Source organism: Temnothorax nylanderi, unplaced genomic scaffold (genome assembly GCF_030848795.1).
Source record: "Temnothorax nylanderi isolate EJ_2023f unplaced genomic scaffold, tnyl_v1.0 TNYL_tig0263_pilon, whole genome shotgun sequence".
Classification (NCBI taxonomy): Eukaryota; Metazoa; Arthropoda; class Insecta; order Hymenoptera; family Formicidae; genus Temnothorax; species Temnothorax nylanderi.
Window position 1 is genome coordinate 72,409 of NW_027249325.1, and position 65,990 is coordinate 138,398.

A 65,990-nucleotide genomic window follows, 5' to 3' on the forward strand; every position below is an offset into this window, starting at 1 on the left:
GAGCGGTCGCTGCAATATTGATATCAACCGCCTCTTCCTCCTCGTCTTCGCGTTTCTCCCCGTTCCTTTCCTCTTTCTTCCTTTTTTCCTTTCCATACCCATGCCCAGTTTCGTCTTCGCTTTCATAGCCGCCCATACGGCCGCCGCGGCGAGTCTCTCACTGACCGTCGAATCCTTCGCGGTGACGCGCTCGCGCGCCCTCTCGGCGAGTAGTCGAACGGCGACGTGTCGTTCGGTGAGCTCGCCGCTTCGCGAATACGCTATGTCGTGCTCGCGACACACCGCGTCCAACGGATTGATGCCTTTGTCGCCGCGCGCTAGTCTCTTCGCTAGACGCGTACCGGGTTCGCAAAACTGATAGCCGGGTATATGCAGCTCGAAGGGAAGAGCGTTTATCGCGCGATCAAGTAGACCGGCGCCGCGCATTCGGTCGCGGTTGTGGGAGGGTTTTTTCTTCTTCTCAATTTGAACGGAAACGTTTCGACGACTCCCCGTTTAGAGCGAGCGCGCGGTTGCACTCGTAGCAGTCCTTGACGAGCGGCGGCGGACCGTCTATGTGCGTTCGCTGCCACGGACGATTGTAATGTTCCATACACGAGCGATATCTCTGCACCTCGGGATCCGCTTTTATATGTTCGGGCAAACGGTCCCACAGCAGTTGCACGTATTTCTCAAATTTACGCAACAGAACGATCTTCGGAACGAATTCCAGCTCCTCGGCCGTTAGATTGAGAATATCGCGCCTGTCCGTCAGTAGGATGGGAAACATCTCGATCACCGACGCGCGCGCGAACGATTCGTTGCTTTTGAGATCGAATTTCTACGGATACGACGACGCGCTCGCGCTACTTATACTTGCGCGCAAAGCGTTTGCGTACGCGCGACGAAACGAAACGACGTCCGTGCTGCCCTCCCCGCCCCGGCACTCGGGCGCGTTCATCGCGCGAACGAGCGCATGCTTGCGGAAAAGACCGAGAGAGAGAGCGAAAGAGAGAGGGCGCAATGCGAATCGTGCGACAGTCGGTGACGATAGGAGTCTCGAATGTGGATCGCAAAACGCAGGCAAGGTCGGGCGCGACCGAGGGAGGAAACGGAGAATTGCGCAGACACGGTCCTCTCTTGCCGAACGTCGTACGTTGCATCATCTGCGGTCCCTCTAACTGCGGTAAGACAAACGTTCTGGTGAGTCTGCTGGAACAAGCGCACGGTCTTCGTTTCGAGAACGTATACGTGTACTCGAAATCTCTGCAACAACCGAAGTATCGATATCTCGAACGATTGTTCGAGCCTATGGAGGAGATCAGCTATCGCGCGTTCTCCGACAATCGCGACGTCGTTCCGCCCGACGAGGCGCTTCCCGACTCGGTCTTCGTCTTCGACGACGTGGCCTGCGACAAGCAGGACAGAATGAGGGAGTACTTTTCTATGGGTCGACATTCGAATATCGATTGCTTCTATCTCTGTCAGACGTACGCCAAAATACCGAAACATCTCGTGCGCGATAACGCAAATCTGTTGATCCTGTTCAGGCAGGACGGCACCAATCTGCGGCACGTGTACGACGATCACGTAAACATCGACATGTCGTACGACGAGTTTCGCGCCTTCTGTCGCGAGTGTTGGCGACGCACCTACGGTTTCGCTGTGATAGACAAGGACAGCGCGTTGCGAGGCGGACGGTACAGACGGGGGTTCCACGACTTCGCCGTGCTGTAGAGCCGATCAGTGCGCTTCGCCGAACGACGCGAGTATGAGCGCGATCGCGGAAGAGAGGACCGCGCGAGAGATAGCCAAAACGCGCGCCTCGATTCGCAGGAAGTACGCAGCTCTCAGGGTCGGAAAAATGGAGAGCGAGATCGCTCTGGAAAAGAGGTACGAGCCCATCGTCAAACCTCTGAAACGGCTCGCCGATGACGTGGACCGCAGGGGTAAAGGACCGGGCAAGATTGACGACGACGACGACGGCAGCTTTACGCTCGCGAGAAAGATGAAAACGACGAAGAGAGCGAAGAAGGATAGTGACTACGGTGATGACGACGACGATGCAGGCGCCGACCCGGAGCGCGATTACGGGGAGGACGACGACGTCGACGACGTATTCACGCCAATAAGGACAACGACGACCGCGGGAAAAAAAGGAGAGTCGCGTCCAGCACGGTTGAGTTCGGCTCCCGCGACGACGACTATCGCGAGCTCCACGCCGATCCACGCCGATTCGGTCCGGTTTTTACCCAGAGAACACGAGATCGTCTCGGAGACTACGACTCCACCCCCCGCGCTAGAGACGTCCGTCAGGGAGTCTTTGAGCACGGCGGAAGGTCGCGACGCTCTGAATAGTCAACTAGGACCGTTAGGGCGGGAGTACGTGGGCGCTCTTCTGAGCGGCGACAGTAAAAAGGAGATCGACCACGTCTACGGAGTGTATCTCGGCGAGCACGGCACGATGCTGGGTAACAAGCGATTTGACGTGGCCCCGGATGACTCCGTGATTATCGACGGTGTACGGTACAAGGGCACGCGCGGTCTGTACGAGTTGATCTTCATGCGAATTCTCAACGCTCGCGTCTACACGGAGAAGGACAAACGAACGTACAGGAGTATACTTTTCGCCACCAGCGCTCACAAACGCGGTCGCAGCGCCGTCATGCCTGTCAAGGATAACAGGGGACACAAGTACACAAAAATAATAGCGCCGCTCGTACACCCGTCTCACACAGTTGGGACTACGAAGGGCGCCGGACTACCGTCGGCCATGCGACTGACCGACAACGCGATCGATTACGTTCACTGGGACGATCCCAACGAGCTGGTCGATCGACTTCGACTGCTAGACGCTTCTCGTCGGGCCGGCAACAACGCTCACGACAACGAAATTCTGTCGATAATCGAGGAACTTCGCGAGGCCGGTTTCGTCGTAAATTGATCGGTCGCGTCGATCGCGACGGCAGTACGTATCAGGCGCTCTCCAGCGCCTCCCCCGCGCGCGCGATGTCCGTGAACAAATTCGGCATGTCTCTGACAAATCGGAGCAACGGTGACGGAATCGACGGTGCGTCCACGGTGCGATTACGCTCCTCGATCAAATCCCTGCGTAACTACATGCGCAACAACGCGCTCTTTATGAGCAAGGGTTCCTACGACGCGAGGGAGCGCAAGATACGGCGGGTAGCCGCGCCGGAGATTGACACCGACGTGACGAACAAGAGCTACGTCGAGGACGCGATTGGACGATCGAAGAGAAGCGCGACCAAAGACTTGACAGGCGAAATAGCGGCGGTGAGGAACGACGCGCTTCTCTCGAATCGAAACTCTTACGACGCGCGGGATCGCAAGATACGGCGGGTAGCCGCGCCGGAGGTCGGCACCGACGCGACGAACAAGAGCTACGTAGAGGGCGCGATCGGGCGGCTCAAGAGCGTCGTGATCGAAGAGATCAAGAAGAACGACGCGACGCTGAGGAACGACGCGCTCCGCTTGAGTCAGGGCTCTTACCACGCGAGAGAGCGCAAGATACGAGGGGTAGCCGCGCCGGAGGTCGACACCGACGCGACAAACAAGAGCTACGTAGAGGGCGCGATCGGGCGACTCAAGAGCGTCGTGATCGAAGAGATCAAGAAGAACGATGCGACGGAAGAATTGAGAGGCGGAATCGCGACGCTGAAGAACGACGCGCTCCGTTTGAACGAGGATTCCTACGACGCGTCGGAGCGCAAGATACGACGCGTGGCCGCGCGACGCGACGAACAGGAGTTACGTGGAGGACGCGATCGAACAGTTCAAGAGCGCCGTGATCGAAGAGATCGAGAAGAAGAACACCGTCGATCGAGAGTTCACGGGCGTCATCGTGACAAACGCGAACCAGGGTTTGAGAGACGAAATCGCGACGTTTCGAAACGACGCGCTTCTCTTGCGCGAAGATTCGTACGACGCGTCGGAGCACAAGATACGACGCGTGGCCGCGCCGGAGGTCGGCACCGACGCGACGAACATGGGCTACGTCGAGGGAGCGATCGCGGAGCTCAGAAAGAACTTCAAAGATCTGATAAGAGAATTTAGAAGCCAGTTCGTAACTGTAAAGAATACCGTGGATAAGCACGAAATCCAGATCGCCAGAATTCTGAGTATATTGAACCTTCTTGAGCAATGAGCGTGGAAAAACGGAGACTCGTGGAGGAATTGCACGCGCCGGCGCGAAAAAACTTTCCTCGCTGCCGCGTCGTGGTGCGCGGTTACGACGACCTGTGGCAGGCCGACGTGGTCGAGATGCGTCCCTATTTGCGCGAAAACGCGGGTCACAATTACATTCTGACGGTCATCGATGTGCTGAGCAAGTACGCCTGGGCGATCCCGCTCAAGACTAAGAGCGGAAAGGAGGTCGCAACGGCTCTCGGAAAGATCTTTTGCGAGGACGCGCGACACCCTAGGAATCTGCAAACGGACAAAGGAAAGGAATTCTACAACGCCGACGCGCGCAAGGTGAATCACTACTCCACGTATTCGGTGATGAAAGCGTCGGTGGTGGAGAGATTCAATCGCACGTTGAAAAACGACATGTGGAAGCTCTTCACGCTCCACGGATCGTACAGATGGATAGACTCGCTGCCGCGCCTCTTGTCGAATTACAATCGTCGCAGACACAGAACGATCGGAATGCGTCCGGCGGACGTGACGCCCACCGTCGCCGAAAAACTGCTGCGCACGGTGTACAGCAGAGCTGCCAATTCTAGACCCCAGCCTGACTCGTAAATCGAGTGGTGGGGATACTACGCGCGCTCGGCGGTCCGTCCTCGAGCTTCGGCTAGCTTCGGAATATTAGACGAGGACAGTCACACTTATGTTTTGTCTCCTTCTCGCGCGCTGAATTCTTCCGTACAACAGCGAGAAGTCTTTCGTGAACGCGAGGGAAGGATTTTTTCGGCGGTGCGGCGCGACGCGACAAAATGCTCTCGTCTACTATCCGCGAGGCTATGTACATATAAAATTATAATTAATATAATTGTATAATAGTTTTCCACGTCACCTAAGAGGTACTATTATAGGCCTATTCCACTAAAAAATGACACTATGAAATGATCGTAGCTTGTCAGGAGGACAAATAAAATTATCTAATTTATATAAAAAATTGCACTTATTGTTCGTCAAAAAAATAAATAAAATTAATAATTTAATAAATATGGTAAAAATAAGCTATATATATAAAAATAAAATAAATAATAAATATAAATAAATATAATATATAGATAATAATTAATGAATTTTTACATTTTTACTCTGACCTATTGCAATAATTTTGACAATTTTTTCCAATAAGTATTCTAAAAAAGACAAGACACGTATTTTTTTGTTTGGATCTACGATTAATATTTTCGAGAGTGTAATTTTAAAAATTAAATTTTTCGGTAAGTACTTTTTAAAATGTTAATATCTTGGAAATGTTTAATCTTATCGAAAAACTAATATATACATCAAATATATACATCATGTTATTCATTTTAAACTGAACAAATTTCATCCCAAGATATTAACGTTTTAAAAAGTAGAGCTATCGAAAAATTCAATTTTTACAAAAATTACACGTTGGTGCGATCAAATATTGATCGTAAGTCCAAACAAAAAAAAATACTTGTCTTCTCTTTTTCAGAATACTTCTCGGGAAAAAAGTTGTCAAAATTATTGCAATTGGTCAGGGTAAAAATATGAAAATTTCAGCGACAATGTCCCATATACATATAGCGAGTGTGACGATCATGACACGCGCGTTAACGTTGAATTATGAAAGCGTTTTCAGTCGAATTGCACGTGATAAACACCTGATATGATAAACATCTGAGACGACAATAGCTGATCGGCTGTCAAGACGACCTCAAAATCAGCTGAGTCCTCTTAGACAAAAGGACCGAAACAGTTGACTGTGTGCTCCCCAGTGACAGTATATCTAATCTTAACTGTTAAATTACTTTGAATTGTGCTATTGGCGAACTGACGAATCTTCGTCTCGTAAAGATCAAGTGACGAATTATATTCAGGTATTTCTGTTTTTAATCTGTTTAATTAATCCTAGTCCGCCACATTTCAGTCCAGTAGACCGCTGAATATTAATTAGAATAAAAATTACAATGCGACAAAGTGAAGCAGTCTCACGGACCGGAGTGTGGCGACGGACTCGAAAATAAGTGTGACTAGCTAGCGTTAATTTTATTTATCACACTTGTTTTATATTCTGTTTTTAGATATTTTAATTTTAACATGGAAACAATTAATAAATTAAAGAAAAATCTGAAGCCAAGATTTTCGGAAGCTTGGCTTAGTGATGAACGTTTCAAATCTTGGATTCGCAAAGTGCCATTTAATGAGCATTTCTTTCATTGTACCGTGTGCAATAAAAATTTTTCATGCAGCTGGTTATCACGTGTAACGAGACATGCAGAATCTGCGCGGCATAAAAGAAATATTAAAGAAAATACATCATCATTTAATAATAATGATAATGTAATTTCTAAAAAAAAACCATTGCCTAAACAAAATTTTAGACCGCAATGGTTAGAACTCGAACAATATATAAACCATGGCTATGCGAAGCGCAACATGACGCAAATTCATTTTTTTGTAAGGTTTGTGATAGAAGTTTTATTGGTGGTTTGTCACATATCGAGCGTCACGCGAATTCCAAAATGCACAGTGATCAATTTGTAAAATGTGATACACAAATGAATGAATCAAATGTAGAACAAGCAGACATGGAATTTAACGAATCACTGTCATTTGAGGAGCAAAAGAAATTAGCGGAGATTCGATTCGCTGCAATAATTGCTGATAGAAATATTTCACTAGGAACGGCAAAAATAATACTCGATTTTTTTAAAGAGGCCGGGAAAAATTACAATGTTGTAAAGAATATGAGCGTGGGTCGAACCAAATGTACAAACATTATTTCGAATGTTTTGTGCCCAATAGAAACGAATCGTGTCGTAAATTATATTCGTAACACAAAATTCTCCATTTTTGTAGATGAAACGTCAGATATTACTAATCGAAAGAAGATGACGTTTCTCGTACGTTTTGTTAATCCCGAAACATCAAAAATACAGACCCAGTTGGTAAAATTAATTGAAGTTAATGCGGCAGATTGCAGTGCTGACAAATTATTTACTGCATTTAGAAATGAAATGTGGAAGCTCAATATACCTTTTAATAACATTATTGCGTTAGCATGTGACAACGCGTCTGTGATGACGGGAAAAAATGTATCATTTAAAAAAAAACTTGAAGAGATGTGCAAAAATGTTTTGACGTTACCATGTCCATGTCATTCTGCCGCATTAGCTGCGCACACTGCATGCAATACAATTCCTCCTTCTTGCGAATATTTTGTAAAAAAAATTGCTTCCTACATCAACAGTAGTCCCAAGAGAACAGCAATTTTCCAGGAATTTTCAGAATGTTTTCAAGAAAAAAACCTAAAAATTTTAAAGTTAGCTGACACGCGATGGCTGTCTCGTCACGCATGCATTGAAAGACTTCTGATTTCTTGGGATACTGTAAAACTTTTTTTAAATGAAATGGTCGTAAGCGACAAATGTAAATCAGGAGAAAATCTATTGCACATTATGCTAAATGTTGAAACAAAAGCTTATATGCTGTTTCTAAAATATGTTTTAAATTATTTTAATGCATTTAATGCATTTTTTCAGGCAGTAGACACACGAATTCATTTATTGCAATTGAAATCAATAGACTTTCTAACTGAAATTTGTACAAACTTTTTAAAACAAGAAGTTTTAAAAGATTTGCCAAATATTACATTTGGCAAAATTGAAAATCATAGATCTGTAACTGATATAAATTTAGGACCCGACTGCGAAGAATACCTCCGTCAATTAATGAAGGATGGAAATGCAAAGGAGGTTGCAATTGTTCGACAGAACTGTCTACAATTTTATATTACCGCGGCCGAGGAAATTTGTAAAAAATTGCCGATAAATGATACATTTTTAACAAAGTTAAAAATATTTCTTCCACAGATAGCTTTATCAAATGACAACAGAGAAAGATTGTTTGAAGATCTTTCTTTCATTGTTAAAACAATCGGCGGTTTTGACGAAAGTGGTCTAAAGACAGAATGGTTTACATTGAATTTAGATTTCACAGATACAGAGAAAGATGATTTGTCAAAATTAAATTTTGATGACATGTGGGCACAAATTTTGCAAAAGAATGATTTAGAAGGTAACGAAAGATACCCACATTTAAAATCTGTTGTGAATTCTATTAGATCACTGCCAAACTCAAACGCCGACGCGGAGAGAATATTTTCTTTTCTAACAGATATCAAAACAAAAAAACGAAACACATTATCCTCGGCCACTGTAAATGCTATTTGTGTATTAAAATCAGCATTAAAAACAAGAGGGGAAACTGCTCTGAACATGAAGATTGATGTAGAGCATTTATCTCTCATGAAGACAGACAAATTATATCCTACTATTTCTAAAAGACAAAAAAGTAGTCTTCGGCTATATGCTGCAGATGATGATATTGCTGGTCCCTCTTCGTTTGACATGCAGAAATAACAAAAAGTTAATAATTTTTAACCTCTTTTTTTTAATAGCAAAGCATTATATCAGTTACAGCTATGTAAAAGAAATAATATTTAATATTATGTAATATGTATTATATAATTTTATTATATATATATATATATATATATATATATATAATAATTTATTATACATATATTATATTTATTTATATTTATTATTTATTTTATTTTTATATTTACAGCTTATTTACTATATTTATTAAATTATTAATTTTATTTTTTCTGAGACGAGCTGTATATGCGATATTTATATTATATTATACAATTTTATTTATCTTTTTGACGAGCAATAAGTGCAATTTCTTACATATATTACATAATTTTATTTGTCCCCCTGACAAGCTACGATCATTTCATAGTGTTATTTTTTAGTGGAATAGGCCTACGGGGGACACCACTTAAAAAAAAACGCGTCTATAATAGTACCTCTTAGGTGACGTGGAAAACTATTATACAATTATATTAATTATATTTTTTAATATTTTATTTTATATTTTATATTAATTATATTTTATATTTTTTAAATATTTTATATTAATTTTAATTTTATATGTACATAGCCTCGCGGATAGTAGACGAGAGCATTTCGTCGCGTCGCGCCGCACCGCCGAAAAAATCCTTCCCTTGCGTTCACGAGAGACTTCTCGCTGTTTACCAGGCTGACTGGTAGTACGGAAGGATTCAGCGCGCGAGAAGGAGACAGAACATAATGTGACTGTCCTCGTCTAGTATTCCGAAGCTAGCCGAAACTCGAAGACGGACCGCCGAGCGCGCGTAGTATCCCCACCACTCGATTTACGAGTCAGGCTGGGGTCTAGAATTGGCAGCTCTGCGTGGGCGTCGTGCAGTTCCGGCGGATACTCGAGATCCACCTCCAGAATGTAACCGACCTCGCTGTCCGTCGGCACGGTCGTCACGTCGAAATTCTCGGGGTCGTCGAGCCACTGGAAATTCGCGTACGGCAGCGATTCGCCCATAGCCCAACCGTACAAATTGTTCACGTCGTAATACATGAGATACGTAGTGGGCTGGGACGAGTCGTACGTCGGTACGTGTCTGTTGTTGGCTCGCGCGTACCTGAGCGAACATTGACTGAGCCCGCCGCGTATTCCGCGTTCCACGAACATCGCCATGTCGATGTCGGTGAGCAGCTCGAAACGCACGCCGGTGTACCTCAACATGGCGTCCCACGTGTACCCCGGCAATGTATAATAATACGCGGGATCCAGCCCATAACTCGCTAAACACGTGTCCCGAAAATTTTCAAAGATATCCGCCAGAAGAAGCACGTCGGTCTTGAGATACAGATCGCTGTACTCGCCGAGATCCCGCACGCGAAACCTTCGCCAGACCCTCGTCGCGTGCTCGTAATCGCTCTCGCTCGCGGTCTCGTCGGTCAGGGAGCTGTAAAAGACCTCGCGCGGCGGAAGCTCGGTCTCCCGCAGTTTGTCCTCGCTGTCGACGTACTCGTACGGAAATACTCCCTTGCGAGTGAGCAGATCGAGATCCTCCGTGCTCAATTCCGCGTTCTCCGAGCGCGTTATTCTCAGCTTGTCCTTGTCCAGATAGGACGCCAGGGTTTCGAGACTCGCGGCTAAAAATTTGTACGAGTCTACGAATCGAAGCTTCACGAGTCGATTCCACATCCCGTCCGTTTGCGTCTCCTTAACGGTCTTCGAGAAAGATATGTAATTTTCCTTCGTAAGCGGCAGGAGTTCGACCCCACCCTCGAAATCGTTCGCGATTTTCTCGATGATAAAGTGCGCGTCGTAACCCGACAGATTGTGGAAGAACACGGGAATCACGTACACGTTTCTGTAATTCAGATTGCAACGAGAATGCGCCGGACCTCTGTACCGTCCGTTTAGATGACAGTGATCTCGCACGCGCTTGTCCTTCGGTTGGAACGCTTTCCGACACACGTGACAATGCGTCGCGCGCCAAAATTCGAGTTTCTCGTCCTCCGTAAGTTCTACCATCGATATATTGGTGGAGAATTTAATCTTTGCGTGACATGCGAAAACGCGAAGCTCGTTCACGAACCACGAAACGCAATCGTCGCCGCGACGATATCTGTACGTGGACACGGTATCGTCGTAGGTGCAGCACAGATAGTAGCCCAGGCTGAACGGTACGTGACGCTGATAAGCGTATCTTTTCGTTCTCGCGCCTCCTTCGGCATTCTCCCTCTCCCGCTGTTCGAGAAGACACTCCAGATCCGCGTACACCACGAAGGGGAGTCGCTCCTTTCTGTCGTGATTGTCGAACGACAGCCACTTATCGTCCTCGTTCGGAAGAACGATGGCGCAGTCGTTCATTCGGTCGCAGTCGACGCTGTGAGCGGCCAACTTTTCGCGCGTATAGAAATAGTGTAGACATCTGCGAAGTAACGTGCGTGCGATTACTATGCGTATATAAATTAACACCGCGTCGTTTCCTTATTCCTCAGGTTTTTTTTACTTACCGATCGCAAACGTGCTTCGCGCACCGTTTCGCGGTCAATTGCGAATTCACCAATCGCGACAGATTCTTTATCCAGGCGAAATGGCCCCTGTTGACGCCGCGTAGCGTATCGCGCAGATACAGGAGATTTACGTGTCTATCCCTCTTATCGTCGGTTAACCGCAGAGGCACGATCGCGTTGCGGTCGGCGCCACGTCCGAACTTATTTTTTTTTTCGATTCCTTCCCGAGTTGTAAATACGTTGATCAATACGTCGTTTTGACGTTCAAACTTTCCGATCTGTTTCAGATCTATGGGAAACTTGATCCCGTCGAGATTCAGCACCGTCGCGTAATCGGGATACGAGCCGCATCGTTCCGCGTGCCACTTGGCGGGATACAGAGCCGCGACCACCGCACGCGCGAAACACGTGTCGTTCTCCGACAGCACGTTGACCACCGCCTGTTTAAGTCTTATACCTAGCGGTATCTTCATCCAACATCCCACGCGCATGGGATTACACTTGTTCACGTTCACCGTTAGGTTGAGTATTCGCGACAACGCCCATCCGCTGTCGCGTTCCTGAAATTCGTCCAACGCCGCTAGAATCGCGTCGCGCACGTGCTTTTCGTACCACTCGCCCAGATCGGACCCCTGGAGGAGCTGTTCGTTCCGCGTAGCGATACTCTTCACATCGGTCTTAACGTCCGCTACGAATTCCCCATTGAATATGACATTGACCTTCAGACACACGTGTCTGTTCAAATTATCCTGCACTTTTTTGAGCACGGTGCCTTTCGCATCCTCGAGAAATCGCGCTGGTTCGATGTACGTAGAGTTCGTCACAGCGCCGGTGAGTACGCGACTTTGGAACGCCGTATCGATCTCGACCCACAAAAATCCTCCGCTAACGCCGCTGCTGCTACCGCCGTCCCCACCGTCCAAACCGGCACCTACGACGCGTTCGAATCGTCGGCGCAGATCCTCCCTCGAACCTTCCAATCGCGCTATTCGAGCCACCAGAGCGTTCACGGCTCCCGTGTTTCCTCGCCCCCCAGATTGTCTGACTCGACAACTCTCCCGCAAGAGCCGGAGACACTCGTCGCATCGTCGTCCCCACGCGCGGTACCCGTCCGCGTCGCGGACGTTCGCGGCGAGCAACTCGTCGCACTATTCCTGCATCCTATCCAGAAGGGTCTTCCACCCTTGGGAACACTGAATTTCACTCGATCGAACAGACGACGAGACTTGTAGGTGTGAATCCTACGTATCTTCTCTCCTCCGTCCACCGTCTGATAGTAAAGATAATACTCGAGCGGTACGTAACGCATATAATCGTTCGCCCTAACGGAGTATGCCATTGTCGTCTCTATCCACGCTCGCTCGCGCGCAGTTCGCGCTCCGATCTCCCTTCGCAGATGATGAGTCGCTAGATTCCATCGCGAGTCCTCCTTCGCCACCGACGCGCATACGTTTGACGATAACGACGTTTCGAGTCTCGCCGATTCGTCGTCCGAATCGGACGAGAACATGGGCATGGGCTCGTAGCAGTGAGGTTCGCCGTCCGATTCCTCGGACGAGGGATAACGGCGATCGTTCATTCGCGAGTGCACATATATGTTCTTTTTACCCCACTCCTCCAATAATGTTGCAGGAGAAAATAAATACCGCTAGCGCAAAACGCCAAATCTCGCATACCCTCCGTCTCGTAACAGACACTCATAGGTCCACTCTCCGGTGGAACTCTTATACGCGCTCCCTCAAATCGATCTACGGTATTCGCGCCCAATATTACGTTGTAACACCGTCCTCGCAGGTGATACGCCACGTTCGCCTCGAGAAACGTCCGGTGCGATCGGCGATCGGCGATTCCGATTTCGCGACCGATCACATATCCGGTTACGTCGACGCTACACGGATCCAAGTCTTTCGTCAATATCCTCCCGAGCGGTTCGCTGATTCCCGCGCACACACTTTTTTCAAGTTTTTTTACTTCCTCGCGGCGCATACCGCGTCAGAAAATAACGGTGACTTCACCCCATGTAGCATTTACGGTTTTCGCGGACGCCGATTTGTTTCACGATCTATATATGAAGTGGGCGGCGAGGGGGTTGGGATCGGAGATCGGTTTCGCGAACGCCGATTTGTTTCACGAAATATATAGCGATCGAGAAACTTCCGATGCGATCGGAGATCGGTGATTCCGATTTCGCGACGGATCAAATATCTCGCTACATCGACGCGCCGCGGATCCCACTCCCTCGCGAACGGATCTCCATTCCTCGCGAGCGGTTCGCTGATTTTCACGAGCGGTTTCGGAAATGTAGCATTTCTGATTTTCACCCACGCCGGTTTGCAAAGTTCTACTTACTCGCCGCTCATACCACGTTAGAAGAAAAAACTCCACATTAACTTATCCCGTTCCGATGCGCTTTACGCCGTCGCGGCAATTCATTTTATACTCGTTCGGTATCTCAACGGTGGATGTACCTACAGGATACACCCTTCCGGGAAGGGGACATCCGCTGTTATCTCAACGGAGGATGTACCTACAGGATACACCCTTCCGGGAAGGGGACATCCGCTCGCCGCATCCTGCGAAAAAAACAAAAGGAGGAACTGACAAGAGCGACCTCGAACAAGTTCGAACGCGCGCGATGATAACATTATTCGCGATGACGCGCGAATCGGGGCGGATTTCCGCTCGCGGCCGATAACGCGGTCGATAACGCCGATCCGAGCGCCCTCTCGGAGCGTCCGGGAACGACGATCCCCCCAACCCCCGGTGGCAACCCTGCGGCGCGAAATTCCCCATCACCCGCCAGGGGAATTTACGTCTTTCAGGTTACCGCAAGGTGGCAACGCTGCGGTACGAAATTCCCCATCACCCGCCTAGGGACAGGTGTTCCCACAAAATACTCGCATCTGATTGGACAGCCTCGAGTCTTCGTACCGCGATCTGATTGGACAGCGATACATCTTTGTCCAGTTCCAGGGGAATGTTCGTCCGGTTACAGGGGAAATTTCCCCTCACACCTGTCCTCCTCACCCCCCCTGTTTCCCCTTGCACCTGTCCGCCCTTCACCCCCCCCCCCTCGCCCATCCCCACCCCATGCCCCCCTCGTCCCCCTCGCCCATCTCTTATGGCGTTCCCCCCGCGTGCGCGCGTCCCCCCCCGCTACCCCTCGGTTGTACCCGGCAGCCGAGGGTACTGTTATTGGTCTACTCAGAATCGACCTCAAGGTCATAGACACTCGACTCGGACACTCTCTACAGTCCCGATGGTCCCGATCACGCTGCCGTGTCGTGATTCTGTGCCGCGACGCATTTGTTTTTTTGGCGGGTACGTTCTACTATGCGCTCGCATTTTGCAATGCTCGTGAGCATAATTTATCTGTGTTTTACATTTGGTGAACATTTTACAATAAGATATTTTATTGGTTTTACAATAAGGATGAAATGAATCTTAACGTTAATGCATATCCGTAACTTTTGTTTTGCGGCGCTTGGTTTGTGCCGGCAACTTCATCTGTGATTGGCCGCATGGCGGAGGAATACATGTATCGTGGTTGATCGTGGTACGTGATTGGTTAGTTGGGCTGTGAAACGCTATACGTGGCGAGAGTGCGTTGTAGCGCCAAGGGCGTTCATTGTTTCACGAACTTCACGAAGAGGCGAAGAGGCAATCCGGTCGTTTTGCCGTGCCGTTCCAACTCCAAGTGTTTCTAAAAGTGTTTTGAGTGCCAAGAGGAATATCTTTCGAGAAGCGAAAAGGAATAAGGAAGTGAAAACGGGTTTATTTGCGAGAATAAACAGGATCTATTGGTGGTAAGTAAATTAACCTTTTTCTGTAATCTTCCAGATATAGCAAGACGTGTTTTTTCATGCTGAGTCTGAGTCCCGACAATGGCCGGGGATTCAAGCATTACGTCGGCGTAGATTCTATATTGTAAAATAACATTCCTACTTTTGTATTTTTTTTCGATATTTTCCTTGTTTCATCTTTTGCAATCATTCGTCTGTTAACACGAATTAATTTTTATATCACACGTGCATGAAAAGTGACACGCGCGTAATAGGCCACTTTCCACGCACTTGTGATATAAAATAGTGTGTGTAACACGTGCGGGTTGAAAATTGAACACGCGTGCGGGTGATCGCACTCGCCTTGGGCTCGTGCGTCCACCCGCACCCGTGAATTTTCAACTTACCGCACTTGTTACACAAATAACTATTCTACTACATGTATATAATACATAACTTCCATTACGTCGCATTTTTAACATGGACTATAATTAAATTGAAATTCTCTTTCTAATGTGTTATACATTTCCAGAAAACTCGATATATAAACAAGGCATTTGGACCGGCATAACGCGTACAGAGCTGTTTGCGAAATTTTATTTAAATAGATTATTTAATTGACCCATTATGTGATTTGTGTTGCAGGTAGCGTGGCTACGAGTCGATACGCAGACGATTCTGACGATAGCAGGTCACGTTATTACGAAGAATCATCGGATCTCTGTGACACATATTGGCCATCGTTTGTGGTCTTTGCACATAAAAGACACGCGCAAGACCGACAGTAGTTGGTACATGTGCCAGGTTAATACTGACCCGACGTCCAGCATCACTGGATTTATCGAAGTCGTTGGTAAAGATCAAAATCTGATTCTCCTAATTCTAATTCTCCTTAAAAGAATTGCCTCTATTTATACCCTATTATGTTTACATTTGAAAAATAAGCGTTACATCTATTAATTTAAGCAGAGGAATAATTAATATTATGAGCAAAAAATAATAAACACAATGTATAAAATTTGCATAACGCAATACAAAGAGAAGCAATAGATTTTTAAATGTCTTAAATATATTATTAGTATAATGTTATGTATTATAAATAGGTACTGTGTAAATGTTGCTATAAAATATCCAAACAATTTATTTTTAATCAATTTATCGATAAATACAAATGCATATCTTCTTTTAACCCTTAAATGCCACCCGGGGTCCAGCGGACCCCAGACCCTTTAGAATGATATATTTTCAAATGTTCCCGCCAAAAATGGAGCTCATATTTATTTATTTATTATTTTTTATTTTCTTGATTTTGGAGCCAATATTTTAACTGTTGGCGATCTTAATTTTTTATACTATGTTAAAATTGAAATTTTAACAATATAAGCATTTTATTTTCTTTTCTAAGCCTTGAACAACATTGAAAATAATTTTCATAACTAAATATCAAAAAATCAATAAGTAAGGAGACATTTTTTATGCTGGGGTCTTTTAGACCCCATGTGTCATTTACGAGATTCTTGAGAGGTGTGGCATTTAAGGGTTAAGTCAGATAAAATAATATTACTGATTAAAAAATTATTAACTATTTAAATAATATTATACACGAGATATTACTGAATCAGCTATTAACCTTTAGAGGCCGGGGGTGGTCGAAATATCGACCACCCAAGGCACACAAACTATTTGATGTTTTCAGGCAAAATTTGGTGTGTTGAATAAAGGAAAAATAGTAAAAAAATCCTGGAGACTGTTTGACTTTGAAAATCGTCATTTCCAGGTCAAATTCTTTTTTTCGCTATTTTAGCCTCAAAGTTGGTATATCCACATTAGTTATGCGCTGAGTGCGAAAAAATAGTACTGCGTATCGCAAAACTCATCTCATTTTCAATGTGGATTCATGGTGTAAAATTAAAATCATCGAAAGTATTTACCAGCGAGTTAGCACTCGGTACTTTCTTTCTTCTAGAGGCCTAACATTTTTCACTATTGGATTGCATAATGTGAATTTGCTGCAGATCGCTACTATTGATTCATAATCTATTACGATTAGAATTCTTGCAGTACATATTTATTTGTTACTATTATCTTTTTTTTCTGACACTATTATCCAATAGTATATTGTGCATCAAGGGGTGAAAGTAGCGTTTTTCAGACGAGTGTGAAGTTTGCCGCCCGAGCCGAAGGCGAGGTTACTTTCCGCTATGCCGCCCTGGCGTGAAATTGGTCACTCTCGCCTCTCTCTAGGCACGGAAGTCGAACTTTCCGTGGAGGTGTTGTGAAAACATTTTATCAGATTCTTATCTTTGATAAAATGACTGAAAATGAAGCTTGGAGTAGTGGCGAGTCCGAACCAGAGGTACAAGACTCAGACAATGAAGAAATTGATGACATTGATTTGGGAGATAAATATGACGGAAGTCAAATTTTTGAGGACACGTATTTTTACCCATCAATCAAAGACTCCGAAGGTAGTTCCGAAATAAATTCTAATATCTCTATATCAGGGAATAATCCAATCGATTATTTCAATTATTTTTGTGATTTTTCTCTACTTCAAAATATTATAGACGAGACGAATCGTTATGAAACTCAAAATGATGAAATAAAATCTTCACATATGCAATCTTGGAGACCTCTTACAAAACATGAGCTTGAAAATTTTCTTGGTCTTTCGATTCTAATGGGTCATGTTCGGAAAAGCAAAGTGAAAAGTTATTGGTCTACAGATCTCTTACTACACACTCCAATTTTTTCTCAAACAATGTGTCGCGATAGATATCTTCTCATTCTGCGTAATTTACATTTTCACGATAACAAAGAAATTATAAATCACCCTTTAGTGAAAATAAAGCCAATAATAGACCACCTACAAAACAAATTTTCGGCAGCTCTTATTCCAGGCAAAAATCTGTGCATAGATGAAAGTTTGTTATTATGGAAAGGTAGGCTTCGATTCAAGCAATATATTCCCTTGAAGAGAAATCGTTTTGGCATCAAGGTTTTTCTGATAATAGACTGCGAAACTGGATTTATATTGGGCTTTATTGTTTACACTGGTGGGGACACCGATTATCAAAAGTTTGGTATGGGTATTACTGGCGATATTGTCGCTCACTTCTTACAACCTTATTTTTATAAGGGTCATGTTATGTATGTAGACAATTGGTATACATCTCCTACTTTAGCAGAATTTTTACACGATCGTGATACAGGAATATGTGGCACGGTGAAAGCAAATAGAAAGGGAATGCCAAATCTAGACAAGAAATTAGCTCGAGGTGAAGTACAAGTCGCTCATAATGATACATGGATGGCAATGAAGTGGGAAGATAAACGTAGTGTTCGCATGCTTACAAGTGTGCACGAACTTGAATTCTGCGCAACTGGAAAAAAAAATTACAAAACAGGAGAAGACATTATAAAGCCAACATGTGTTCATGAATACAATCAAAATATGGGCGGTGTAGATAATATCGATAGACAATTATCTATAACAGAATCAGTGCGAAAAACAATGAAGTGGTATCGCAAGCTCTTTTTTCACCTTCTTGATCTATGTTTATGTAATGCTCATGCTTTATATAAAATGAGAAATGAAGAGCATATATCATTTCCTTCATTTCGATTAGAGATTGTTAAATCATTATTGAAACTTGATCCTACTGAAAACTACGCTTGCAACAATGTTTCTCCCACTCGATTAGTTGGCCGACATTTTCCGAAACGTGCTACAAGTCGAAGGTGCCACTTGTGCTCTTTGCGTAAGAATAAAAATCGAACGATGTACATGTGTCCCACTTGTGATGTTCCTCTATGCGCAGCACCATGCTTCGAAGAGTACCACACACAAGTGCAATTACCATAAAGTCAAGCACCCCGACGTGAGAGGCAAGGGGACTCACGAAAATCAAGCACCCCGACGTGAGAGGCAAGGGGACTCACGAAAATCAAGCACCCCGACGTGAGAGGCAAGGGGACTCACGAAAATCAAGCACCCCGACGTGAGAGGCAAGAGGACTCACGAAAATCAAGCACCCCGAAGGGATCGTTTTTTCGCCACGTCCACGTCGTCGATCCTGGGTCACGCTAAGAGCGAAAGCCGAAGAATTTCTTCTATAAAATTCAATAGAGCTACTAGTTTTTTGAAAAACTCTATTTTAGGAAGGCATCGTCCACCTTCATTTTAGATAAGATGGACTGAAGAAGCCATTGTGCATCTTCACGGATGTAGTTGGAGTTCACTGCGCTTTTGGTATAAAATAGATCGTCATTTTGAGGTCAAGGATGCTTTCAAGATTTTTTTCAATATGTTTTTCGTACTCAGAACATCAAAAAACATGAATATACCAACTTTGAGGCTGAAATAGCAAAAAAAAATTTTTTTTATATTGGCCTTTACGTTGCGGCCGGGGGTGGTCGAAATATCGACCACCTGTCAGGTTGGGAATTTAGAATGAGTAATCCGTTAAAATTATATATAAATTTTGGGTCAAATGAAAAGTCAATTTGAACCAAAATTTTCCCGGCCTCTAAAGGTTAATAAAGTATTATAGAAAGAAAAAAAGAGAGCAAGAGTGAGAAAGAAAAGAGATTTTCGGTAAAAAAACATATAATGCTTATCAGAGCAGACATATAAATTTGCTGCGTGCGCAAAAATTACATAAATTAAATTGAATTACATAACATTAATTTTTATTTGCATTGCCAAACTCAAACATTTTATTGTCACATTAAACAAATGACAAATGATAATTATTGCAAGTTTTGTTGAGCAGAACATTTCCATATCCTTCGCCGAGAATATTGTGTGTCACATACACTGAATGAATATCATACCACGCGCAACTTTATTATGGCCTGTACGAAAAATTACAAATAATTTCTACTCTACACTCAATATAGATTAACATGTCACACCTGACACATCCATCGCATCTCATTGCAGCTCGTGCAATCTCAGTGATGAGTGGCAATGAGATGCGAGGCTTTTTGAATGTACAAACTTTGCACAGTATATTTTACCTCATTTTATTTTATTTGATAAAATTTTATTGCTAAAATTTTGATCACTTATTTGTAATTATTTAAACGCATTAGTCTGATGCATGAAAAAACAATATTCAATTTTTCATTTACTTTTTATTTATATTTGAAAATATTTTTGAAATTGTAATTTTAATTATTAATTTTATATAGATTGATTACAAAAAAATATTGGTGTAAAAGATTGAGTGTTAATTAAGGAAGATGCGATCTCAAATTAGTTTTGAAATACATATATTAATTTTTTTATTTTATAATGACGAGTATCTGTTTTTATGTAATTATAGGAATGCATAGTTTAAAATGACTTTTAGAACAATTACACTTGTCGCATTTACATTTGCATAATCAACGTTTGATACATTTTCCATTATCTAATAATGGTATAAATATGTGAAAATATTTTTTAAATAATCATTAACACTTTCCGTGTATATGTATAAAAATTAAAATAAGACTGCCATATATTGCGTATACAGATCCGTTCACTCGTTATTGAGATCTCAAAATCTCGGGTACTCGCAACTCGTGCGTTCGCGTAAAAGAGTCACGGTGCGTCTCGCTCCGCGCGTACTTGGCGCGAGACACTACCGTGTCTCTTGATGTTTGGCTATTCTCGAGCCTGCCCTAGATCGTGGTCCGATTCACGCTCACAGCACTATCAGCGCGCTAAAATCTATAGTTCACGTTTTATGTATACTATAGATTTGAGCACTGTGAGCGTGAATCGAACCACGGCCTATCAGGTATTTGCCTATCAGGAGGAGCTTTTGTAAATTTACTGAGATAACTAAAACCCTCTGTTATCCGTTCACCTCAGATATATCCTAACTACTTATTTTCATATTATTTTATACAATTTCGCATGTATGTTTCATGACAACTATTCGAGAATATAGGGCCTCTGGGCTACTACATATATGCACATGACATGTGCCACATGATAATTTGTCAAGTTTGTAGTTTTAGTAATATGATAATTATTCCAGGATAGCGTAATCAGACGTCACAATGTTTGCCTACGTAAAATTTGAAGATGGCCACAAAATGATTGTGGAAACGTCGGATATAAAACATTTTAAAGCAGACTGCGTAAATCGATCAAAAAAATACAAGGTTCGTTGGGAGGATGATTCATTTTACGATGCCTTAATTATCGATGTAGATGGTGAGTATAAATATTTTAACATAATATATTTACATTTTATAAATAAACTATAAAGTGTACACTTTTCAACCGTTTTATTCAATCTCGGCGATTTGATCTTTTACAAAATTGATTATTGCTCTCATGAAAAATGTATGATGTATGTATATGTATACATATATATGTAGTATTTTTAAACTGATAGTAGAGTACACTATATATCGTATTCAGTAATAATACTATTGAATTAGGTAATGCATAAACTATTAATCAGTAGATACATATATGAATATTTTTTATGTTACTTATGTATAAAATTATTTAAAAATATTTTTTACATGCTATACAGGTGTACCTGCATAGCATGTGTACGGCATGTGACATATAATATTGTTATATATAATGCTATTATTAGACTAAAATAAGATTGCATGACTATGTTTAAATTAATTGAATACATTGTTTTTCTTTGTTACGTGTGTACACTAGGGTGGTCCTTAAAAAGGGCCAAAAAAATTAAAAATTTTTTATTTTGACTCAAAACCCTAGTGTACACACGTAACAAAGAAAAACAATGTATTCAATAAATTGAAACATAATCATGCAATTTCCCTATTAAATAGGGTCGTCCTTAAAAAGGATAATTTCGAATATTGATCGCGCGAACGGTTCGGAAGACTTGAAATACATAAAGAAAAATATGTGCAAAAGCGCAGCTTCCTATCTCAATTTTAACACGTTCCGCAGAGCACTTGAATTTCTCCTATTAAACTCAAATGGGAAATGATTTTAGTATGACTGCAATAGCGATCGGAAAAATTTGAAACTTTTCAATTCTCTTACCTATAGTTGTACCTACCTTCTGACAATTTTATAAATTTTTATCTACATATTACAGGTAGCAGAAAATGAAAAAAATTGAAAAAAAATTGTTTTTATCGACCTATAACTATCTGAAATATGTAAATAAAAATCTATATAATTGTTAGAAGATAGGTATAACTATAGGTAAGAGAATTGCCAAGTTTCAAATTTTTCCTATCGCTATTGCAGTCATACTAAAATCATTTCCCATTTGAGTTCAATAGGGGAAATTCAAGTGCTCTGCGGGACATGTTAAAACTGAGATAGGAGGCTGCGCTTTGCACATATTTTTTTCTATTTATTTCAAGCCTTCCGAACCGTTCGAGCAGTCAAAATAAAAAATTACCCTTTTTAAGGACTATCTTAGTGTACACATATTTACATAAAATAAAGTATCTTAATTTAAGTAAAATAATGGATATTGTTAGACAGAAAATCACATTTAAAACAGTACAGTCGAATATCTCATAAAGGAGGGGGTTGATGAAAAATGTTTTAGACAAAAGTCGTAAGGGGGTCTGAAGGGGACAAATAATGGTAAAATCAAGTTTCGAAGAAATCGATTTTTCTAAGTCACATAAAGGTCACCGCCATTTTTTAAAATGGAATTATATATCATTTCTTTTACATAACATTATTTTTCTAGTTATTCTGCATATGACAGTATTAAGATAGAATTATAAATAAATCAGTAGTTCACGAGATACTTTATACTTTATTTTGACATATTTTGATATAAAATATCTTGTAAACTATTAATTTTTTGATAATTGTACCTTAATATTTTTAGGCACAGAATAATGAGATGAATTAATTGATAAAAAAAATACATGGTTGCTTTTAAAAAAATTATGCAATTTGCAATATGCAACTACATAAGGGAGACCGGGGCTAACTCGACATCGGGGCAAACTTGACACTAAACTTTTTGCTAATTTAAATCTATCGTAGAAACTTGCCTTTCCTACTGTAAATGCGTCTTTATGTGCCAGTATTATCAACGGGATTTGATGACATTCTGAGTTATGGTGTAATTTTTAGCACGACATAAGCGTTTTTGATGGTGAAAAGTAATTTTTCTGATCTCTCGAAAATTTCTACTCTTTCATCGAGCTTTACTCTTGCAAACCTATATGTAAGTGATTTTCATGGGAAATTTGATGCTCTATATGAATCCGATAATCGTTTTTGGATATTTTCAAAATTTTTATGTTTTTGAAGTGACAAAAGTGAAAAACGACGTCCGGGGCAAAGTCAACACCACGCCGTTTCGTCGGCTCCCAGTAACAAACGATGCTTGTCATGCAACCGTATGGCTCATGACAAATGTATGCGCACGTCCGATCGCGAGTTTACCTGCATTAATTGTTTTTCAGACATGAGTTTAGATGAAGCTAATTGAAAGTTCAACAATTTTTGTTCTCATTATTTCAAATAATTGTTCTAGTTACTTTATTCCGAATGTTTGTACTTTTTAAATACACAATAAACAATGTATTTTCATTTTCAGACAGTAAAAAATAAGTTCCAGATCAAATTGTGTCGATCAGACAAAGTGTTGAGTTTGCCCCGGTGGGGTGTCGAGTTTGCCCCGGCATTTTTCAATTCGAAAATTTGTCTTCGCGTCACTTTTCCTTTCCTGGCGGCAAAACAAAGCAACGTACAGCAAAACTTTCTGAATCAATTTTGTACCTGAAGGAACACTCTTTAAATATATACCATTGAATTTGCCTAAAAATTTTAATTCAATATTAAAAATTGCTTTTGAAAAAATAGTGTCGAGTTAGCCCCGGTCTCCCCTACCTTTTTGGAAAAAGAACTATGTGTTTTCTTTACATCAATTGACTCATCTCATACATATATTTATTTTATTATGTTAACAACATTTAACTAAGAAGTAACATGATGCGTGCATGGTATGCAACAATTAACTATAATAGTACAACATTTATCATTTTATATTAACTGTGCATTTTGTATATGCCACATTATTATTCACAAGTTTTTGATGCGTGCGTAAACTTTTTAACTGAAAAAGTGTTATATTTACACATTATAGATAATAAACAAAAACTGGAAGAGAAACTTGCCAGTAAAAGACCACAAATCCCCGTCTTCGATAATTGCCAGTCAGCTTCGGAAAGTGAATTAGAATCGAGTATAAATTATGTACGATTTGTAATATACGTCTTAGGAGTAATGTTTGAACATTTCACACATATTTGAATTTTTCCAGAAAGCGAATATTACTGATAAAATTGAAAAGAGACTGGCACGTATCAATTCAGATTGTACAAGTGTAAGTGAAAATATTATTTTATAACAAAATAATTAGAATGATCCAATTCTTAAGTTTACATTTATATGTATATGATTAACAATTTTTATATAGAACAAACTGCCAGAAAATATTAGTGCAATCACAAAAAAGGGTACGAAAGAAATAAAAAAAAAGACTGTGACAAAAAGCAAGACTATTTCAAAAGTAATATGCATAAAATAATCTTTGATCTTTAAGGAGATTTATGTTTTTGAGATATTAACAGATACATCATTCAAATTGTTATTTTCAAAATTTATTGTCGACTGCTAATAAATTTACATTACACAATTAATTTTATTAAACATTTTAATAGTAACAAGAAGTAATTCTAAAGCCTTATATCTACGATGCTAGAAATCGGTCTGTTCTCGGACAAAGAAAGAATTTACAAATCACATTTTAACAATGCGATTTGTCAATTCATTTTTTGTCCGAGATCTCGGAGCAATTTCTAGCATCGTGGACACAAGGCTTAAAACTAAAACTCTAAACAATTTTTGTCACAACTATTACACTTGTGTTATGTAACTGTACACTTGTGTAATGTTTAGTATCCTATTATTAGTTGTAAAAATAACAGTTTAATCGGTACTATTGGTAGGTCGTCCCGATACATACCGATAACATTTTAAAAACTCACAATAAGTATAGTTGCCTCTTAAGGAGATTCTACCGCTTCATACTAATTATTGAGTAATATTATTTATTTTTTTTTTAAAGAAACTTGAGAAATATTTATAGATTATTACGATAATTACTTAAATTAATATTAAAATATAATTGGAGTCATAAGTAAATGATTGGATACTTGCTTATGAGAATAATAATGACTTTTAAAACGTACCCAATAAGAACAGTATCGTTTTATATACGTTTATTAAACGTAAGTATGGTATAAAACTGGTATAGGTATATGGCATATACGTATATAGAATTAACGTTTTTTATACGGTAGTATAATATACGTTTATAACACTCGTTTTTACTACGTATGTTTAATACGAAACGTACTTTATACGTTGAAAAATAGTTTATGTAACACCAGAATTTCATCTACGTTTATAATACGTATAAAAATAATATAATATTCTATTTAAATAAGCGTTTTTTTAATACGTTTATAATTTGCAAAAATATCCCTTTAAATAACGTCTTAGGAATAGGATTTAATATCCAGGTATGATATACTTTTTAAATACGTTAATAAAAGGTTGAGCGTATATTATATTTATATGCTTTCACCGCGGCAATTTTTAACAAATAATAAACGTATTTTATACCACATCCTGTGCAGCTAATTACAAATTCGTTGAAATATTATTTATGAAATGAAAAATATTTAAAAAACATTTGGGGAATACGATTATAATCCAGGTACGATTATTCAATTTTAATTATATTCTTTTTCGTTATTATTTTTTTACATAAAAATATATTTTCCCATTCCTTTTATGTAAATTAATGACAGAAAATCAATTTATTTACGAATTTTTTAATATTGGTGCAGTAAATATTTTACACGTGAAAAAATATCGGCCTTTCCTCGCACTTTCGAAAATCACGTGTTTTGTTTTCGTTTCGAGGTTCGAAACTTTTTCGCGACGCCCGCCTTTGCACCCTCGCGGCTCGTGCGACTCATGCTCCTCTAGCGCCTCTCGCGAGGGCCCCCCTCTTCCCCGCATCGACGCCGGCACTCGACGGTATCGTGATTCGTTTTGTTTCGAGTCTCGAAACTTTTCCGCGACCTTCGTCACGCCAGCATTCGCGCCTTCGCATCTTCGCCATTATTGTTGTCGATCACCGATGGTTTAGTGCAGTTTAGTGACGAACGGGGGACACTGGAGATTGGACGAACGGGAGAGATTCGACATTTACAGGTAAAAATATTATTCTACTCTTATACTTCGTCTACAATGAGTCGTAGTCGTAAGATTGTAAGCAAATCGACTATCCCGAGTATCCCGACTATCCCGGCATTAACCCGAGTTCCCGACACCGCGGACAAACACACACAATTACACATACACGCGCCAGTGGATCCAATCAGACTTTTGGTATTTCCATTCAGTCTCTGCTACACTACAATATACCAGACTCAGTATAACAAACAGTGGAAAAAGCTGGCCATATTGTCCTCTGAAAAGAGGCAGGAGCCAATATAATTAAAGAAGAAGAAGAAGACTATCCATAGTCAAGTCTGATATATTCTTGACTGTTGGTTGATTTGCTGTACGACCTTATAATTACGACTCATTGTAGACGACGCATTAATATTTTCCAAAATGAATGTGAACAAATAAATTTATTTTTAGTTAAGTAATGAGGTAGAAGCAACGTGTAAATTATTTTCACACGTATGCGATTGTCGACAGCTTCGCAGTTTTCGGCCTGAAATATTAATTACATGCTTCTTCGCGACCTTCGTCACACCAGCCATCGTGCCTTCGCACCTTCGCTATCATCGTTGTTGATCATCGATCGATGATAGTTTAGTGACGAGCGGGACACTGGAGATTGGATGAACGGGAGAGATTGGAGATTTACAGGTAAAAATTATTCTACTCTTAATATTTTCCAAAATAAATGTGAACAAATGAATGTAATATTTTTAATTAAGTAATAAGGTAGAAGCAGCGTGTAAATTATTTTTAGACGTATGTCGGCAGTTTTGCAGTTTTTAAATATCGTCTGAATTGTTAATTACGTGCATTTTTATATTGCTTTTTAGCGTAGATGAATTTATCATTTATATATATTTACTGCATAATAAAAATAGCATTTTTCAACAAATTTCTTCATTTCTATTTTGATAGATTTGTAAGTATGTAACTATTTATAAATCGTAAATTCAACTACGCTACAAAGCAGTATTAAAATACACGTTAACAATTCAGACGACTAAAAACTGCGAAATTGCCGACAATCGCATACGTTTAAAAATAATTTACACGCTATATTTTTATCTAATTACTTAATGTAAAAATACATTTATTTGTTCCTGCAATTTATGTAAAAATTAATAACAAATAAAATAAACATTTACAAATTTTACATAAAACATGTTTTATTTGTATGTATATATGTATATATATTTGTATGTGTATATATATATATATATAATTTACTGTGAAATTTTGTCACGAGAGAGTCATTTTTGCCCATTAAATTTTTGCCAATTAAACCCATATTATGAAATTCAACTCATTAAAATATTGAATTTGGTACTGAAATACCGATGTTTCAAGTTAGCCAATTTTTGGGAAGTGATCTCACACTTTTGATTGATGCTCTATATGATATATATATATCATATAGAGCATCAATTTCATGAAATATTTCATGATTTGTTTATCAATGATTTATAACGTATTGCTTATATTATACAAAATAATTATAATAATAACACAGGCCGACATGAATTTTGACCCAGAAACGGCAGTATGTTATTCCAAAGGATTTTGGCATGCTAAAACCAAATTCGTAGCCCAAATTGCTCCATTCGGGATTACATACTGCCGTTTCTGGGTCATAAAAAAATTATTTTTTTGTAGGCCTGTGTAATTATTATTAATAAATATTTTTACAGAAAATTGCTTCAATTAGTTTATGTTTTGTAGGCATAAGAATTTAATTATTAATTATTATTATTGATATTAATTGCAATAACATTGCTAAATAATAATTTCCTTGTTTTTTCAAAGGTATTTCGAAAAATGTGTGAGAATATAAAACTTTTAAGTAAACGCCAGAGACGTCGAAAGGTAACCCAATCAGTGAAAAAGATATTAACAAATGTGAACACTGAAAATAATAATTCCAATATTTTGCACAGTGTTGGCAATCTTTTACCTGATGTATGCTTCAATATCGAAAATAATGATACGGTAGATAATGATATAGTAGTAGATAACGTAGATGTACTAGATTATGAGAATATTCCCACTATCTCGGCTAAAAATTGTAATTCTAGTAGCATCTTTGAGAGTTATTCATTTCATTCTGCCGAAAATGACTATTCTTCTGAAAACATTAATGAGAGTAGTAAGGACAAAGATGTAGTGATGCATACATTCTCAGTAAATCCGAAAACTTTTACCAATGATTTGCGTCGACTAGCTAATGTCCATAATCTTACACATGCTGCATTGGATCAAATTTTGAATTTAATTAATCCGGCCTACACATTTTTGCCTTCTACCGCCAAAATCCTGTTACATACACCTAGAAAAGTAGAAACAATTCCTTGTGACAATGGGAAGATGTGTTACTTCGGCGTGGAACATTGTTTAATTCATAAATTACAAAATGGTGGATTGAAACAGGACATTTCGACTGTTAAACTGATCATAAACATTGATGGGTTACCTATATTTAAGAGTAGCAGTACAAACTTATGGCCAATTTTAGGTCGTAGCGATGATCTTATTGATGACCGCCCATTCATGATCGCATGTTTCTGTGGCGAAGGGAAGCCATCGAATCTTGACCATTATCTCAACCCTTTCATAGAAGAAATTAGTTCTCTGCGAGAACACGGTTTTCAGTATAATGGTAAAATACTGTATGCCGAAATTGAATGTTTTGCTGCCGATGCACCGGCAAGAGCTATGCTAAAAATGATTAAAGGACATACAAGCACATATGCGTGTGAAAGGTGCACTATTAAAAAAGTGAAAAAAGCAAAATATTTTCCGACTAAAATAAAAAAATCGGTAGTTTTACGAACTAATAATGATTTTATATGTAATAAAATAGATGGTCGCCATATCAAAGGTAAATCGCCCTTACTTACATTAAACGTAGATATGATAACACAGTTTGTGCTAGATCCTATGCATTTAATATTCCTAGGAAGTGCGAAACGTCTACTTATAAAGTATTGGGTCGAAGGAGGCCGTCATTGTAAACTCTCGCGACAAAACATTTCAGCCATAGATTACAATATACAAGTAATACGTCCATTCGTCACTGCAGACTTTTGTCGAAAACCTCGAAGTCTAGTGCACCTACATAGATTTAAAGCAACAGAATTTCGTTTTTTTACTTTATACAGTGGTCCAATTGTCACACATAACATTCTTGACAATGTTAAGTATGATCATTTTATACTACTTCATGTAGCAATCACTATCTTATCCAGTGCGCCCTTGATCAAATCTTATTTGCATATTGCTGAAGAAGCTATTAGGCAATTTGTTTGCAAACCTGCCGAAATTTATGGTGAGGATTTTGTCGTATATAATATTCATTCATTATTGTATCTTTGCACAGACGTACAAACATACGGCCCCTTAGAAAGATACAGTTGTTTTCCTTTCGAAAACTATCTCCAATCACTAAAAAGACGAATTCGCTCAAAACGATTACCTCTAGAACAAGTATGCAATCGTATTGCAGAAGAAGAGGACATTGATATTGAAATTAAATCAGCTACTTCGAATTTTGTACCTAAACAAGTTCATTACCCAAATCCAAATATAGTTTCTTATTTTACATGCGAAAAATTAATAAATGGAAATACAAAATTATCTTGCAAAATTCCTGACAATACTGTAGCCATTGTGTTTGAAATGCCGCGTTGCATCGATGTACGAGCGGTGGTGTGCTGCCACCTATTGCATAATCTAGTCAGCAACCGATTCCGTGAAAGTCTCTAGAGAGGCCAGTGCGGGCCCATAGTAACCGGCAGTAAACGTGTTGCGCGCGCAGCGGCGCTGTCGTGTGGCGAAGTGGCGCTGCTTAATTTCCGGCTTCCGGACGGAAGCGAGATGCTTCTCGAAGAAGGAAGCGAGGGCATTCCGCATCCGGCTCTCGTAATCAGAAGTCACGCGTGTCGAGTCAAGCGTTTTCAGTATTTTCTTGTGTCTGATAATTTGTTTGATCAGAATTACGATATCCATATCCCGATTTACAGTATTACTCGGGATTAATTAGTATTGAAAGGAAATATCTAGAGGATATACGACGCTGACCGACACGAAGCGAGAAAAAAGGAGAGGCATCCGCCAGTATTGAGATAGCTGAAAGATGTCCGCCATTACAGAATATAAGAAGGATGATGCAATCCACCGCCATGAGAAGACATCAGAGGATGTATAATTTTGAGGCCGAATTCATCCAATACGGAAAGGACTTCCACACATAGTGGAAGTCACGGCTAAGGTAAATCTCGGTGTTCGAGATGAGAAACATTGATCGATCTTGAGTGGCTAATTACAGTTAGCAAATGACGATCTTTGATTCCAGAGCATTCGAGATCTTCTCATTACTAAGTAAATCTCGGTGTTCGAGATGAGAATCATTGATCGATCTTGAGTGGCTAATTACAGTTAGCAAATGACGATCTTTGATTCCAGAGCATTCGAGATCTTCTCATTACTCATGAATCAGGATCATTTGAGGCTCGCCTTTGCATACGCAAGGCATTTCGATCCCTTGCCGGCGCCTTTGCTGCATACTTGATGAGGCCGGGCTTACGACGAGAAAAAAGGCCTTTCTCACATTTGAGTACTCTAAAACCAGTTGTTTTACGGTTGCAACCACGCGTTATTGATATTCTCTATTATAATAACGATATAAACCTTGTACATACAATTCGATCTCTTAAAGTTAAAATGCGTCATTTTACCCTTTCATATTAGATTAATTTGTTTAAGTATACTAGAAATACTAGTTTGCGTAGAAGTTAGTACTAACATAATATGAATTTGCGTTCATTCGAATTACTTCCGTTATTATCGAGCGAGCGTTCGTTCCTCGCAACTATTAATATTGCGAATACGATGCCTCTCATTCGACCTGCCTGATTTACAATTCCCATTGTCCCTTTTATTATGTATATGGATTAATGCGTTTACTCAATAATTACTTTCTTTCTTTAATTCAATATATTGGACAATTACAATTTAGAATAAGATTACAGTATTAACGAGTGATTTAGTAATAGTTAAGAAACATTTCCTTATTAATTTCTTTAATTGGCGTGTAATTTAGAAAGTTTAAGAATTACAGCCACGCATTATTCCATTATTCTTACATATTGATATCTTTATTTCTTGTGATATTTATAATTAATTTATGAAATGTATTGATGGTCACTTCTACTGGTCTTTGAGATGATCAAAACTTAAGGTATTATATTAAATGCCTTCCATTAGCGTCATGAAAGTTATGGCTTTGGACTTGAAGTCTAATGTGATATTGTTTTCCTTAAAGATGTCATATGCAGAAATTATCCTAACCAAACTGACATATTGCAAAGGGAATTGGCCATTAAGAATTACATATATTATCTGATGATATGACGTTTAACCCACTACTTATGTGATTATTGATTTATGTTATTGATTGAACTATTTGATAACCTGCTAAAACTATTGTGCTATAAATATAGCTACCAACTTTCTTCAAATTATCCAAGTTCTTGTCTCCTTAACACCAATACAAGCTCACGTTCCGTTCGGTGCGTGTACATTTTTTGGTCCTTCGAGCCGGATATTAAGAGGCAGTTAAAGAAAAAATATTCTGTTACTTACAATTTCGGATATACAGCCGAATGGTGGTGAGGAGACATAAGACGACATTGCAAGATTTGTAAAGAGCCATTCACGGAATCGTAATTTTCATTTCAACTCGGGCTATACGTCCATAATGAGAATCCAACATATTATTAGTAAGCTTGAGCGGCTTTTAGCGCTCGGTAGAGACATTGCAGAGTTTTGCGATGATCTAATTAGAGTCGGATTAACAAATGTTTCAATTCAAAATGTTCGGACGCGACTTTCCGAGTTAAAAGAAACTTGGAATCAATTGCAGATTGTTAATACCGCGGTAACCATCTCAATACCGAGACTTTCAATCGAGGATCAACGTGACATATACAATCATATTTACTTCACAGAAAATGTCTATGATATAATAAAGGAGAGATATGTAAACGCGCTTGAGAGGTTTACAACTTTATTAGAACGCAATCAGGCTTCCACAATAGAGGTTGCGTCAACTCACTCAACGTCAGATCAAGACTTGTCAGTTCCCTCAACTTCAATTCAGTCAACGTTGAATCCAACAACGTCAAATCAATTAGCGCCTGTTCCATCAGCATCGAATCAGTTAACGTCGAATCTATTAATATCAAATCCGTCAGCGCCTCTTCCTAGTGTTGGGTTACCTTATATTCCAAATACAAAGTTGCCTTATATAAAAATTCCTCATTTTAGTGGAAATCCTGAAAAAAGGCTCACATTTAAAAATCTCTTCCATTCACTAATAGTTATAAGCCCTACGCTATCTGCTGTTGAAAAGTTACAGTATTTAAAAACTCATCTGGAGGGCGCAGCATTCAATCTAGTAGAGCATACTGCATTGACCGCGGAAAATTTTCAAAAAACGTGGGACGCTCTCATAGAATTTTATGAGAACACTCGATTATTAATAAACTCTACGCTTCAATCTCTGTTCAATCTTAAGCGTGTTACAAAAGAGTCAGGCACTGAACTTCAACAATTGTACGCAAATGTCATGCAATTGTATCGTACATTCGAAACATTAGAATGTCCAATCGCTCACTGGGATCATTTCTTGATCTTTATTTGTACTCAAAAGTTGGATGTAGAATCAAATAAGTCATGGGAAGCTCAATTAGGTTCCAGTAGAAAACCTCCTTCATGGAAACAATTTCACGATTTTTTATTCTCACGAATGTCTGCATTAAAATCCTTCGAGAGTTCTCAGCAGAAAGGGATTTTGCAATCGACGAAGCCGCAATCAGCAAAGGTTCATCATCAAGGTCAATCAAACAATACATATTCTAATCCCAAGGGAGCTTGTATTTTATGCAAGGAAAGGCATTTCATATCCTTTTGCCCAAAATACACGTTTAAAACGACGCAACAGAAACTAGCATTTATCTCTGCTCAGAAGCTTTGTTATAATTGTTTAGGAATGCATCGAGTTTCTCAATGTAGGATTACTAAACGGTGCCAGAAGTGCGGTCGTAAGCACCACACCTCAATTCATATAACAGACTTCTCAAAAGCTAAGGAAAAGGAGAATAAGAATCCTAAACAGGACACCCGTTCTGATACTTCATCGAAGCAGGATGCAAGGGTTTTGTATTCTCATCAGGACGAATCATTAGGATCGTCAATTCTTCTTGCTACTGCAAGAGTGGTAGTCGTTTCCTCGGCAGGCCAATCCATGAAATTGCGAGCACTGGTAGATCAGGGTTCAGAAGTAGCTATTATAACAGAAAGAGTTGTTCAACAACTTGATTTACCTAGAACGCAATCCGCAGTTTCGTTAACAGGTATTGGTGCAAAAAACAATAAGACTAAAGGTGTTACTTCGTTTTTGCTCAAACCACATTTTCCGTCAGATTTCGAAGTTTAGATAAAGGCTTATATTCTACCGAAACTTACTTCGTCTCTTCCAGCTGTCTCACATAATAAAGATGAATGGCATCATTTGAAAAATCTGCAATTAGCTGATCCAAACTTTCATAAGAAAGGAAAAATCGACTTAATAATTGGTGCCGAAATTTACAGTCAAATAATAAAAGACGGAATCATTAGAGGAGAACCTGATAATCCTATCGCTCAAGCTACAAGAATAGGTTGGATAGTTTCCGGGGCAACAAGTAATCGAACAAGCAGTTCTAAAGTTTCGGGTTATCATGTATCAGTTACTGATGATCTTCATGATCTTCTTAGACGTTTCTGGGAGACAGAAGAAATTTCGATTACTGCTAAGACATTGACAAAAGACGAACAAGACTGCGAAGACCATTTTAAGGCCAATCATTCTCGCGACGCGAACGGTCGATACATCGTAAAACTTCCTTTCAAAGATTCGCCAAAAAAGCTTGGAGATTCTAAAGCGAAAGCTATTCGGGTAATGACTAATTTACGTCAAAGATTCTCTAATAACGAGTCTCACGGTAAATTATACGAAAACTTCATTGAAGAATATGCGGATTTAAAACACATGAAACGAGTAGAAAATACACGGGATGAACCAGAGAAAGTTTACTATTTGCCTCATCATGGCGTTTACCGCGAGCACAGTCTTAGCACAAAGCTGAGAGTTGTTTTCAATGCTTCCAGTAAAACAACTACTGGTTATGCTATTAACGAACTTCTCCATGCGGGAGCAAAGTTACAAATTAATTTATTCAACGTCCTTATATGGTTTAGATCCTTTCGATACGTGTTCTTCGCCGATGTAGAAAAAATGTACAGACAGATACTGATACATCCGGACGATTGGGATTTCCAAAGAATCATTTGGATAGATGCTTTTCATAGATTATTGATATTCATTCTGCTAACGGTGACTTATGGTTTTATATGCGCTCCATTCTTGGCTTTGCGTTCATTCGAACAATTGATACTCGATGAAGGGCATAAATTTCCACTCGCAATTCCAACCATGGAAAAAGGAAGGTACATAGATGATTTTTTCGGAGGAGAGGATACCGTTCAAAAGGCAAGAAAGGTCGTTGAACAAGTGGATAAGCTCTGTATGGCGGGCGGCTTTCCGCTCAAAAAGTGGGTCAGTAACGAACCAGATGTTCTTAGTGGCATAGCATCAGATAGACGACTCGATACATCATCTGTCCAAATAGATGAATCATCAATGATACATACCCTTGGTTTATTGTGGAACCCTTTGATCGATCAATTTAAATTTACTTTAAATCTTGAGGAACCGAAGGTAATTTCAAAACGTACTATTCTCTCAACGATTTCCAAAATTTTCGATCCATTAGGTTTTATCTCACCCATTACTATCACAGGAAGAATTATTATTCAAGAACTGTGGTCAAGTGGGCTTGATTGGGATGAAAAACTCCCTCCTGTACTTTTAAATAAATGGCAGCAATTTCTATTACAGTTACGAGAGGCTTCAATCTTTACCTTTCCAAGATGGATTGGGTTTAATTCAGAAGATTCATTTGAAGTTCATGGCTTCAGCGATGCATCTCAAAATGCAATGGCAGCAGTAGTTTATAAATAATTACGATCTATTTCTACGAATAACTTTATTACCATTACTTTTATAGCGGCAAAGACAAAAGTTTCACCGTTAAAAAGATTAACCATACCAAGACTGGAACTATTAGCAGCGGTGTTGCTCGTCAAATTGATGAAGTCGATTCTTCTAACACTCAATAAACTTAATTTACCATTATTTGCATGGATAGATTCAAAGGTAGCTAATATATGGATTAACAATCATCCTTCTCGTTGGAAAGAATTTGTTCATAACCGAGTATGCTATATTCAGGAAACTTTGCCGCAGTGCAAATGGGGGTTGATTCCAGGGGTGGAAAACCCAGCTGATTTGGCAACCAGAGGTATTTCTCCGGCTCAATTGAATAGTAGTCCTACATGGTGGAGCGGTCCAGAGTGGCTATCTAAGGCTGAAGAAAATTGGCCTAAGGCTTCTTTATCGATTGTCACTGAGAATCTCGAAGAAAGAGAAAATAAAGTTCGTTCTTGCGTAGCTACTAAAATTCCTGGAATATGGGATCTTTTATCAAGATACTCAAGTCTCACTAAACTATTGCGAATTACCGCTTTATGTAGAAAGTTTATTCATAAAACGCGTAAAAATCCCAACGTTACTGTAAATACTTGTCTCTCAGTCAGCGACATAAATCATGAAAAATACTTTTGGGTAAAGACCGTTCAGCATTATGCATTCTCAGCGGAATTAAAAATCCTTTCTAAAGGACAATCACTCCCTAAATCCAGCTCGTTAACACGCCTTACGCCGTACATCGATTCGGAGGGACTCTTACGAGTAGGGGGACGACTTCAAAACTCTTTACTAACGGCTGATGCAAAGCATCCATTAATACTACCCAACGATTCTTCATTTACTAAGTTGGTAATAGAAGACGCACATTCTCGAACTCTACATGGAGGTACACAAGTTACACTATCGTACATTCGTGAAACTTACTGGATTATACGAGGAAGAATAGCTGTTAAGTCTATCATTCACAGGTGCGTCAAGTGTACTCGTTTTCGCCAACAGAAGGCGCAACAAATTATGGGTCAACTCCCAGTACAAAGAGTTGTTCCATCTCGTCCATTCGAAAATTCAGGCGTAGACTATGCAGGGCCTTTTGTCATCAAAACGTGGAGAGGCAAAAATGCTAAAACGTACAAGGGATATATTGCTTTGTTTGTCTGCTTTTCAATATCGGCAATTCACTTAGAACTTGTTACTGATTATACAGCTGAAGCATTTATCGCAGCTTACAGACGGTTTACGGCAAGACGAGGGATCTGTGCAACTCTTACAAGTGATTGTGGTACCAATTTCATTGGTGCGAATAAAGAGCTTAAACGACTTTTTTCAGATGCAACTAAAGAATCGGAACAAATAGCTTCTCTTTTGTCAAACGAAGGAACACAGTGGAGGTTTAACCCTCCTTCTGCACCACATTTCGGAGGAAAGTGGGAAGCAGGTGTTAAGTCCGTTAAGTATCACCTTAAACGTACTGTTGGGGATACGTTGTTAACTTACGAAGAGTTCACTACTTTACTTACTCAAATTGAAGCTGTTTTGAATTCTCGTCCTTTATGCAGATTATCTGACGATCCAGAGGATATTGCTGTCCTCACTCCAGGGCATTTTCTTGTGGGACATGCACTTGCGACTATTCCTGAACCATCTTTATCCCATCTTCCGGTTTCTCATTTAAACAGATGGCAGTTATTACAACAAAAGCTTCAATCCTTTTGGACATACTGGTCCAAAGAGTATCTTCAACGACAACTCTCTACTTATAAATGGAACAGGGTTAATCCGTCTCTCGCTGTAGGTTCCATAGTGCTAGTTGTGGATGAGAGATACCCCCCTTCGAAATGGCCCCTAGGAAGAGTTACTGACACACATGAGGGACCTGATGGTCATATTAGGGTAGTCACAATCAAAACCCAATTCTCTGAATTCAAACGACCGATTGCTAAACTGTGCCCGTTGGATGTTGAACCTAATCAAGCATAATTCGTTCGTCAACTAAAGTTAACGAAGGCGGGCGGAATGTTTGAAATGCCGCGTTGCATCGATGTACGAGCGGTGGTGTGCTGCCACCTATTGCATAATCTAGTCAGCAACCGATTCCGTGAAAGTCTCTAGAGAGGCCAGTGCGGGCCCATAGTAACCGGCAGTAAACGTGTTGCGCGCGCAGCGGCGCTGTCGTGTGGCGAAGTGGCGCTGCTTAATTTCCGGCTTCCGGACGGAAGCGAGATGCTTCTCGAAGAAGGAAGCGAGGGCATTCCGCATCCGGCTCTCGTAATCAGAAGTCACGCGTGTCGAGTCAAGCGTTTTCAGTATTTTCTTGTGTCTGATAATTTGTTTGATCAGAATTACGATATCCATATCCCGATTTACAGTATTACTCGGGATTAATTAGTATTGAAAGGAAATATCTAGAGGATATACGACGCTGACCGACACGAAGCGAGAAAAAAGGAGAGGCATCCGCCAGTATTGAGATAGCTGAAAGATGTCCGCCATTACAGAATATAAGAAGGATGATGCAATCCACCGCCATGAGAAGACATCAGAGGATGTATAATTTTGAGGCCGAATTCATCCAATACGGAAAGGACTTCCACACATAGTGGAAGTCACGGCTAAGGTAAATCTCGGTGTTCGAGATGAGAAACATTGATCGATCTTGAGTGGCTAATTACAGTTAGCAAATGACGATCTTTGATTCCAGAGCATTCGAGATCTTCTCATTACTAAGTAAATCTCGGTGTTCGAGATGAGAATCATTGATCGATCTTGAGTGGCTAATTACAGTTAGCAAATGACGATCTTTGATTCCAGAGCATTCGAGATCTTCTCATTACTCATGAATCAGGATCATTTGAGGCTCGCCTTTGCATACGCAAGGCATTTCGATCCCTTGCCGGCGCCTTTGCTGCATACTTGATGAGGCCGGGCTTACGACGAGAAAAAAGGCCTTTCTCACATTTGAGTACTCTAAAACCAGTTGTTTTACGGTTGCAACCACGCGTTATTGATATTCTCTATTATAATAACGATATAAACCTTGTACATACAATTCGATCTCTTAAAGTTAAAATGCGTCATTTTACCCTTTCATATTAGATTAATTTGTTTAAGTATACTAGAAATACTAGTTTGCGTAGAAGTTAGTACTAACATAATATGAATTTGCGTTCATTCGAATTACTTCCGTTATTATCGAGCGAGCGTTCGTTCCTCGCAACTATTAATATTGCGAATACGATGCCTCTCATTCGACCTGCCTGATTTACAATTCCCATTGTCCCTTTTATTATGTATATGGATTAATGCGTTTACTCAATAATTACTTTCTTTCTTTAATTCAATATATTGGACAATTACAATTTAGAATAAGATTACAGTATTAACGAGTGATTTAGTAATAGTTAAGAAACATTTCCTTATTAATTTCTTTAATTGGCGTGTAATTTAGAAAGTTTAAGAATTACAGCCACGCATTATTCCATTATTCTTACATATTGATATCTTTATTTCTTGTGATATTTATAATTAATTTATGAAATGTATTGATGGTCACTTCTACTGGTCTTTGAGATGATCAAAACTTAAGGTATTATATTAAATGCCTTCCATTAGCGTCATGAAAGTTATGGCTTTGGACTTGAAGTCTAATGTGATATTGTTTTCCTTAAAGATGTCATATGCAGAAATTATCCTAACCAAACTGACATATTGCAAAGGGAATTGGCCATTAAGAATTACATATATTATCTGATGATATGACGTTTAACCCACTACTTATGTGATTATTGATTTATGTTATTGATTGAACTATTTGATAACCTGCTAAAACTATTGTGCTATAAATATAGCTACCAACTTTCTTCAAATTATCCAAGTTCTTGTCTCCTTAACACCAATACAAGCTCACGTTCCGTTCGGTGCGTGTACACATTGGCAATCGAATTTATGTTATCAATCAGTTTGTTTATATTGACGGTAAATATAAATGTATTGGGGCTTCATTTAAATTCTCAGAGGATTTGTACCAGCATCCAATACGTTCGTCTAAACTAGGTATTTATTACGTAAGAAGTATAAACGTGAACAATTCGATTACATTTTTTGTTGATGACATATCGTATAAATGCCTCCGGTTGCCATTTATGGATGGGTTTGCAGTTTTTCCCATTATTCACCATGTGTTGTAATATTTTCTTTTAGGCCATAAGTTGCTGCATTATAATGCATAAGTATCATAAATGTCATAAGTAATTTAATTATATTTTGAATAATATATTCACACATTGTTCGTGATTCCTTTTAGACTAGAAATATTGTAATTTTACATGTACATTAAAAACTAATAAGTAGCGAATAAAATACGCATTCATTTATTTATATCTATTGTATGTATAGAATTATTGAATTATGTCTACAAACATAAATAAAGCGAGTAAAACTTATGCTCTCGTGGAATTCATAAATGGAGGCAAGAAAGAGTGTGCCGTTGTACCATTGATATGGCTCATAGAAGACCTGAAAATTTGTTATTGGCCGAAAACGAAAACTGAACAAGCGTTTGAAAAACTTGTATTAGATCATGTACCATACGATTCAACGTGGTACAAATGTAAAACCCACAGAATATTAAAAACTTCAGGTATGGATTTCGATATAAAATAGAAATTTATATTTTTTTATTATTTACATTTTTTAACGTATACATATGTAATATGCAGAAGATTATGATGCCATTGTAAAATATATGGAGATCATCTTGGAGCACGGATCAACAGAAGATGACGGAATGGGTATTTCGGACGTATCTTTGAAAAAAAAACTATTGCAACACTGTGATGATGGGGAGGACTCCACTACTTCACAGTCATCGGACTCGGAAGTACATGCTAAAACAGCTGAAAAGCGTCGACAGAAGCCTAAAAATATAAAAGGCATGTCTGAGGGTTCCGATTCCTCCCACGTATTGATTGTACCAAAGAAAAAACAGAAACAGGAAAGGTTTGATGAAGAAAAAACCAAAAACGCCAACGCCAGGGTACAATCTCGAAGTTAGTATGCATTGTAAAATATTTGTATATAAATGTGTGTAATAGACTGGGATATATTTAGGGGTCCCGGTACTTTCCGATCACCCTGTATATGCATATGTATCATACTCTGAAAATTGTATGAAAAGTAGACAAGTGTCATTATTTTTTCTAAACGAAACATATGCTGGTCAAAATAAAATTATGTATAATTTTATTATTTACAGAAAATGACGGAGTGGGTATTTCGGATGTATCTCCGAATAAAGAATTATTGCAAAAATGTGATGATGGAGAAGACTCCGATCCTTCACAGTCATCGGACTCGGAAGTACATGGTAAAACAGCTAAGAATCATCAAAAGAAACATAAAAATACGAAAAACATGTCTGAGGATTCTGATTCTTCTCACTTATTGGCGGTATCAAAGAATAAACAGAAACAAGAAAGATTTGATCGAGAGAAAACCAAAAACGCCAACGCCAGAGTACAATCTCGAAGTTAGTATACATTGTAAAATATTTATATGAAAATGTGTCTTAATATACTGGGGTATATTTAGAGATCCTGGCACTTTCCGAACACCCTATATATCATATGTATATGGGGCATTTTTTTCCAACGTTACACCCATGCTGCCCATTTTTTATTTGATCTAAAAATTTTCAAAAATATCATAAAATCTACAGAAAAATGTAAGCTTTCGAATCGTGCGTGGCAAAATTACCGAATTCAATCAGATCCTCAAAATTTGGGAAAACCAAAGAAAAATGATGAAAACGATATGGAGCTCTGTCAAAAAGGCCACCTCCCCTGCCCACTTCAATTTTTGATATAAAATTTTCGAAAAGGACTTAAAATGTTCGTTGAAGTGTCTATTTTCCGATGCTGTATGACGTTTTTGAAAATTTAAAATGGCGGACCCAGAGAATGCTCCATATCGTTTTCATCATTTTTCTTTGGTTTTCCCAAATTTTGAGGATGATCTGATTGAATTCGGTAATTTTGCCACGCACCATTCAAAAGCTTAGATTTTTCTGTAGATTTTATTTTTTTGAAAATTTTTAGATCAAATAAAAAATAGGCAGCATGGGTGTAACGTTGGGAAAGAATGCCCCATATATATCATACTCTTAAAATAGCATAAAAAGTAGACAAGTGTGTCATTATTCTTTCTAATCGAAACATACCGATCAAAGTAAAATGATGAATAACTGTAATATTTACAGAGCTTTTGAAAACTTTTTACGCAAGCAGAAACGAAACCGGTAACCCGATTTCTTCATCAGTAAGTGTGGGAGAAAACGATTCAACGAAAATCCTATCGAAACAGCAATTCCAACAATATGTCATACAGCGATTCGAGGAAGTAAAGGCATTGATGGAACAGAACAATGCTTCTTTTGTTCGTCTTCTGAATTCTCTTCAGACGTACATGAATCCAACTTCAAAACCAGATGGACTTCCTGACTTGCCTTTAACAACCGAAGATGAATTCCGAAAATTAGAACTGATGCTGTCAGAAAAAGTGCCGGATAACCCTGATGGCCGAGAGGCACCCGCACTTGCTTATACATACTTGGTACATATGTTCAAAAATCTTCTTTTTGTATTACATCTTTATGACAATAAAATTATGCATTGAAAAAAATGTGTTTACAGAAAGGACGATTGTCGACAATTGGTGGAGCTGACCAGAGGTCCTGCGTCATGAATATATTAAAATTTGTAATGACGAACCAGCTGGCTATGTCCTATAATTGGAAAGGGCAACATAATAAAAAAAGTTTTGAGGGAACAAAATTACGCGAAGTTATTTTACGGGTACGTAAACAAGTTAACAGTAAACATAACGTAAACAGTTATAAACAGTTATAATATTTTATTTTCTATATAATTTCCATAATTCATATCCGTGATCAGATTAAAATATCTTCGTTGTCTTAGTCACAAAGTTCCTCGCAAAAAAAAATGAGTGAAAAGCATTAGCAAATAAAAAGTTGAGACATCACTATTTTTTAAGTGGCAAGTTTATCGGTTATAATTATATTTGTCAACTTCATGAGATCGACATTTTAAAACTATTGTTGTTTCTAATTTAAACATATTTTCTTTTTTACAGAAGCGGCCAAGGTTCAATTCCGTGGAAAAGAATCATCGGATACAGCTATAAAAGACGCGATTCAAAGTTGGCTGAATTTAGCGAAAAATAGACACGCATACGGTTCAACAAAATAGTATTAGTGTACTCAGGTCATTCATACTTTCAAAATGTTTAATTGTTTTCTACTATGTGTAAGTAAGACAAAAGAATAAATGATATTTCATACAAATTGTCATATTTTCTTTACAATATATGTATATTTACAACGTTGCTGCAAGATCTGTGCTGTATGGGTAATAAACATTTATTGGAAGTGCAGTATACCTATGCAATGCCATATACTCATTAATACTCATTTTTTATTTTCTTAAATTCGGATTTAACCCTCGGTGCAACAGATGGGGTGTGACATACCCTATCAGCAAGATTTTAACTCTTATAATTTTTATAGAAATACTACACGCAAGTTGCCGTTTTGTGTAGCTGGAATTACGTCGCAACTTCAGCTACATGACACGGCAACTTGCGCGCAGTATTTTTAAAAAAATTGTAGGAGTTCAAATCTTGCTGCGGTATGTTACATTTCACCTGGTTCACCGATGGTTAAAAAACGAAAATTATTGCTTTATCAGAACGTATTTTATACGGCTAAATAATACGAACATTATTTGGATTTAAGAAACGAATAAATTATTGCTCTATTAGTACGTATTTTATACGGCTAAATAATACGAAAATTATTTGGATATAAGAAACGAATAAATTATTGCTCTATTAGTACGTATTTTATACGGCTACATAATACAAATTAAATTTGGATTTAAGAAACAAATAAATTATAGCTTTATCAGTACGTATTTTATACGGCTACATGAAACATAATTTATTCGTTTCTTACATCCGAATTTAATTCGTATATGTATAACGTTTAATACGCGAATAAAAATTGGTATATGAAAACGTATATGAGACGGTCATAGAAACGGAAATTATACTCAAGTCATATACGTTTAATATATCATGTTTATACTATCAGTACAAAATTACCTTTTTCAAAAAAGGTAAAAAAAGGGCGCCAAGTACACGCGTGGTTGTTACCTCGAAAAAAAACCAAGTGGTAGTATCATTAATTTTAAATTCAAAAATAAATAAAATCTATTCTAACCTAGGTGGTAGTAGCTTTAATTTTTCTTAACAAAATTATTAAATTACAAAATTGTTACTTTATTCAATCCAAGTGATATCTACCTCGAAAAAACCTAAATAACAAGTGGTATCTATTTAATCGAAAAAAAAACCAAGTGGTAGTATCATTAATTTTAAATTCAAAAATAAATAAAATCTATTCTAACCTAGGTGATAGTAGCTTTCATTTTTCTTAACAAAATCATTAAATTACAAAATTGTTACTTTATTCAATCCAAGTGATATCTACCTCGAAAAAACCTAAATAACAAGTGGTATCTATTTAAAAAAAAATATGTGAAATCTTTTAATACTGCGCCAATTACAAAGAGAGAATATATATATATATATATATACCTTAACAAAATTATTATTATATCACAAAATTGCGTTACCAAACTCAATCCAAGTGATACGTACCAACCTAAGTGGTAGTAGCCTTATTTCTCCTTAACAAAATTATATCACAAAATTGCGTTACCTAACTCAACCTAAGTAATGTTATTTCAAAAAAATATATGAAATCTTTAAATTACGCCAACTACAAAAAGAATATATATATTGCTTTGAAAAATAATTGTAGCGCAACTACTCTTAAAAAATAAAACAAAATTGTGTTACCTAACTCAACCCACGTGGTATGTATCTTTGTATTCCTGAGAGTCTTTCTATCAATCTAAGTGGTAGTAGTTTTAATTCTCCTTGATAAAATTATAATATTACAAAGAATCATTTTAATCACAAAGAATTAAAAAGGTAACATTATAAAATAAAAATATTTAATTAAAATAAAATAAATAAATTTTTCTTGTAAAAAACTTGGCGCTGCTTTTTTAAGGTCTATCCAGACAAATTTACATCGCGCATAAACATAAGCGTAAGAAATTGATTGGTTCATATATATGTGCAAAAGGAAATAAAGACCAATTCATCTCTTTATGCATATGCTTATGCACCTATGCAAGTTTGTCTGGATTGACCTTAAAAAAGCAGCGCCAAGTTTTTTACAAGAAAAATTTATTTATTTTATTTTAATTAAATATTTTTATTTTATAATGTTACCTTTTTAATTCTTTGTGATTAAAATGATTCTTTGTAATATTATAATTTTATCAAGGAGAATTAAAACTACTACCACTTAGATTGATAGAAAGACCTCAGGAATACAAAGATACATACCACGTGGGTTGAGTTAGGTAACACAATTTTGTTTTATTTTTTAAGAGTAGTTGCGCTACAATTATTTTTCAAAGCAATATATATATTCTTTTTGTAGTTGGCGTAATTTAAAGATTTCATATATTTTTTTGAAATAACATTACTTAGGTTGAGTTAGGTAACGCAATTTTGTGATATAATTTTGTTAAGGAGAAATAAGGCTACTACCACTTAGGTTGGTACGTATCACTTGGATTGAGTTTGGTAACGCAATTTTGTGATATAATAATAATTTTGTTAAGGTATATATATATATATATATATATTCTCTCTTTGTAATTGGCGCAGTATTAAAAGATTTCACATATTTTTTTTTAAATAGATACCACTTGTTATTTAGGTTTTTTCGAGGTAGATATCACTTGGATTGAATAAAGTAACAATTTTGTAATTTAATAATTTTGTTAAGAAAAATGAAAGCTACTATCACCTAGGTTAGAATAGATTTTATTTATTTTTGAATTTAAAATTAATGATACTACCACTTGGTTTTTTTTTCGATTAAATAGATACCACTTGTTATTTAGGTTTTTTCGAGGTAGATATCACTTGGATTGAATAAAGTAACAATTTTGTAATTTAATAATTTTGTTAAGAAAAATTAAAGCTACTACCACCTAGGTTAGAATAGATTTTATTTATTTTTGAATTTAAAATTAATGATACTACCACTTGGTTTTTTTTCGAGGTAACAACCACGCGTGTACTTGGCGCCCTTTTTTTACCTTTTTTGAAAAAGGTAATTTTGTACTGATATCATGCATTTTGTAGTGTTACGCATCCTCTTCTAATTAAATAGCGCGCGCGTCTATAATGTCTAGTCTTATAAAGAGTATATCTTACAAACAGTATGTACAGATTGTAAAGCTAAAGATGTTACAGGCTATTATTTCTAAAGAAACAAAAATTTCATAATTTGCTTAGTTTTAGAAATAATAGTTTGTAACACCTTTAGTTTTATACCCTGTATACAGGGTGTTCCTCAATGTTTGGTACTTTTTTTATATTTAGATAGAGCGAGCCAAACTGAGTCGAAAAGTCATGTACCATTTTGCAATTTTCGCAATAGTTGATGAGTTATTAATGATTAAAAATCGCCGTATTGGCCCGGCCCACCGCCAAATCCAAGCGCGCGGCGAGATGCGGCCGCCCCGCGGTCGGCGCGCGGGCAGTTGTTTTCTACAAGCGTCGATGATTACGCACGAGCGGCGCGTAACGCCGGGCCCCCGTTCTGAGCGATGATAGTTTCTCGCCTTTTTTAAATAGAAATAAAGTTTTCTAACAACATAGAAAAATTTTTTGTGCGTACGTATGTACATACGAGTGTACATGCATACACAGGGAAATATCAATTGTACTGCTTAAAAAAGCGATTACTCAATTTACTTTTTTTCTTTTAGTAAGTAACGGTTGTCTTTAAGAAAGAATATTTTCTTGATAATAGTCTTAAAATGTATAAATTTTAGAAAGAGTCTTTATCATGTACTCGAAAGAAGAATTTATACTCCTTCAAAGAACATAATAAAATTTTATCAAAGAAAAGTCAAAATAATAAATAAAGTAATATGAGGACCCTCGAGATTAAAATAGGAGAAGTCAAGGCTATGAGGGTCAGAGGAAGATCACAGTGCGTAATATCAGAAATAACTGATTTATTCGTCGTTTTGATACATTACATCGATCCGTACGTTTCGGCTCAGTTTTGAGCCATCTTCAGCGGCAGTTACAGAAATTAAGTTACACGTTCTCCGTACCGTATGGTGAGTTTACCGATTCAAAGTATCAGAAACATAGATTAATTGATCCATATCTGTAAATTTGTTTAATTAATGTTGAGATATTAAAAAGATTCCTTAGGAAACTCACCATTCGGTCTGAATAACGTGGAATACAGAGCCATGTACATAATGAATACTCTCTGCGAGAAGACTTGACGATCTTATTGCGAAAATTGCAAAATGGTACATGACTTTTCGACTCAGTTTGGCTCGCTCTATCTAAATATGAAAAAAGTACCAAACATTGAGGAACACCCTGTATATTTAGCGATATAGGACATAATCGCATTCTAACGTGATTAATACTAATAAAGTAAAAAAATTTCACCACCACTCTCATCGTCTTTTATCATTAAAATATAATCATTGATATTCGATATACAATAAATAGTTTTAATACCTTTGATACAATAAATAATTTCTTTCTGTTGAAAAGATATAGAAAAGATAGAGATATCAATAAAATTCTCTTGTACCCTACTCCTTCATTAAATTTTTTTACATTATCTCGCGTGTTATCACACATCTTTCCTTAAGAGGAAAATTGTACAATTTCCTACTGTACGTTTTCTTCCCATCGCATACCTACAGCAAATGATTATTGTATATTATACGCATGAAACTATTTATGTGAAATAAATTATAAGGACGAGGATCTCGACGTAATGAAGGAAATAAAGTATGTACGAAGATTATAACACATTCTATGACCTGTTCGCTGTTTTATTATTACACCCGCGACATCATTGTAATAAATATATACTCCCGAGGAGCAAACTTTTTATTGTATTTACATTTCATGATACGTTCCATGTACGATTTGCCACGGCCACGGAATTAAATCGTACATTTTATATGGATATAACAGTCTCAAGAAATAATTGTTAAAAGTATTTAGTCTCGAAGAAAAGGCACGCCACACTTACTTATTAAATATCCTCTAACTAATTGGATTATAGGTAGAAATATATATATTATCGTTCTCTTTTAAGAGCCCAGTCTAGTCAAAACAATCGCCTTTGTAAAAAAAAAAAAAAAAACATAGCTAAATAAGGATATGAAAATGGATTTTAACTATTTACGAGATATATCAGGAGATAACTCGATATACGAATGTTTATACTAATCAACGATAGAAATTTGTTAACCGAAGTTTGAAACGATAATTGTCTAGATTGCGGCCTTATTGATAAAAAAAACTAATGTATAGATTAAGCTATAATAAAGCGTTTTTCCATGCTCAATCTCGTCTTTTTATGCCATGTAAAGCGAATAGCGCATAACTTTCAATCATAAATAATCGATTGTTACACATAAAATGCTCGTTTTCCGTAAATTTCGTAAATCGATTAGTGTCGCTTTGAAATCACGAATATTATTATGAACTAACATAATATCGATGCATAAAACATGACAAAATGTACATTATATGCCACACATGGGTGATACATATCCCAACTCTTAATTCGTCACATACGAGAAATATTGTCTTTTATTAACGCGTTTCACTTCAAACATACTTGCTACGTTTATATTTGCGTTTCAATTCAATATTAAATTGCACAATATCTGTTGCAAAACTGGACTGTATCTAGGCAAATATGAACGAAAACTATTGCTATTTAATCTCACAATCAGCTATAATTTTTGTTCAATCTTGATATAGACACTATCAATTTGATATTACGCACGTTAGCGTAATTCAATCGTAGTCTTGCATCGATTTTAACACTATTATAATGTTTAGTATAACATTATCGCTGCGGCTGTTTTCTCTTCAAGTGCAGGTATTGGTTCCAGACGATCATCCTTTTCTCTGCCTGAGCCCCAGCCGACTAATGCTATACTAATGAGATGTACAACACCGGCGCTAACCACAAGCCTAAATGGAAAAATATTCAGACGATAAGAATAAACTACTTATTCTAAATTTCAGAATATTGAATATAATTCAGTAATTAACTCAAGAATAATACAAATGAGAAACATGCTACGTAAAAGATAAATTTTAATTTTTAAAAGAAATTTATTTCTAATTGCACAAAAATACAAATATTTGCGACAGTTATAATTAAACATTGATTCAGTTAGCTAATTCAAATAGCACATTTACTTATCTATACAAGTTGTTTTCTTTAATCAACGACTTATAATTACGATACAAAAATAAGAACATCGAAAAGTCTTACGAGTCTCAATAAATGCTTAATTTCAAATGGCAATTTTATCATATAAATATAAAGAGTATATCGTACCAAAATAATAATAAAATAATTGTGATGATTGATATTTCTTTTTGTGACTAACAGTTATATCGTTTATATTTCGTATCTTGAATTTCACTGGAATAAATCGTAATATTGTTGCAGTTTTTCTACAGTCTGATACTTAGTAGACACTTCAACTTTCGCGGGATTGCGTAAGGATGCACGTTGCAACTTCAGCACCTTCTTTGTCATCGTTACTGAAAATAGTAACGTCCTTCTTTCTCGTGGCATTACTCTGAGAATTTTATCAACCTCTACCTCGAAATCCATGTTCAAGATGCGGTCTGGCTCGTCCATCACCTTGCGAATAAAACGAGAGAGAGATTAGAATCAATGTAATGATTGTCAAAATAAATCCATATGCTTATATAATTACCAGAAACTTTAACTGTCGTAAATTGAAGCCTTTTGTATTCTCCAAGTGGTCGAATAATCTACCAGGTGTAGCGATGATAATATGAGGTTTCTTTTCGAGTATTATTCCTTATGCATGCATGTCAATCCCACCTACTAGCACTACAGATTTCACACCCATACTGGAACCTAAAATAATTGTAATATGATATTATTATAAAATTTGAAGATTATATTTATCACATGGAATGATACATTGTTCTTTGTAGAAACGATTAACTCGTCTCAAATTTGGTTTCAACATTCATCCATGTTATAGGTCTGTTTCTTATTGTTACACTAATATACACTCACATTAAAAATAATATATATTTAAAATTTGGGAAAAGTGAGAAAGAAAGTGTCAGCCCGATAAAAAAAACAGGCCTTATAATTCGGTTTACAAGCTGATTAAAAAGTCAAAATGGTTTTGAGTAAAAGAACATGAGGGTAAGCTTTAGAAGAATATGAGATCGTAACTCGTTTCGGGAACAATAAACATACATATTGTGTAATTTATTTTTATATTACATCAATAATCTTTCACGCAAATTATTACAGACAGCGTTACTAGCAACGTGCACAACTTCATTTGAGGTTATAATTAGGTACAACATTCATCGCACGATACTTTTATAATTGCAAATCGGAAACGTACCTCGAGTCCTCCTCCAGCTCTTCTGCGATCATCAACGAAGTCGGGATCGAACGTGTCAGTCGTCACTTTCTGCCAAAAGCGTAGAGAACCTTCTTTTCCGGCAGCGGTGGTAATACGATGTAGGGCAATGTAGGGATACGAAATCTCCAGATAAGCACGAAACAATTCAATTTTCAGTATATCGCCGGCACGATTACGGTGTTACTGCCGTTTCGCGTACGCGCGTTGTCGCACCTTACCTCGCGACAGCGTGCGGCTCGTGCAAACGTTAACGCGCGGCCGCAATCGCGCGGCAGAAACGCCTCGTGTGAACAGGCTCCTTGACTCCTTGATCTCAGTATCAGCTCTCTGCTGTCAATATATAAATGAATATAATAGATTATTAACCTATGTAAACACTCACGTAAACGTAGTATAAACAGTAAAATAAGTAACAGTAATATATAGAATAAGATAATTATATAGGATAATTACATAAAACAATTACCTTGAATTAATCGTCGCGTCGCGTAAAGAGTCACGGTCGGTCTCGCTCCGCGCGTACTACCGTGTCTCTCGAGAATAGGTTAACTGATGAACTGACTGATGACAGCGCGCTAAACGCACTGTCTGCACTGCACTGCGATACTAACGCCGTTAGCCGCCAGTGTCGAAAAAGTGAAAGTGACATTTCTCTGTTATATATATGTTATATTAAGATGAGAGCGGTCGACGTAGAAGAAAGTATCTTAAAATAAAATTTTCACATTTGGACTTTGCGTCGCAATATCTCCGCTCGTAGGGCACGTAGCGGAATATTTATAACAGAAACCCCCCCCTAATTCGACCCCAAGCTATCGATCAAGCCTACTTAGAACTTGATCCGTTCACTCGTTATCGAGATCTCAACATCTCGTATACTCGCAACCCGTCGCGTCGCGTAAAAGAGTCACGGTCGGTCTCGCTCCGCGTATACTTGGCGCGAGACACTGCCGTGTCTCTTGATACGCTAATACCATAAATATACGTATATTATACCTTCTTGTTCTTATTGGGTATTTTGACTTTGGCAATTTCTGTTTTATTGACTTAAAATATTCCGTTAAACGCAAGGAAAGTGCATTTTTTATATGATCTTATGTGAATAATCGTATTATTAATATCAAATTTCTTATTTAAAATATTCGAAATATCTGCAAATTTTGCAGGTACAAAAATACGACTTTCAACTACAACATATCAACGATTTGAAGGTTTATCTGTTAAATGAACAAAATCTTTTACTTCGACCGAACTGGCAGTTTTTATTTAATAAGCACAACGCGTTTCAACCGAGATTCCGGTCCTTATCAAGTGCGTACATTACATTTAAACGCTTGCAAAACACTTCATTGTACACAATGTGGCAGCAATGAGTCTACGAACTAAAATACAAAAAGAGTATAATAATTAATGAGTTTACGAACTAAAGTATAATACGGAAAGAGTATAATAAGAAAAATTGTAATAAAGGAGCAAAGAGAACACCGCTTACATGTTTTGTATGTCGAATGGTAATAAACGGTGTTTATTAAAAAAGAACACTATTAATTTACAGAAGGACACCGACAACCTTCCGGTGATATATAAAAAAATAATAAATTTAATGTAAGCGCTTTCGGTCATCTTTGCCTTTTTTTTCTTACTCAGTCATCCGTTGTCCTCTGAGGTGAACGCACCACCGAACACCACATTGTTAATATGACTCTTCTATCGTTTATTACCATTCGACATACAAAACATGTAAGCGGTGTTCTCTTTGCTCCTTTATTACAATTCTTCTTATACTCTTTCCGTATTATACTTTAGTTCGTAAACTCATTAATTATTATACTCTTTTTGTATTTTAGTTCGTAGACTCATTGCTGCCACATTGTGTACAATGAAGTGTTTTGCAAGCGTTTAAATGTAATGTACGCACTTGATAAGGACCGGAATCTCGGTTGAAACGCGTTGTGCTTATTAAATAAAGACTGCCAGTTCAGTCGAAGTAAAAGATTTTGTTCATTTTATTACTCACTAGCGAAGAAAAAGGATCTTATCTGTTTTATCTGTTAATTCGTTGTAGCGATTGAATCTCCTTCAGTTGTTGCAAGTCATTAATAGGTCACTCTATTAGACAATCTTAAAATGACAACTGCCGTCAAATTAAAAAAAAATGTGATATTGAACCGTAATTATTGTTTATGTTTGGAGCATACATTTTGAAGCTCATCTCTATCCCGTTAAATGGTTCTTGAAAGTAGATGTGTGTATCAGTGTTGACAGGAACTCTGACATCCAAGAAGTCTTTAAAAACACGATTATCTTGTAAGTTTAATAAGGTAACTCAATAAAACGTTAAAATATGGAATGTATAGGATGAATAGATATTGCAAACCGAAATCCGCATAGCGAAACATGTCAAAATGAATGTTTTTTAACATATTCCATTATAAGGATTTTGAAAAGTGTTTTTGAAAATCGTTTTATAGAGCAAAATGTATTCCTTAAATATAGACAATAATTATAGTTGAATGTACATTTTTTTGACGGCACACCATATTATTTCTGATGGACTAACCATTAATAACGAACAAATATTTTTATAATAATTATAATAATTTTGGATTTATTTACAGACAAATAATAGTCATAATAGTCATAACATCTTGCGATCGATGGATCAAAATATCGAGGAAAAAAATGAGTCTAAGAAGGTATACAAATATACTAGTCAATATATTACGTTATGTCAATATATTGTACATATATTTCTACTTTTAACACTTTTAAGGATGTATGGGTGATAGCTCAAAGCATTACCAAAAGTCTAAAAATTTCATAGATTGTTCTATTATTACGTCTAAGTATCTGTGTAAAATTTCAGCACAATTCTCTTACTAGTTTAAAAGTTATTGTAGTTAAGGATGTATTGGAGGTATTTCAAATATATTCAGAAAGTGCTGTAAATTGTTTCTAAATTAAATTAAAAATACTCTGTAAAATTTTGAAGTTATTTAAGAGTTATTTAGGTTTAAAGTTGATAAAATTAACATTATCCCTTATAGAGAATCGACATTTTTGCTGTAAATATAAATAAAATATAAATAAACTATTAAGATATTTCTTAAACTTTTTTATGCGTAAAACATACATCATTGATATTGTATTTTAAGTTTCAAAATTTTTTGCAACAAAACAATTTTTTAAATTGTTTAAACAATACTAATTATTTAAATAATAAAAAATCATACTGAAACTGTTAACGGTATTCCCTTCTAACATATAAAAAATGTTGAGTTGTTTGACATACATGCAAAGTCTCCTTTTATTGAAAATTTAACTTTTAGCAAGGACTGTACGACCTATACATCCTTAAATTCTTTTCTGATCCAAAATAACTTCTATATTAAATGTTATATGTTTATTCCACAGAAAGTTCCTGCTGCAACAAAACCCGCTGTATCAATGGAAAAAAAGAACATTACCGTAAGTTACCCACACTTTTCTAGCTTACACTATTTTTTTCAGATCATTTAAAACAATATACAGTGTTGCGAGAAGAACCAATTGTTCTGTCATCTCAGACACTATACATATATGATAAAATACAAGAACAATCGGTTCTTCTCGCAACACTGTATATTGTTTTAAAAAAATGTTTTTTCTAATTTAATTAATATATATTTATATACAATAAATATCACTACAATCGTGTGTCTATGAATCGCGTCATTAAATTAGAAAAAACATTTTTTTTAAACTATCAAAAAACCCTTCTCGCGATGGTAGTGTATATATACGTAATAAACTCTATCCCATTTTATATAATACTCGCAAATATCTTCAAAGATGTATTGGCTATACAATACCAGCTAAAAGCTAAAAGTGATCGAAATGTAAACTGCAGAAAACGACAAAAATCAAACGATCAACGACAAAAAATTTTGTCGTGAATACGCTCTGAAACCAACTTTAACCCTTAAATGCCACCCGGGGTCCAGCGGACCCCAGACCCTTTAGAATGATATACCCAGATAGCAAAATGTTAGCAGAATGCGCGCAGATTGGCAGCAAATTTGATCAAAATCCCACATCAAAACCATAGCCATCTGTGTCCGCATTAAGCTCGTGTTCTGTCGACAGAGCCTGCTGACAGGCAATGTAAGCAGATTGCCAACAGAAACCGCGCAGAGCCTGCATACATAACCTGGCAGCAGATTGGCAGCAAAAACCGAGCAGAGCCTGCGCGCTCGACCTGAGAACAGATTGGCAACAAAAACCGAGCAGACTTTGTCCATAATCAGCTGTCATTAGCTCTTTAAATGATTCCTGACCTATACTGTTAATTAAGCGTTTTTTTTATGAAAAAGGAATACAAATGTAAAATACAATAATTTTAAAAATGGAAAATATATTATATATTATAATACATGAAATACATATAAAACATTACAACTCAAGAGCTAATATTACAAAGTTTCAATGTGTGTGTGTGTGTGTGTGTGTGTGTGTGTGTGTGTGTGTGTGTGTGTCGAACGCTATTATAATTAAAATTGTACAGATAAGAAATTTAAAGACCAGAAATAAATTATCATAAATGAAATTGTTATTTTGTCAGAAATGAAATAATGAAAAAATGAGAAAAAATTATAATATTACTCAAGTATATATAAGTCAGTAAAGGATACCACAAAAAAAAAATTGTATTAACACTCAATTAATAAAAGATAATTTAAAAGAACAATAAAATTATCCTTTATAAATTATTCCTCACTAATTGAGTTCTACAATTGTTTTTTATGAAATCCTTTATCACAACCTATACTTACTTGACAAACATTTTCATTTTTTTTATCTTTTCACATTATTTTTTTGTTTACTTCTAACAAGATAACAATTACCACCGTAATATGTAATATATTACAATGACATCTGTTACATATGTTATCTCGATATCTTCATCCCGACGTCGTCTTCGTATGGAGAGATGAGGATTGCTGCTCCTCTTCTCCGATGTCCCTTTGGCTTTGGCACAGGTTTACCTAAACACACAAAATTACAATATAAAACTAGAAATCGGAAGGACGTGCATATTATAGTTGGAATGGCGCTAAAAAGACCGATTATTTATTGCAAACACGAGAAATTTCCATGTCTTATCGATTTAAAAAATGGGCGCTGAAAAGTGCCGTTTCGTCTGTTAACACAGACAGAGACCACACTGGTCTCTCTCCTCCTTCTCCCCTCAACTCCTCCTCTCTTCCTCTCCTCCTCCTCTTTCTCTCCTCCTACTTTTCCTCTCCTCGCTCTTTGGTTTTCCATATAATCGTGCTTCTGCGGAGAAAATATACACATGAAAACAATATATAAGTAAATTATACAAAGAACGAGCTTTCCAGCTAGCGACATCAATCGACACAGGTATCATTCTGTTCTTGTTCAATATTCAATGCGCAATAAAAGCAGTATGATACTTGTGTCGATTTGTGTTGCTTATAGCTAGAAATAAAAATTCCCCAAAAAGATAAAAATTATATATCGGGGTCATTCTACAATACGTCACAAACACCCCGTCACCAGTCGCGAAGGATATGGCAACTGCTAGTTAAAAAATGTTATTTCCGGTTGCGCTAACAATTACGGTTACCAAACGAGAGTTGGGCAACTTTCTCTTAGCAATGATTACTGTCAAGAGCAACCAAAAATAATACTTTTTAACTAATCGCTGCCATTCTTCGTGATTGGCAACGGGCCGTTTGCGATATGTTGTAGAATGGATCTAAGTGTCTCATGTCGTTAACGCGTAGCTAAACCTAGACATTCTAATCGATTTCGTTTTTAATTAAGAATAACTTTCAACTTTCTACATAAAATACATTAAATTTGTGTATATATATTTTTCCAGATAACATGCATGTTGCATAAGACATCGTAAAGATATCTTTAAGACAACTAAGATATCTTAAGATATCTTTAAGATATCTTTACGACGTCTTATGCAACATGATGTTATCTGGGTTTATGTTGAAAGTTGAAATATTAGTATTTAAAAGCAAAAACAATACAAATGTCCAGTTTTAGGTACTCGGCCGGGCATTGATATTTTTACCTTAAAATAATATAATTCTTAGTCGTTTATTGTTTCTTCAGAGTCGTCTTTCTCTCTTGTCCTCTCGTCGCTCCAAAAGTTGCAGCTGACTCTTCTTACGACTGTCCGTGTGCGTGGATCACGCATCTTGCTGCGATGTCTTTCCTTTGCAATGCGCACAGCTTCCCACATTTAAACTTGGAATTCAGATCGCGTTGGCTTCTGAAAGTGCCGGTTCCTGCATACAGTTTCTAGAAGAAAGTGTGAAATACATCAGAAACGTAATATTTAAAATCTGTGTCAGTAAAAATGGAAAAATTCGTACCGTATATTGCCCTCATCAGACGAGCATTATTGTACAAGGATCGCTGCCCTTCCTCTCGGCCCTACCAGGTAAACGACAGCATCAGTCAATCCTTTCCTTCAAAAAGATTTACGGCTTCCTTTAAATAGAAGCCATCGATGTATTTGAAATAAATTACCTAAAAAAAAAAGAATAATTAAAATGCGTAGTAAAAGCTACTTTTATATTTATATATATAAGATTTATAAAAAACAGATAAGTTTGTCAAAAGGATGTATACTTGTAAACAATATATACATATATATAAATTACAGGAAATTAAAGGAGCTACTCGATCGCGTGAAGGCAGAGCTGAAGTAAGAATAAAATGTATATTAATATGAAACTCCTCTTTTTCTAACTTTGTGTAATCTTTTTGTTTTCATAAAAATAAAAAGACTATTAGAAAAAATATTGAAATGCGAACAGGATCGCCATTCCGCGCCGCAAAAACCTGCTGGATATTCGAAATGATCATAATTAAAACAGACGGACGCATTCAAAAATATCGACCACAACATTATTCGCCGATGCTGTAAGAACAATTTTGCCCTCATTAATTCTTAAATATGTATCATATTTTCGAATGCATCCGTCTGTTTTAATAGTCTATTCATTTTTATTCATATCTATTAATATACATTTCATTCTTACTTCAGCTCTGCCTTCACGCGATCGAGTGGCTCCTCTAATTTTCTGTAATTTATATATATGTATACATTATTTACAAGTATACATCCTTTTGACAAACTTATCTGTTTTTTATAAATCTTTGTAGATACAAGTATAAAAGTAGCTTTTGTCTGTATTTCATTTCGGAACTTCCTGTGAATAATGGATACCATGTCCCTCGTTTTTACCACACGGTAATGGCAACGTGTTTTCTTGTTAATAGATCTGGATCTTGCGGCATTCTGTAACTTGAGAAAAGTATATTAATATATTTTATCAGCAACTGCAGAAAGTGTTAAATTTTGTGCATTGTGTGTGTGTGTGTGTGTGTGTGTGTGTGTGTGTGTGTGTGTGTGTGTTTGTATGATAGACGATGATGTGTATACGTGTGTATTTGTGTATGTCTGTATTTGTGAAGCGTACCCGATGCAAGGTGAAGTGTTGTGTGTTACGTGCGGTTGTGTGTGTGTGTGTGTGTGTGTGTGTTATGTGCGTGTTGTGTATATGGATGTGTCATGTGTGTATATTAATATTAGTAGGCGTAAGGTTCTCATCCAGCATCCTGTTGATGTCCTCGATGTCGACGTCGATCATCCCTGATACGATAGTAGCTGTTGCTGTGCTCCTCCTCTACTTTACTAGATTTTCATCCAAAAACGTCGTTTGGTACCTCGATGACTTGCTAATGATGCGTTTTGGCCAATCTATATCTATATTTGTAAGTATAAGAATATATGTTAATATATTTTGTACATTAGAAGTATAGTAATGTTGTTTGCGTTCTATAATATGTGTATATACCCAGTGAAAACAACCTAATCAAAATGATACGAGCCATCATTTGGCTTATCACATTTCACCTTTTATTCTGTCAATAAGTGCCTGATGTCTCAGGAAATTCCGGATCCCAAAAACCTTTAAAAAGATTATGTAAATTCGCTTACTTTTGTAATTTACATTGTTTTGAAGTACACAATCGACTCCCAGGTAGAACAGAGGAAGTGAAGATAAACGACGATGTTTTGACGTCATTTCGATTAGGCTGTTTTCACTGAGTGCACATTAATAATTTGTCAAAATATTCAATCTTATAATTATATGATAAAAGAATAATCTCACGTTTTATGTTTTATGTTGATTCCATGTGTATCATGGTTGCAACAATGTATTTAGACGACTCCACATCGTCGTCTCCATCACTGTCCCTGTCATCCAGTAATGTATTTTCCCACAAAGGCATTCTATAACATTTCGCTTTGACTTCGTTTAATTTAACAAGAACGATCTCACTACTGATATTGCCACATTTATATATTCCAAAGGCTGAGGATACTATGTCGCCTATGTTATAAAAATTATCCACCTCTAAAAATCGTTTAACAGCCAAACGATATGACCTGTTGTCTGCGACAATATTTGAAACGATACAGATTGATCCATCGAACAAAATACAACAATTGTCTCGTACGTCAGTACTTAGGTATAGTCCATTAAATTGTATTTTACAATAATGAAGACCATTATTACGTGGCATTGATACACGAATGGATGACTCAATATTGAGATTAGGTTTAGACCCGTGAAGTTGTTGCTCTGTCATTCTATTAAAGAATTGTTGAAGAGGTAGATCTGGTTTTCTACAATACTTCCTAAAAATTGACATATTATTTTCGTACGGAAAAGCGGAAAAAGAATCTAAATTGCCAAGACGTCTAACGTCATTGACGAGATGCACAAGACAATGGACATTATAGCTATTAAAATTTGGACCATAAAGAGAGTTACAACGAAGAACAAATTTTTGCAACGCAAGTTCTGCAAACTTGAGATCCTTTCTCGATGGACACTTTGAGACCAAGACTCTTATAGCACAGTGTAAGAGTAAGAAGTGCTTGTACAATTGTTCATCCAATATACCATACAATACAACTGGCCCTGTATAGAGAAGAAATTGGCGAAACTCTGTTGCTTTATATTTCGAATATACATCTAGAGGTCTAGGTTGTCTTGCAAATTCTGTGGGACAATATTTTTTTAAAATATTTAAACGATTAGAAATTCTAGAAATAGATCTTCTCGAAAGCTTCGCCTCCCGTGAGTATTTTCCATGCACCCACGCAGTGCACAGTTTCTTCATAACACCTATATTCACAGAATGCATATATTCGAAAGGGACTTGCGAAACCATTCCCATTGGCAGTGCTGATAACGGGCTTCTGCCCTCTTTGTGATGATCTTCATCTATGCATAATGCATATTCTTCATCAGTGCGAAGAGGATGATCGACACCATTAAAGACACAGCGACCATCGCTTTGTGTGCCAGAAACTTTGCACTTTGAACAGGGATGAAAAGACATATGACCACGATGATTTAAAATAAAAGCTCGAGCTGGTGCATCAGCTATGAAACACCTTAACTTTATTGGTATTTTATTTCCACGAAAATGTATACCTCCATTGGACATAATTGCTTTTACATCGGCAACGAATTTTTCGAAGAAAATATTGGGATCATGTGGCTTTTGTGCGCCTTTATAAATTCCTACAACTATTGGTTTCATATTTTGTACATTTGACACTCTGCATTGAATCGGCCAGATATGAATACTAGCCGATTTATCTAACGTACATCCATCTGTATTAAAATCGAGTTCCAATTCTCTAACAACTGCACCTACAAATAAGGAATTTGAGAGATTTTCAACAATTGCAGTATCAAGGTTAAAGTGAATGTATTCTCCTGGTTCGACATTACATACAACAACACGATGTCGTGGTGTATTTAGAAGAGTTCTAACATCTTTGGGCAAAGTAGACAAGCAGGAATGTGTTCTCAAAACCGACAATACACTGTTACCTTGGGAATGTGTCAGATTATTGTCAACAAAGCAAGACGCTAAATGTTCGGAAAAGGATGATTTTGATGAACTAGTAAAAAGTAAAGAGCATGCACGAGAATCATGTAAAGAGGTGGAAGAAGAGCAAGATACCGTATCATCTTCTACGTTAACGCAATTTTCTTCAAGATCAATATTATTATTATGTAAGACATTAATATTACTCGAAAAACTATAACCTCTTATTTCAACGGGTGAAGCAGGAATAATATCTTGCGATGTGGAATTATTACTTGACTGTATGCGTGCAACGTTACATATTGTTTGAGATTTTTGCGAACGTAAATTCTTTCTTACTTGAATCATAATCCTACTTCGTTGTCTCATAGACAACTTATGCAGCAACTTTCGCGAGGTGGATAATTTAAAATGAGGTTTCATATTTACGTATATTTCCTGTTGCAGAAACGCGAAAGATGTATAGTAGCCTCGAATCACAAGTCACAAATTCGTTGAGTGTAACTCACTGCAGTCACTGATGTTGAACTGATCCTTCTTCTTCTTCTTCTTGGTAGGAAATAACAGTTGAACTCCGAATGGCTACGTGCAGCATGCACGTTAAATTATTGTCTATAAAGTAAGAAGTTAAATCATGTTCGTGAAAGGATGATTCTGATAAAGAAATACAAAATAAAGGAAATGTATACACAAAAAACGTAAAGAAGTGGAAGAAAAGCAAAAGATCTTTTATTATCATTCTCTATTTTACACAACACGTGTGATAAATGTCTCAATATCAACGTTAAAGGTATATTTAATATTAATTACACTCGAAGAACTACATCTTGCAACCAATGAAGCAGAAATATCTTGCAATGCGGAATTATTCAATTTTATATGTTATGCAAACATTTATAGTTACACGTGAAAGAATTTTGCAAGTGCAATTTTCCCCTTACTTTAATTATATAATCTTTACTTCGTTCTCTCGTGTACAATTTATGTAGCGACGTGAGGTGTAAAATAAAAATTAGGTTTTATATTTACGCACCTTCCCTATTGTACGGGCAAAATGTGATATCCTCGCAGCACAAATCACAAATTCGTCGAGTGTAACTTTATTGCTACCGCCACTGGTCACAGTTGAACTCGGAATAAGCGCCATAAGCAGTAACACGCCACACGCCACGTGTAACACACCGTGGAACTCAATATCCAATCACGAGGTCCTCCAATATGGCGCCACCAATCTGAGATCTCCCTTTTCGCGCCTAACCGATACATCGCGATTGCCATTAGTTCGGTTAGGCGCCAAAAGAGAGATCTCAGATTGGTGGAGCCATATTGGAAGACCTCGTGATTGGATATTGAGTTCCACGGTGTGTTACACGTGGCGTGTGGCGTGTTACTGCTTATGGCGCTTGTTCCGAGTTCAACTGTGACCAGTGGCGGTAGCAATAAAGTTACACTCGACGAATTTGTGATTTGTGCTGCGAGGATATCACATTTTGCCCGTACAATAGGGAAGGTGCGTAAATATAAAACCTAATTTTTATTTTACACCTCACGTCGCTACATAAATTGTACACGAGAGAACGAAGTAAGGATTATATAATTAAAGTAAGGGGAAAATTGCACTTGCAAAATTCTTTCACGTGTAACTGTAAATGTTTGCATGACATATAAAATCGAATAATTCCGCATTGCAAGATATTTCTGCTTCATTGGTTGCAAGATGTAGTTCTTCGAGTATAATTAATATTAAATATATCTTTAACGTTGAGACATTTATCACACGTGTTGTGTAAAATAGAGAATGATAATAAGATCTTTTGCTTTTCTTCCACTTTTTTACGTTTTTCGTGTATACATTTTTTTTATTTTGTACTTCTTTATCAGAATCATCCTTTCATGAACATGATTTAACCTCTTACTTATTTATAGACAATAATTTAACGTATATTTCCAATATAACAGTAGTATGTTGCATCGGTTCTAAAAACACATACTTGTTTCTCTAAATTGGCCCACAAAGATATGTCATGCAAATGTTAGAATATTCTTTTAAATACACCACAATATTGTGTTATATGTATATAATTAATTATGTCAAACCAGAAGAATTATATTCACTTTAATCTTAAAACAGAAATTGTTAAAAGTCTCTCAAAAGCTTCATGCATTTCTAACTATATTGTTAACTAGAGTCATAGATGTACTTGTAATTACGAAACATATTAACATACATTCTTATATATACTTACAGATATTATAGATATGCAGCGGTTAAAGCGCGTCATTAACAAGCCTTTACGATATCAAACGACGTCTTCGGAAACAAGTCCTCTGAAAAGGAAGAAAACAGCAGCAGCAGGAACTGAGACTAACGCATCAGGAACGATCGACGATGACTTTGAGGACATCAACAAACAGCTGGAGAGCAGGAGCCCTACGCCTACTGATGACATTATTAATACAGACATGATACAGTCATATACACAACATACACCTCAATACACGCACACAAACACACAACCGCACACGAACACACAACCGCACACAAACATACAACCGCACACAAACACACAACCGCACACAAACACACAACCGCACACAAACATTTTATCATACACAAGATGCGCTCCACAAATACAGACATACGGAAATACACCACACGCGTACACACCGCCTGTCATACAAGAACACACATACAATAATGCACCACACCCGTACACACCGCCTGCCATACAAGAACACACATACAATAATGCACCACACCCGTACACACCGCCTGTCACACAAGAACACACATACAATAATGCACAAAATTTTACACTTTCCGCAGGTACTGATAAAATATATTATACTAATAACACTTTGCCTCAGTTGCAGGATACCGTTGCAAGATCCAGGTCGTTTCAAGACACACGTTGCCATCAACGTTATGGTGAAAATGAGAGACGGTATTCTCAAAAGGTGACTGATGTTCGTTCACAGGAAGTTCCGATGCAAGAAAAAAGTACAGACAAAAGGTACTTTTATACTTATTTGTACAAAGATTTATAAGAAAAAAATAAGTTTCTCAAAAGGATGTATATTTGTAAATAATTACATATATAAATTACAGGCAAGAGGAGCGACTCGATCGCATGGAGGCAGAGCTGAAGTAAGTATGAAATATATATATTTTAATATAAAACGTTCTCTTTTTCAAAGTCTAACTTTGTGTAATGTTCATGTTTTCAGAAAAATAAAAGGACTATTAGAAAATATATTAAAATGCGTACAGGATCGCCATTCCGCAACAGTAAAACCTGCTGGATTTCCTATATCAACATTACAGCAGATGGACGTATTCGAAAACATTGACCAGAACGGTTATTCCGATGCTGTAAGTTAAGAACACTTTTGCTCTCATTAACTCAAATATGTATTTATTATGCATTTTAATTAATCTTAATTTTTTCAGGTAAATTATTTCGAATATGTCGGTGGCTTTCATTTAAAGGAAGCTGTAAATCTATGCTTGAAGGAAAGCTTAACCGACTCACTGACGCGGTCATTCACCTGGTGGGGCCGACAAGAAGGACAGCGACCCTTGTATAAAGCTCGTCTGATTACAGCAATATACGGTACAAATTTTTCCACTTTTACTAACAAAGATTTTTAATATTATGTTTCTGATATATCTTATACTTTTTTCCAGATGCTGTATGCAGGAACCGGCACTTTCCAAAACCAACGCGATCTGAATTCCAGGCTCAGATGCGGGAGGCTGTTCGCGTTGCGAAGGAGAGAAATCGCAGCAAGATGCGTGGTCCACGCACACAGACAGTCGAGGCGAGAGGGGTCAACCACGACTTTTGGAGCGACGAAAGGACAGGAGAGGAAGACAACCCTGAAGAAGAAACGTTAAACAAATAAGAATTACATTATTTGTTTCAGGTAAAAATGTCAAAGTCCGGTCGAGTACCTAAAACTGGACATTCGTGTTGTTTTTGCTTTTAAATAGTAATATTTAAACTTTTACATAAAATTTTACATAAAATTGTATACAACAATGTAATATATAACGTATATTCTATGAAGGAAGTTAAAATATTTTTAATTAATAACGAAATCAATTAGAATGTCCAGGTTTAACTACGCGTTGAGATATGAAACATTTAGAGTTATTCTACAATACGTCGCAAACGCCTCGTCGCCAACCGCGAAGAATGGCAACAGTTAGTTGAAAATTATTAATTCCGATTGCGCTTATTGACAGTTACGGTTGTTAAGAAAGTTGAACTTTTGAACTTTTTGGCAATAGCAACTGGCAATCGGCAATCAGAAATTACACTTTTCAACTAGCGTGTTGCCATCCTTTGCAATCCTGACGACGGGATGTTTGCGACGTATTGCACAATGACTCTAACAGTTTTTAATCTTATATGTATAATTTACTTATACATTGTTTTTATAAGTACCTTTTCTCTGCAGGAGAATCTGTGAAGAACCAAGGCAAATGGATCCTAAGAGCGAGGAAAGGAAGAAGAAAAAGAAGGAGAGGAGGAGAGCAGAAGGAGTAGGAGAGAAGGGCAGAAGAAGTTGAGGGATGAAGGAGGAGTTGAGGGGAGGAGGAGAGAGACCAGTGTGGTCTCTGTCTGTGTTAACAGACGAAACGGCACTTTTCAGCGCCCATTTTTTAAATCGATAAGACATGGAAATTTCTCGTGTTCGCAATAAATAATCGGCCCTTTTTAGCGCCATTCCAATTATAATATGCACGTCCTTCCGATTTCTAGTTTTATATTGTAATTTTCTGTGTTTATAAGTAAACCTGTGCCAAAGGGACATCTGAAGAGGAGCAGCAGTCTTCATCTTTCCATGCGAAGACAACGTCGGTGTGAGGAGGAAAGCCAGCGTATGTCGAGACAGCGTGTAACAGATGTGATTGTGATATTACATATTATGGTGGTAATTGTTATCTCGTTAGAAACAAATAGAGAATTAAAAAATGAAAAAATTAAAATGGTTGTGTGTATGTCAAGATGTACAGCTTATTAGTAAAGAATATTATAAAAGATACTATATATATAAAAAAGATATTGTACTAAAAACCAATTAGTGGAGAATATAATAAGAAAATTTTACTGATTTTTAAATAATATTTTTAATTAATTACCTCTCATTAATTGGTTGTTATTACAATTGTTCTCTATAATATCCTTTACTGACCTACATATACTGGAATAATTTAATTTTTTTCTTATCTTTTTATTATTTTGTTTCTAACAAGATAATTTGATTTATGATAATAATTATTTCTGGCCTGCTAAATTTCTTACCTGTAAAATTTTAAATATGATAGTGTTCTACACCACACGCATATATACATTGAAACTAATGTATGTAATATAATTATAGAGCGCCATTCTAATAATTTAATATATTATTGAGTTGTAAAATATTTGTTTTATACATTTTATGTATTGTAGTATATAAAATAAAATATATGTATGTTCTATTTTTGAAATTATATGTATATTATTCCACATTTGCATTCTTTTCTCATAAAAAGAAACGTTTAAATATACAGTACAGATCAGAGATAATTTTTGAATTAAGAGCTAAATGCGCGTCACTTCAACAGCTGATTATCGACAGGATCTGTTCAGTTTTTGCTGCCACTCTGTTCTCAAGTCACGCGCGCAGGCTCTGCTCGATCTTTGTTGTCAATCTGCTGCCAAGTATGTGTGCAGGCTCTGCGCGGTTTCTGCTGCCAATCTGCTCACATTGCCTGTCAGCAGGCTCTGTCGCATTTCTGGTTACAGTTTGACAACATCGTCTGATAGAGCAGTTTTCGCGTGCAATTTGTTGCCTTTCTGATACCAAAAATTTAATGCAGATTCTGCTTGGAATCTGCTGCTCAGGTTTGGCTATCTGGGACTAACGACATGTATTATCCCGATACTACTATTACGTTTTCCAAATATTTTATTTCTTGTTTCTAACTAACTTATTCTTACTTTTCACATATTCTATTAATCATATGCTTGACATGAACATACCAGTAGTGCTAAATGTCAATCGCTTAACACACTTGTCCACATTGTTAAATGCACAGCCATTATATGCAGCTATAAAATAATAGGAAAAATGTATACACTC

At 37.3% G+C, this 65,990-nt stretch overlaps 2 protein-coding genes and 1 long non-coding RNA gene across 9 annotated transcripts; 1 reads left to right on the top strand and 2 right to left on the bottom strand.

Moving 5' to 3' along the window:
- Positions 1–25,944: 25,944 nt before the first annotated feature.
- On the top strand, positions 25,945–42,622 carry LOC139780121 (uncharacterized). Of its 6 annotated transcripts, XM_071718626.1 has the most exons (8): positions 25,945–26,099; positions 26,595–26,768; positions 39,658–39,901; positions 39,981–40,310; positions 40,517–40,789; positions 41,519–41,871; positions 41,952–42,113; positions 42,412–42,622. In XM_071718626.1, the coding sequence occupies exons 3-8, from the start codon at positions 39,670–39,672 to the stop codon at positions 42,460–42,462; spliced, it is 1,401 nt and encodes a 466-aa protein (XP_071574727.1). In that variant the 5' UTR covers positions 25,945–26,099; positions 26,595–26,768; positions 39,658–39,669; the 3' UTR covers positions 42,463–42,622. The 6 variants fall into 6 exon arrangements, 3 of the variants coding, with proteins under 3 accessions (XP_071574727.1, XP_071574728.1, XP_071574726.1); XM_071718627.1 differs by lacking the exons at positions 25,945–26,099; positions 26,595–26,768 and adding an exon at positions 37,446–37,879; XM_071718625.1 differs by lacking the exons at positions 25,945–26,099; positions 26,595–26,768 and adding an exon at positions 37,447–37,879 and having other exon boundaries at positions 37,964–39,901.
- A 4,644-nt stretch (positions 42,623–47,266) lies between these two features.
- LOC139780125 (uncharacterized) lies at positions 47,267–50,873 on the bottom strand. Of its 2 annotated transcripts, none has more exons than XR_011720131.1 (5): positions 50,380–50,873; positions 49,893–50,243; positions 49,218–49,384; positions 48,882–49,141; positions 47,267–48,456 (listed from the first exon to the last, which is right to left on the bottom strand). It is a non-coding gene; the product is annotated as an uncharacterized lncRNA (long non-coding RNA). The 2 variants fall into 2 exon arrangements; XR_011720130.1 differs by having other exon boundaries at positions 48,830–49,141.
- Positions 50,874–57,084: 6,211 nt separating this feature from the next.
- LOC139780126 (uncharacterized) lies at positions 57,085–60,463 on the bottom strand. The gene is made up of 2 exons (XM_071718630.1): positions 58,118–60,463; positions 57,085–57,708 (listed from the first exon to the last, which is right to left on the bottom strand). The coding sequence occupies exon 1, from the start codon at positions 60,276–60,278 to the stop codon at positions 58,128–58,130; it is 2,151 nt and encodes a 716-aa protein (XP_071574731.1). The 5' UTR covers positions 60,279–60,463; the 3' UTR covers positions 57,085–57,708; positions 58,118–58,127.
- Positions 60,464–65,990: the final 5,527 nt, after the last annotated feature.

Coding starts and splice junctions, on each gene's coding strand:
- LOC139780121 (XM_071718626.1), top strand. CDS start 39,670: ATGTCTACAAACATAAATAAAGCGAGTAAAACTTATGCTCTCGTGGAA. Junction 41,872..41,951: donor CACTTGCTTATACATACTTG/GTACATATGTTC, acceptor ATGTGTTTACAG/AAAGGACGATTGTCGACAAT. Junction 42,114..42,411: donor TACGCGAAGTTATTTTACGG/GTACGTAAACAA, acceptor TCTTTTTTACAG/AAGCGGCCAAGGTTCAATTC.
- LOC139780126 (XM_071718630.1), bottom strand. CDS start 60,278: ATGAAACCTCATTTTAAATTATCCACCTCGCGAAAGTTGCTGCATAAG.